Here is a 69,150-nt window from a genome sequence, read left to right as displayed (position 1 = left end):
TGTGGATTCTTTAATTTTGTAGTTGTCAGACTTTCACTCAACTCAATTTCTGACAGTTCTGAGTGATGGCTATTCTATATTTGAGTTGCAATTTTGATGTGGTTGTGCAACAACGTGAGCCATGTCTGCCTATGCCACCATCTTGACCGGAAGTCTCCATAATGAGATTTTAGGAAAAACTGTCATTACTCTTACATTTCAAATTTATTAACTCTATGCAAATAGTTGTAAGCTTTAAGAATGTTTTAATTGCCAGCTAGAATCAGGAGCCACCCAGGGTTTGAGGAAAATGCTTTGAAAAGCATTGTCCTAAAGCATTTACTTCAGCATTTAAAAGTTTTGTGCTGTGTCATCAGACTATTTGAAACTGGAAATTTCAGTATTTGTGCTCCCTGTCACTACCAGGACCAATAAGCAGAGACAAGGAATGAGTCTTTGTTGGTGCTTTATTCAGATGGCTAGTGATCTGAGAAGATGGCAAGTTATGTACCCTAAAAACCATCTGAACATCTCATCTCAGGTTAACCTTTTTATAAAGAGGAGAAGGGGTAGGGAGAGGGTTTGGAATTCAGAGGAACAGGTTAATCAGATAAAAGTTGCAGTCTGGAGATTTTCCAAGCATCCCTTTGGCTGCTGGGTAGCTATTCTTTATGTGTGTCCAGATGTTTTCTCATAGAGTACAATAGCTCAGATACTATCTTGATTTCTTGCAGTCCTCCTGGAGTCAGGGCAGGTCAGGCCATGCATTCCAGTTCCTAGAACAGCAGTTTTCTACATGCATTAGCCACTAAGCCTATTGACTATAATGGAAGCTCAAAATTTTCAACTCTTGGTTCCCCCATCATATCTATATGCTATAAGTGACCGACAGCCATTTTAGTCATTTTTGTGAGCCGGGAGCTTTGTGCAGATGTTTGAATCATATTTTTAATTTTTAACAGTAACCTTGCTTCTGGTTTAATTTTTTTTAATGACCAAAAGGTTTAGGGGAAAAAAGCCCACACACAATTCCCACGACCCTCTCAAACCCAAATCCCACTCCCTGAAAGCACCCACTTTAAACAGTTAGCTTTTGTTCCTGTGTTATTTCCTTCCACACATCTATATGTTTATTGCCTTCTCTTAATTCACCAATTGTAAGCATTTTCTATTACATTTTTATAATGGCAGATAATCTGTGCTCTCTTACATTCTTCCTCCACCTCTTTTTTCCAGTATGGTATGATCACAAGATTTAGTTAAATTCATATGATGTTTCCATTAGTATATTCAAACATTTCACTTTGTTGGACCAAGTAGAGCACTCTGGCTTTTCCTGTACAACCTTCCTACCCCATCCCCACAAGGAATTCATTGTCTAGTTTTCTTCATTTGTTGGGCCTTCTTCAAATCTCTTTTTTCCAAATTGGGGTTTTTATTTTTCCTTTCAGTTCAAGTTTTCTGGACCTCCTATGGATCGATATTTACATACAGAATGGGTGCTCAATACAAATAAAAATTTTTCTTTTTCATTGTCCATCACACTGTTTTTCTGCTGTACCTTCTTGGACATTTCCTAGACTTGTTTTCCAATTTTCCAAGCGATGTCTTCAATCCTGTTTTTTTTTTTTTTTAATTGCCCACAGCTCCTTATTTGTTCTTACAATTAAAAAAATGGAATCCAATTCCTTGACTGTGGACGTACATCTGAGGATATCCTTCCTGCATTGTCCCCATTTGCTATCTCTCCCTCCCTCTCTCTCTGTCTCTCCTTCTTTCCTTCTCTGCATAGTGGGTCTTACTGACTGAGTAGTCAGCTCCACTGTAGAGTACTAGAGTGTTCAGTTGTCTTTTTTTTTTTATTGGTTTCACCCAATGTTACTATCTTTCAGTTTTTTCTTTGGCCTGGTTTTTGAGTGGAGATGTGGAGTCTTATTGCTTCACATGTAATTTCCTGTGTTCATTTGCCAGAATTTTCCAGACCTTTCTTGGCACCAGATTCCCCCATCCCTGAGCCTTTCAAAAGTACTGCAGGGCAGACTGACTTGCTTCCCACCATCTCTCCCTTCGTAATTACCTGCATTGCATGTTTCTTCACTCTGATGACCATTCCCCTACTCATGTCTGATTTACATGGATTTTAGGGAATACAGATTTATTTTGGAATCATCAAAATCTGACTTTTTCTTTTCTCATTTTTAGGATTATTTAAAAATGAATAAGGGGTTAAAAGGTATTTCCTTTGCCATTTTGTACCTGGTAGTGGGATTAGTCTTGTGTGAGCTGATAATGCCTCGTCCAGCTTCTTAATTGTTCGAAGCCAAACTCAGGAGTATCATATCGGCCCAGGAGGAGAGGAGTGCCATGCTTTGCAAGTATAAGACTCATTTAAGTTTACTCAGCCAGTGAAGCCAGAGATCCCATGATTTTCAATAGTTCAAGAAACTATTCACAGCATGTTTCATGGAAACAGTTGTGGAAAAGCCATTCCTGAGTTCTCAGTATTTTTGGAGCCTTGGATTATATATTCTCAGGCAGCTGACTGTACTATTAACCAAATAAAATGAACAACTAAGACCATTCGCCAAATGGTAGTTAATTCTTATTAGGCGACGCAGGGAGAAGGCAGCATGATCACTGCTGCCCCGGCATGTGTAGGCACCTCAAACTGCTCCATCAGGACATGGGACCCACCCTCAGAAGGCAGGAGGAAGGAAGTCACCTGGAAGTTTGAAGCCACTGCAGTGATTTCCCACCTTTGCATCTTGGCTTAGATCACAGAGTGACTTAAGGTCTTTAAGAATGCAGTAACCACTCTAAAAATCACTTGAATTTTAGTTCACATCTCTATATTTACACCTGTACCTATCTTTATATATCTCTATCTATGGTTATATCTATGTCTATGTCTGGTATATTTGACCCTACTAGGAACTAAGGGTATATGTAGAAGTGAATTTTCTAGTTAATTTTATTAATTATTTATGGGTTGCTATATATTTTCTTGTTTTCTAAAAAGACTTTATGTAGATTAGAAGACACACAGGAAGAACACCACCCTTGGGAGAGGAAGGCTCCCTCCACCAGCTCACTCTCTCAAGATCTGTGAGCTCATGTGATGGTGTGGGTGCAGCGTGAGCTCATGTGATGGTGTGGGTGCAGCGTGAGTTCATGTGATGGTGTGGGTGCAGCGTGAGTTCATGTGATGGTGTGGGTGCAGCGTGAGTTCATGTGATGGTGTGGGTGCAGCGTGAGTTCATGTGATGGGAGAGGAAATCACGTGATAACTAATCTCTCAGTGTCTTAGTTGTTAATGATCTATTTATGCCCTAACTTATGAGAAGTGGATCACACAATCTTAGCTTCGAAATTTCTGGTACCAAGTCAGGATAGGAATGGCGATCAGCTATATGATTCACAGGGCCCTGAACTTAAACAAGAGATGGTATATTATTCCTTGTATTAAGAACAGAGAAATACTGTCTACTGTCTACTGCCCCAGGTTCTACTGTCTATTATTGCCACCACGTTTCTCCTAGTTAATGAGGCAACAGGTTTTATGGGGTGGTGTCCCATCATCCCCTTCAGTCACATCATAAGTACTTCATGAGAGTAACCTGGGGCTGCAGCAAACCTGCAGAGGGCAGGACACTGGTCACTCACACACTATCTTCATGGCCAGGCTTAATCTAGGAATAACTCTGAGGCTGTCATTAGGAATGAGTAAATAGCTGACCTTCCAGGCCTCATTTACTTGAAATTAAAAACAAAAGGCAGGGGACAGAAATGGAGTTTGGCATATGATAAACACTCTATGTCTATTTAATAAAAATGAATGCAATCCTTTATTTCAGCTATTTTTATTGGAAAATTAATATAATGGACAATACACACTCTGAGTTTTGTTTGGTGGATTCACAACATAAGTTAGCCTTGTTCTTGGTGACTCGGTTCCACCGTAATGAACATGAGTGACGGCCTCGCCAGAGGCCAAGATGCCTCAACCCGCTTGCTCCCAGATTCCAATGTAGAATGTTGCATCTGTTATTCAATGTATGTCTCAAAGTTCTTGCTCCTGCATCCACAGCAGTTTCCAGGTTTATTTTTGATTATTGGCAGCAGGTCTGCTTCTACCAGCCTTTTTTCTTCCCTCTGTATAGTTGTTGGTTGAATTAAAAGAGAAGTTGTTTGATTTGCAGGTAAGAATTGATAAAAAATAGGAGTAAATAAGCCCTGAGTTATGGCCAGAGAGATTCCCATATTAGTAAAATGCACAAGTTTTTGTGCACATATTCTTCTGTAAGTTTCCTTTAGTGGCTCGGATGACTTTTTTATCTTACCATTTACTCTTGGCTGTGTTTTTAGATGGTCGAATTTGCCAGATAAATAATCTTGGGAGAAATGCAATATTAAATCTACACAGGACACGGTGCCATGCAGAGTAAGGTGTCAGCAGGAGAATTTCTTACAAACTATTTCATGAGAAAGAGATGGCAGAAGTGTTGCTGGGGAAGTCACCTTGTCTGTAATATACATTACAGACTAGGTGAGCAAGAGCTCCAGGTGATTGCGGACCAGATAAACCAGACTGTCACACCCTTGAGTTATGCAAGTGTATTGCCAAGCAGTGTTGGAGGCCCAGGGCTTGGAGCTTGAATGTCCTAGATATGCTTCTGCACCCACCTGGAGCATCTCCTGCCTGCACTTAGAGAAAGAGTTGGATGGTTAGTCAATGCCACTCTATCATTTTCACATTCCATGGGTGGAGTGAAAAGAACACTCCTTTCTCCTCCGTAATTCGGCCATGTTGCATCCAATTGTTACTTAGTGATTTCACAGTTTACCCTGAACATTTTTAGCTACCTAGAGATATTTGGAAATGGCACAACAAAATGCATAGACAATATAACACCATATGACCTTAAGGAGTTTATTTTTAACAGCATGAACATGGTCATTTGGTTTTTTAAGATGATCATTGCAGTTCAGTAAACTTCAGAAATGATGTGTTTCAAGAGAATAAGAGATGTATGATCTGTAAGACTTTTTCTCATGAAAAAATAGTGTAACCCAGCATGACATAGTAAAGAATGCATTGAGAATATTTTTAAATTTTATAAAATTTAGCCCACACTCTCTACCTACTTGGGCATAGTGTTCCCATTTTAATCCGATAATCAGCTGCTAACAACTGAGCTTGTTGATCCTGTTGCCAACTTGATTAATGAAATGAAGTGTTTGGAACACTAATCCATTTATTCCTTTAAAAGCAAAGCATTTATCTTTGTTTCTGAAATTTATTCCCACATATCTACCAACTTGATCTTTATCAAATTATTTTAAAAAATCTAAATGCATCTCTTTTCTGTAAAAAATGTACTTCATAGTTGGTGATTATTGCATTGTAATTGGCTTGTACAATTTACGGTAAGGTCATGTTAAAACTACATTATTACAACTTTAAATAAATCACTAAATTGAGGTCAAAGGTAGCCCAAAGAAAGTAACCTTCTTCACTGAGCCACCTGAGCCCACTTGCAGAATTCATTGACCTACACACACGACCCCTGTTCACAATCGATGCAGAGTGTCCTCTAGCGAGCCTGCCTCCTGCACCTTCCTTTTTAATCTCATCACCGAGAAAGCTTGGGAGCCGTGAGGACTGTCCCTCCCGATGAATTTAGCCAGGCTGAGACTGAGGGTGGGAGCTGGGAAGGAGGACCAAGTCTTTGCTCATGGACAACGTGAGCTGAAGAGAGCCCTGCTCTCCGTTGTTCCAAAAGGTGAGGCAGGAAGAAGTTCTCGTCAGGAAAAAACGCAACCTTCTTACGTAGTTTTCTCTCTTCCTGACATGCCAGAACTTATATATTTACCACCTGGAATTTTCTAAACCCCACTTAAGTAAATTGTCTTTTTAACAAGACTAAAATATACAGAAAACTAGAAAGTTTTAAGCATCGAGTAAATACTTTGATGTTTTCCAAGCCTACTTAATAATGCTCTTTTTTGTGGAGCACTAGGGAAAAATGATGAGACGTTTACAGTGATCTTCTCTATGGAAGGGCAATAAGAGATGCGTGAACCTGTTTCTGAATTAGAGCAGATTAAGCCCTGGCCCATTTGTGGGTTCAATCTCCAGTTAGAGCACACACAAGTAGCAACCAATGAAAGCATGAATAATGGAACAACAAATTGATGTTTTTCTCTCTCTTTCCTATCTTTCCTCTCTCTAAAACCAATCAATAAAAGGAGAATTAATGCAAATTAAAAGGCAGCCTACTGAAAGTTAATTATTATTTTAATTTATTTTGGTCACCATTTAAGGGAAAAAAAGCCAAAAAACCAACCCACTCAATAACAGGGGACACATCATCAAATACTACTGAAGCTAATCCTGAAGAAGAGACAATATTTTCTGCCCTTTGGCATCAGTTGTAAATTTTAGGAAGACATTTCTGAATTATGAGCTTTTATACACTTAATAATATCAAATAGATGATTTCAATAAGTGAATTTCTGTTGAATTGATGGAGAGCTAAAAGGATACTGTACTCTAAGATAAGCATTTAGATTTATTATCACTGAAGACTGTGTTTGAATTTATAATCTTGTCCTGGATATTAAAGCCTTGTTTCTGTGCTATGTGGGATGTGGGTGTGTGGCGTACCTGTTACACCTGAACTAGTATCTGTCTAACCATCTGAGGGCAGTTCTTTCCTCAACTGAGGTATTTCCTCCTTTCCCTTAGGAAAGTAAAGATAGGATAACATTGTTCACAAGACAGGCAATGATTTATTGCATTTAATAGTAAGTTAAAATAATTTGAAATGAAACATTTCTCGAAACAATGACTTTTCTATCTGTGGCAGATGGCATTTTTCAAAGATACCTAAAGATAACTATAATTCCACATTATGTTCTGATGCGATCCTGGCCTGCAGGATCTGTGTGTTGTGGTTGTTAGTGAACAATTACACACAGACAACAGAAGTCTGTGGAGAAAAGGGATGGCATGGCCACTCTCTGAGTGAGAGAGCACCCTGCCCCTGCCTGGACAGGCTTTTACTGCTTTTCTGGGTACATTACATGGAGGATGGTCCTCATTTACTATGCACAGGTTCACTGCAGGTGATTACCTTTTACAGATAACAAAGGAAAGAATGTTGCTAAAAACTTCAAAGAGAAGGATGTTGCAGACCAAGGGGAAAAGTGGTTGAACTAGTAACACTCCATTCTTGGGAGGTTTAGCACAGACTTTGGGAAGTTACATAAAACACTTTGTGCCTTAATCCCGGGTGTGGGAGTTTTAGCAAAAGCAAGTCTCATAGCAGTCTAGGTACAATGCAGTCATAATTCCCCACAGGAAAATCTCTCCGTGGCCGTGGTCCTGTGTGCTGATTCACTTCCCACTGCTTTTCTACGTGGGAGCTGAGCTGCATTTCCACGCCACATGAAAGGGCTCCCTATAATCTTCTACAATGTGCTCTTGACTATTGGGAACCACCCTGCCTGGTTTCAGAAGCTGTAACTCCCCACAGCTAAAGCTGAGTGAGAGACCTTGGGACCATAAGCCACTAAAGAGACAAAGCCTATCTCCTTGGCAGGGGCAGTACCTTTGTCCCCTTTACTTTTACCCTGCTTGGCCCCGAGTCTGATGGGTTAGCTAATGATGGGTAAAATTCCTCAAAGGACAGATGACCTAAGATAGGCATGGTCATGGAGGGGCCCTCAGGGAAGAACATGGGCTATAGAAAAAGGAAGTGATGGACCTTCGCCTCTCAGATTTGACATAGCCTGAGTCCTCATTCTGTCTATGAGAAGTCTCCTAATCTGTTGGCTGCCTTACTTCCCCTGTCTGAATTAAGCCTGAAACAACGCAGGAGGTGGGTGCAGCCCTGTGCTGGAAGGGCAGGTTCCCTGGGGCGATCAGACCTAAGAAAGAATGCATAAAATCCTGTGAAACCTGCTTTGTTAATAACGTCAATTTAAATAATAAGGGTCCAAGCATGAAATGAGTTTGTTCTCCAAAGTCTTACAGCCATTTAGCTATCTGACCCTGACTCTAAATAAGCCCTCATAGTTCTTTGAATGTTATCTGTTGTTTGATCATTACTGCCTGACAATGATTGAGGAGCTTTACTTATATGCCTTGCATTCCTATGCAAATGAACCCAATAAAAGCCCGTAGAGAAAGGGGGTCTTGGTCCTTCTCCTTTGAGAGATAGGCCACCTTTCCTCCCGAAGCAGATCATATCTTCGTAGACTTATTCTCATTCTTGGTGGCCGGGGGGGGGGTGGGGGGTGGGGGTGGGGGTGGATGGAGGAGGTGGTGCCCTGTGGGCAAAGTTCCCCCACACTTGATACTCATTCAACAAGAGATAGAGTTTCTCTATTTTCTTATATTTAAATGCACTCCTTGGCTGCTTTGACTATAAAATGCAGTTGGAGTGATGCTGTGCTAATTATTGGTACAGCCCTTAATTGAGTTTGATTAATTATCTACCCTAGGTATTAAGAAACTGCTTTTGCACTATGCTTACTTTCCATACGCCTCCCCTCTGAGCTGCTGTTCTGAGCAGGAGAAGTCCAAGTCAGAGTCGCATGCACAGCCACGTGCTGGTGCTCTGGGTCCCAGCCCTAGCTGGTCTCCCAGCGCCTGCCGTTTCAGTGAGTCATCTTAATTGTCCAGTCCAATAAAACCTTCAGATCACTGCATTCCCAGGTGACCTCCAACCACCACTGCATGAGAGATCGCAAGGAAGAACCTTCCAGCTGAGCACTGCCCATCCACAGAACCATGAGAGAGAAGGTACTTAACCTTATGGAAATTGTGGATAGACATTAAAAAAATGAATAATGCTTGATACATAAAAACCATATTAAACTATTTAAAAACATTTCCTTTCCAAGTTGAGATTTGAGGGTTAAAGATAACATTCCTTGTTGCTAGACTATAAATTCCTCTGGGTAAGGAAGTATGACTATTCTGCTATGAACCTCTGACATTCAACAGTATTTTGTTCTTAGTAGGTGCTCAATAAATAGTTGGTAAATAAATACCTCTTCCTTTCACATTACACTCAGTCTAATTTTCCTACTCATGGAAATCCCTGTTCAATTGCAATGAGTTATTTTATAAATTGAGTTCATAATTTTATCCTCTGATTGCACAAGAGTGTGGTTCAATAAATTAATAAATTTCAACATATATTTGGGAGGTGATTAGTCATATTAATACTTACATAAGGTTTTATCATCATATATATACATGTGTGTTTCTATAGATATTTACACATAAAACAGGCTAAATATTCATTAATTTTTGACCCCACTGACTCAGAGAAGGATAATGAAGTTTATTTTTATAGCTAAAGTTTAAATATAAAAATTTAATAGGTAAGATTATAGATGTGCTATTTATCTTCTTATGATAATACTCTCAAATATTTTAAAGGCCTGTTAGTAAACAAGTAAAATGGTAACTTGTAGTATTTACTTATTCACAAAAGAAAGTATTTAATGGGGCTCTTTATCCAGACTTTCTTAACATTTTCTTTTAAGGAGTTACTATAATTTAATGTAAATCACACAGCAGTAGTAAAACCTTGATGAGCTCAAGCATGATTTCACGTGGCAACATGGATGTTACAGCCCCAGTGAGTCTAGACTTTAACTCACAGATACATCAGACCTGCAGCCTGCGGGTCTCATGTGGCTCAGGATGGCCATGAACGTGGCCCAGCACAAAATCATAAATTTATTTAAAACTTTATGAGATTGTTTTTTGTGATTATGTGTCACAATGTATTTAATGTGTGGCCAGGACAACTGTTCTTCCAGTGTGGCCCAGAGATGCCAAAAGGTTGGACACCCTGTATGTAAGCTCCAACCCTCACTGCTTGGTGATCATAGTCTAATTACTCAATCTCTCAACTTCCCTCAGATCTCACAGAGTTTGCAAGGTGCTTGCATTATGCCTAGGACATGGTAGATGATCAACAAATATTAGATCCCTTTGCTTCCCCTCTGTTGGACACAAATCCATCTAGTTCTAAAATTAACAGGTTCCCTTTTGCACAGCATCCATCTCGATGGTATTGATAGATGCGTCAGAAAATAGTGTTTATCCTAAGCTTGAAGTCTTCCTGATTCTAATGATCACATCTGTCAGCTAATTCTTGACTCCCCCAGTCTCTATTTCTTCTAATCCTTGTTCTACTACTTAGACATCCTTAATTTTAATCCCTCCCTCCCTCCCTTCCTTAAATACTCTATTGATACCTAGTGGCAACATTGTCTTCTCTGTGGACAAAACAGTAAATAGTAAATCTCTGTTCTTATGGAGTTTGCATCCCAGGAAGGGAGACAGACAATAAACACATAATCACGAAATGCAAGCTAGCAAAGAAACAAATAAAGCAGGGTTTGGGAGTAGAAAGCGAGGGGGTCAGATAGGCTGGTAATGATGGGCCTCTCAGAGGATGACTAATACACAAGAGCTCCAAAGAGCCGAAACTTCACTAAGACCTGTGGGGAAGTGAGAAGACACCGCTGCCCATTTTGTGTTAAGTTCCCTTATCTGGCCTGAGCTGGGCGGAAGAAATCCTCCCAGCCCCACCAGGAATGTGAACTTGCTGTAGGTGGATGTGTGAGGTGATCACATTCCAGCAACAGTACTTGTGAGATAGAGAGATCAGCCTGCAAAGAGAGAAGAGGGTGCCTGCGCCGGCAGAAGCAGGATGAGACCCTATCAACTTGCCAGACTCTGTTTCTAGCCTTGTGGGCTTGGCTCCACTCCCGCCCTTGGGTTTTATGAGATAACCTCTGTGACTTTCCAGTCCATCTTTCCTTTCCTGCTTTTTGTTGAGGGAGTTGATTTGATGAAATTTGATTCCATGTGATCACAAACTCCTAACCAAGTATTGCCCCTTCAATGCCTGAGGGATGTATAATAACTTTTTTGAAAGAAAATATATAAAAGGAGAATGCGATGGTTAATTTAGGTGTCAAGTTGACTGGGCTAAGGGATGCCCAGATAGCTGGGAAATGCTATTTCTGGGTGAGTCTTTCTGGAACAGATTGGCATCGATTCCCCTGGGGGCCTGAATAGAACCAAAATGAGGAAGGACGAATTCTTGAGCTCAGACATCATCTTCTGTCCTCGCATAGTTCCTGCTTCTTGGACCATCAGTCTTTGGAACCTAGACCAGTGGTCTCTGACAAGTCCTGTTATAGGCTTTGGCTCACTTCTTTTCAGTCTCAGGCTTATGGAGTGTGAAAAAAAAATAACACACACACAGGTTGGCAAAAGTAAGTTTACAGTTGTGAGTATGTGAAACACAGCTTATTCTTGTATTACTTATCAATTTGCATTTTTTCACATAAACAACTGACTCTTGCCCGTAATATGTGTGTGTGTGTGTGTATGTGTGTGTGTTCTATCTATATTCTTCTGTTGGCTTTGTTTCTCTGGAGAACCAGAGAATAACCTGACTCCTCCATGCCACTGCTTTTCTCCGTAAATACCTCAAGCACTGCCTGCTTTATTTTATGTCTCCATTCCATGTGTTTATTAGCTGTATACAATGTTCCCCAAACACTTCACCTTCACCTTGTATTTCTCTTTCCCATTTCTATTGTTTTTTTCAAAATCTTTTCTTTACACTAATTTTCATTCGATGTTACTGTTTTCATTGCGTGTCAGTGACAATTTTTCACAATTCGTCTCCTCTCTCTGGAAAAATCCCAAGATCACAGAGGAAGGATTTTGCTTCGTTGAGCAAATCTGAGCCTGTCAGCCACCATGGTAGACTCTCCTCTTTCTTCATCTTCTGCTATAAGCAAGTCCGATAGGCCAGGAATGCTGTAATGGCCTGCTGTGAACAGGCAGGGGACCTCTGGATAAGAGTTTAGATTCTAATGTGAGCACTAGAGACCCTGTTTCCAAACCTTTTATCTGCAACCCAGTCTACACAGGCATTGCAGTGCCCCTTTCCAAAACTGGGTCTCTCTCTCTCCTGTTCGCTGAGGTGTCTAATATATGACCAGAAATCTCCAATAATGATTTCACTGGTAGCAGCCTTTTTTAAGAGTTCTTCCTGTCCTCAGTCCACCCTTGCTTAATCTATGAAGTTTTGTCTGGTGCAAATGGTTGCTTACAAGTCAGGGTTACTTTCTTTGTAGGGATGTTAAGGAGTTTATGCTGAGATTTCTGGGGTGGCTGCAGTGAGGAGAAGAGCAGGAGGCCCCTGTTACTCAACTTTGTGTGTGGTCTTATCCGTTTTCTGAGGGGCCGTGATAGAGTATTCATCTCTCCTGGATATGTTTGAAGTCAGGTGGCTATAGAACTTTGACCCAGCCCTAAATTCGGGAATGTACACAGGGGCATAAATGCAAATGCGTATCTAGGAAGTGCTCATGGGCTCGTTAGTTCCCCCGAGTGAACATGGAGTCCTCCATCTCAGGTACATTTTTGAGGAGTGTGTGTTGAACACTAGGTCTGTACTAGCTACTGTGCTAAGACCTTTAGATATAATAACACACTGAACTCTCACAAGGGATGTTTGAGGTGTGAGGCTTTTTAGTATTCCTGTTTTAAAGATGAGGATGTGTCTTGGCATGTTGAAGGCTGCACAGGTAGGAAAGTGGCTGGACTTATTAAACTCGCCGCGATGCAATTTCCCAGTCAGTGATCTTCACCACCACGCTGTTTGTTACCTCCTCTCCAGTATATAGAAAATGTAATATAAACAGTCACACACAAATGAACACTCTATCCTGGCTTTATGGCCCCAAATGTAATCAGTCTGTGTTCTGTACGTCATCTGGTTTGTGAGCACCCCCTGTCCTGTACCACCCTTCCTCCCGGCACCCCAGAGGTACTTTCACTTCTTTCCCAGCCACTAAGTGTCACCCCGATTTCCAGTTTGACTGGACCCTGAGCATCTTTGTGCCCTCCGAAGTTATGTCATGACTCTCCTTTTCCTTCTCCTCAAGGAGGAAGATGAACTCTGGTGGTGACTGTGGCCCAGAATCCTTCCCTTGCACTTAGAGCGAGCCAATCAATAGCTCTCCCCACAGTCCGTGCTGCGCTGACAGCCCGAGACGCATTCACTAATGGCGTTGCTCTTTGCCAGGTCAAAAGACGGTCTTGCTAGAAAATAAATTTATTTCTCCTTCCCTCTCCCCCTCAGTGACTCCTACTTTACTGTTTCCTATTAAAAAGCTCAGGAAGGGCTTTGCCTTGTCCAATAACACCATGGAGATAATCCTGGTTTTTTAAAGTGTCATTTATGGAAAATGCAGTTCCTACTTGGTTCATTTGCACATGGTCAGTCTTGTATATTCAACCTGGCAGCAAAATGCTTACATTTTTCCTTCTTCTGAAGTTAAAATAGAAAGTGGGTATAGAGCTATCACCCATGAAAAATGCTGAATTAGAAAATAATTCCCTGTTGCTTTCTTCTTGCTGGAGTTTGATGGGCTGACTTTAATATATTTGAAGGGACAGGACTGATTTGTTCAATTGGTTTGAACATCATTCTGATGAGGCCAAGAGTATACATCCCATCTCTGCAGGATGTGAGTGTACCCCCCGGGGCACTGGATGTCCCATTCTCCCTGCAAATCTGAACAAGGGGGAGGAGACACAGACATTCCCGCTCCAAGCAGACACCTCACACACATCACATGCTGAGTAGAAGGCTACTGTACATTCTACTTAGTTGATAGTGCCACACACCTTGCTTACTGGAGGCACTTAGGGGGAGATCAGTAAATTCAAAGGAAAATACCATGTGAAGAGTAATAGTATTAGTGTGACTTATCCATTTGGAAGACACGCAGAAAATGCACGGAAGCAAAAACAGTATGGTGAGCGAGGCAGTGAAATACCTGTGAACTGGCTCCTCTTTCTTCGATGTCTTGATTCCATTCCCTCTGGGAAGGCGGATGTTCCTTGGTGCACAATCGAATGTAAGGGACCGGGAGAACCTGTTCAAGCTCTTTGCTCAGAAAGAACTGAAGCAACTCAAGACTTATCATCGCATCTGATTGCAGGCAACAGAATAGTGTTAGAGGCCTCCCCTTTAGGATTTTGGATAGTTGCTCAAGTTTCAATCTTTGAAAAGTTGGCAGTCTGGACGTACGAGTGTGTTAAAGAATATCTGCCTTTAAGCATAGGCTTCATCGTGTTATATATTATTTTTTTAGTGTTCGCTCAGCACAGACATACATACTAGGTTCTCAGTGGCTATGGTACCGTTATGTTTGTGTGGTTCAGCTGACACGGTTTTCCCATTGCATTTCTTCTGGTCTGCACAGCTTTTCATTGAAGAAATGACTACATCTGTTTCCTCTCATCAAAACTTGCTCTACCTCGTAGCAGTCACGGGGCTTTCCTGTGTCTTCAGTTTGGCTTTCTCTTTCAAGCTTTTCTACCCTTTGGCACGTTTCTTAAAACTTGTCATCTTGCAATGTCTCTTTTTAGAACACCCGAGAAGCAGGGATTTAAAGTTCCAAAGCTGGGAAATCCTGCCCCCAAGCTCTTCCCCACCAAGAGTATGTTGTTGCCTTCTTGCTGCCTTGAAAGAACCAAAGAGCAGGTCCCAAGTCTGAGAGTCTCAAGACTGTGACCCAAGACAGACCTTTGGGATAACACCAGTGGGCCAGACTCACAGATACTTATTTGCAGTTGCTTAAAATTAAAAAAGAAAAACAAAACCCTACAGTAGTGATATAGTTGAGAAAATAAGTGAGTTTGCGGGCAGGTGGTACAACTCATTGTCAGTAACCACAGGATATTGCACAAACACTCCCACTTCCATCCTTCTGCTCCTGTTCCTCAGCTCTCCCAGCAGGTGTCACTATAATCACAGAACAAACATTCCACAGCATGGTATGTAACTTTATTTTTCTAGCATAATAATTTAAAGTATTTACACACTGCACACTCACAGTTTTACACAGATACTTATTCATATACCTATGAACCACATCTAAAGACTCGACACACTGTGGGAATTCCAAGCATAAAAAAGGGAGCAAAAAAATGTTTTGAGTCTTTTAAAAAGACAGCCATGTGGAGCATCTGTGAAAACCAGTGTTTTCCTCCAAGTTTTAAGCTCCCCAGGAGACCTTTTAACAGCTACAGCCTATCCATGGGTTGCTATGACCCAAAACTCTCTGGTTAAGGAGGATTTCAAGAACCAACATGTGCAATAGCATTTTCTCAAGAAATCCTAGAAATGAAACAGGAGATAATAAAGCTGCCCCTCTCCAGAGAATCACCTGCACTTCTGAAACAGTTGTGTGTGAGGACTCTGAGTATGTACAGAACACTGGTTAAGGGAGAATAGCCGAACACACTAGTACCAACCCAGTGATGGAGGATGGTTTTAAGCATCCTTTCCAGTTAAATGATATGACAAAATGACCCAATCTTCTTTTCGCATTAGTAAAGGTGGTGGTTTTGCTTTCCCTACAAAGGCTAAAGGTACATTAACCATACACTCTAAACCCAGATACTATAGGAAGTTCTACCCTTGTTTTCACTTCTATACTATCTGCACACTTTATTTTTTAGACTGGGCAGAATATTCTTATATAGCAAAAGGTAGACAGGTTTGCCACCTCTGGATGAATCGCAGTGCCATCCTGTGGCTGGATGATAGATCGGTTCACTAAGAGTGAACTTCTTCAAATGATGTCCTTATGTCCTGCCACCTTGGGCTCTGCTAGTGCTCCTAACCCATGACACACGGCACGAGGAAGAGCTACCTGGCTGACTACGACAGCACAATCTTCACCCAAATTACTCTAGTATTTAAAGCTTATTCACTCTTGTTTACAGTAATGTAAACTTAAGGCAAATTACAAATTCTATCACTTTTTCTTGGAATCAAACGCATTTTAGAATACAAACCTAGCTACTGTGGAGTTACTTTCTCAGTCACTGTGCTTGATGTCACTGGTAGTGTTTTCCTTTTGCAGAGGAGTGCTGATAAAGGAATCAGGGAAGTAAGATTTTTTTACTTTATAGGGGACTTTATGAAGTTACATAAGTAGCTAAATATTATTTGCCTATAGATGTTAAGAGGAGTAATATCTCATTGAAGAGAGACCACCTGAGGAGCAACGCTGCTTAAGGAGAACATCTAGATTAACTAGCACCCAGAGTTTAGCTGCATCCTGAGGCAGGCTGAGAAGTGTTTGTCATTGACACCCTAGTCCATTCCATCATACGGACAGATGTGTCCAAGACTGTGGAGTGGAAAACTCTGTGATGCAACCCTGGGTGCCCGAGGCGGAGGCGGGCTCACTGTGGGTGGAGACGGGGGCGGTGTGTTTCTGGGCCCGAAGAGTCGAGGAGGGAAGGCGAAGACTGTGGGCTCGCACAAATCAGACAACAGCAAGCATAATATCTAAAGTTGCGTTTTTGTGTTTTGTTTGTTCAATGCAAAATAGTTAAAAGAGGAAGAAGACTACCGTTTAAACAGGGACATGGGATGAGAAAAAGATCGAGCGCTACTGGAGTCTAGCAAAGTGCCTGGTATTTACCTGTGAAATTGCCATCACTAGCCCCTTCTGACCCATAAAAACAGCAGTTTCAAATGGTTCAACTTAATACACCAGAAGTGCTCAGGTACAACCACCCTAGTTTAGTAAGGATTGTAGTAGTGTTCTCTCCACCCTCTGGAAAAGTGACAGCTGTTGGAGAGGGTAAAGGCTTCCTAGACATCAGTCTTTAACAGTCAAAAGCACCTGTAAGGTGGAGTGAACTATCCTTCTGAATCGAGTGAGGACAGTGAGGACAGAAGCGCTGGGGAGGCTTCACCAGGAGGTGGGTGTAAGCTGCACACCGTGGGAATCAGTAGCAATGGGAGGGCGGGAGGGAACAGCCACAGACATCACCACTGTTCGTGTCCAAAGGGGACGCTGTGTGCGGTGTCTGTGCATATGTACTATACATACTGAACAGGTACACACATAAATATTTAATATATAAAAAATAAAGTGCTTTCTAACAGGTCCCCTGGCAGGGATATTATAAAACTTTTCACAAAACTGCAAAACAAAATCAATACAATCAAAGAACACTACATCCAACATATGTGAAAACAATCGAACACAATATGTACAATCTGGTGGGTGTCCCAGAACAAACATCCTGTCATATACATGGTATATACATATATACTCTTTTACTCAATATATTATGACAATATATATTTAAAAATTTTGTTATAGACAAAAAATAAGAGACAACCCCTACAAAAACACAATACAGATCAAGCATGTGAGCCCCAGGCCGAGAGCGCGGTGGCTGCCTCCGTGGGGCGGCTCCTGCCCGCTGCTCGGGAAGATGTGCCAGCGCTCCCTCCTCGGGTGCAGCGCCTCCACGTCCGCCAAGGCACTGTGGGCCGCCGCGGTGAAGTTGGCGTCACCAGTGGTGAGCAGGTCGAAGACACAGGACTGGAAATAGATGTCCTTCACCGGCATCTTCTCGTGGCACTGAGCGTTGGCAGTCTCCAGTGTGTAGCCAGGCCAGGCCTGTCCCAGGGGGTTGTGAGGCAGGGTGTGGCCCAGGATGGCAGACACCTGGCCCTGCCCATCATCGATGCGCTCGCCCAGGGGGCAGCCATTCACACACAGCTGCAGGTCCTGGCTTTCCTCGTAGGACATGGCCAGGTCTTCGGGCATGCGGATGGCGAGGGTCAGGTAGCGGCCCAGCTGGCGCACAAACACCGTGGTCCCCATGTAGTGGGCATGCATCTCCACGTAGCGGCCACTCTCCCTTTCCACGATGCGCAGGCTCTTGGCGTCGCCGTCCCCACCGCTGGTGCTGCCATCCACAAAGGCAGCAGGCAGGTCGTCTGTCACAGCTTGGTACACTTTCTGATCTGTACACTCACGGTGGGCTTTGAAGATGATGGTGATCTGTGGGAAGGAACGTGCATGAAGTTTACCACTGTGGGAGGAAAACGGGACAGTGCCTCCTCACTGGGGCTGAATGGCTAGAGAAAGACTCCAAATCCGGCCCCTTTGCTCCTGCCTAATGAACGAATGGTGCTGCTGTGAGGGAAAAGAAGAAGCCCTACGTACTGCCCTGACCGGCATGGCTCAGTTGGTTGGATACTGTCTCACAATGCCAGAGGTCACCAGCTCGATTTCCAGGCAGGGCACACCTCTGGGCTGTGGGTTCGGTCCCCAGCTGGGGCAGGTACCAGAGGCAACTGACTGATACTTCCCCCCTTTTCTCCCTCCCTTCCCCTCTCTCTAAAAATAAGTAAGTAACGTCTTAATAAAAAAAAAAAGTAAGTCCTATGTATTTAAAAATGAAAATTCAACACAAGTCCAGGAATGTGGATCGGAAAACAAAGCAAAACAAAAAAAAAACATCTTTACTCTGCTAAGATTGGACATTGTTACTGTTGAGATATAGGCAGTTTCTATTAATCATTTATATCTTGTCTCTTTCCAAAAACAGATGAGCAAGTGGTGTATAGCTCTGAGAAAAAGGGATTTCTTTCTAACTTATGCAGAAATTTTAAGGGGCTTAATTAACAATATACCCACCAGAATGTGGATTCCTAAAAAGTCACTGCACACCTGTGAACACCAGGGGACACAGCCGAGCGGTGAGAAGGGGCCTCCGGGAGCGGCCCCACTCATGTGCCCCAGGAAAGTTCTCTAAGTCTCTTAATCAAATGTTTCACATGACTGGCTAATCCCTGTGACAGGGAAATCACTTGGCAAATACAGCTCGCGAACACGGGCAGAGAATAAATACCCGGAACTTGGTTCCAGCAAAGGTTTCCTCCCAACAGCACACGGCCCTTCAGCTTCTCAGGATGTCTTCTCCCCAGCCAGCTCTCCACCCTCCAAACAGCAGATAATTCACGGAGAGACAAACTACTGACAATGCACAAGCTTCCTCGTAGTGAGGCCACTTTCTTTTTTTTAACAATCAGAACAATTATTTAAAAACAACCCCACTGAACCTCTGAGCAGCGTGGCCTCCGGACACACTCTCTGGTGCAGGTGGTGGAAGGCAGAGGGCTGTGAAGAGCCAGGGCCTCCTGGGCACACGAGGTGGGAAAATTGTCCCGAACACACACAAAAAAAAGGACTACATTTTGAGACTTGTGTTATTGTCAGTAACTGGGGTAACAGCTTATTTTTCTTTCTTCTTGGAGGAGAAAAAAAAAAGTATCAGGTGACTTCAGTCAAGGAGGAGGTAGACAGGCCAAACACTCTACAAATTACTCTGGATGGAGGAAACCACCTCCTGCAAGGGAGCTAATCAAAACAATAGACCCTTGTTAAAAAAGGCCAGCAAATGCCCTGGCCCCCTCCCCATCCCTCTCTCTACAAGTCCTCACCGCCACCCTGAAGTTTATGTCTGAAGTTTTTTTTCCCTCAGCTCAGCTAGTATTTGCTCACACTATTTAATTCCACATGTTCCCACTGGTGTTACTTGACTGGAATTTTCCAGCCATTTCATTTTACTTCAGCCCGTTTTAAAGCCGGATCTGAACCAGCTGCACTGGGGCAACTGGTTAGATTCATATCCGTTGTTTGCAGCTGCAACCCAAGGCCAGACAATGTACCATGAAAACGCTAGGATTTCTCCTTCCCTAATTACCCGGAGCCACAGTTTAATCTCACTACCAGCCTTCTCACATTTCAACACCTTCTCAACAACCCAAGGAGGTGTACCAGAGATGATCTCAGGGAATTTGTTGTGCATCGAACCACAGGACCTTCCTGAGTGAATGGATTTTGAGCTAGATTATCTAATGGGACTATAAAATAGATTTATTCGGTGGCTCTGAAGACAGTCTGACAAGTTTGTTTATTTTTAAGGAAAGCTAGGATCTCTTGGAGGTGAAAAGATTAATTCAAATAAATTCTGCACCTGAAAGAGTTGAAAGTTAGTACAAATGGCTAAAATAAGAGTTACTAACAGACTTTTCATATAATCACTATCCTCATTTTCAACTAGAACATTCCCAAAGATTCCACAGACTCTTCTATAACAGCTAAGCAATTTGTCTTTCTAGTCTAACAAACCTCAAATGTAAACCGAGTTGGCATTATTTATAAGAATTAAGAACTTTTTTGTTCACCTTGGGAAAAACAAAGAGGAATTAGTTTTGCTGGGACAACAAAGGAGACAGATCCAATTCCACACAGGTTTCCAAAAAGGCAAGCAAGGGTCAGCATTACGGTGAGTGGAGTCACTCCACGTGTCTCACCAAGTCTTCAGTACGCACGCCAGTTCCAACCCTGGGCTCATTGCAGACCCTCACACACGACCACCCTCTTCCATGCCTGTGACGCACCTTCACAAGGTAAGTGCAACTCGAAGCCTGACCTCTGCACTGGCATCTACACCTACAAAGTACTCCAGCCTATCCAACAGGTAAGTCTGTCCAAGTTCCTGGGAGTGATTTTCTCTACGAGACAAGGAAGCTGATAGATCTCTTGTTCCTCTTGTGCGTGAAATAACCCTCCCAGAGCCTGGGAATGAAAATGCGGAGGGTGATGAATCGATCTCAAAGCATGAGAAGGGTTTCCTGAGGGCCTCTGTCGTCCCAGTATGTATCTAGAGATGCCATCAAGGTAAATGTAGAAAGCTCTAGGTAACAGTTTCACATGACTTAAGTTTTGTAATGTAATTTCATTCCTCATATAATTACAACACATGCTCTTAAACAGCAAGCACTCAACCATCAAGGGCCAGAAATTCATTTTCAGATTCTGTCTGCCCCTTCAGAAAAACAAAATTTACCCGTTCTCATTCTTAATGATTCTTACTTTTAAAACATTCAAAAATTCATCAGAATTTTTGGAAATTCCAAACATTTTTGTATTTCCAAGCAGCTATTAGAGCTTTGTAAAAAGAGGATCTTCAAAATTGTGTTCTGAAGCTCTCCAACAGATAATTTATAAACAGCAGCTATGCCGCTTCCTTTTCTCCCTTTATGAACAGATCCATATGCTGTAATAACTCAATTTGGCACATCTGTTCTAGGCCACACCATTTATTATTGATGCACGGCATTTCTGTGCATTTAAAACATCAATGCCTTTTGTTAAACCTCCCCCACCCAGGCCCTCTCAAACCCCACCTCAGACAAACTGCTCCAGTTCTCCTCATTCATTTTTAATGTTTCACTCCCTGAGATCTTTACCACCCGCAAGGTCTATTAGGAAGAGAAAGATAGCAGCTACAAATCAACCTCTCCACACATGGAAGACAATAGGATTTAAGGTTTGCTGTGAAATATCAAAATTTAGAGGCATCTGCTTCCCCTTTCCACCAGGGAAAAAAGAAAATACATTGGAAGAAAATGAGGTAGCCAACAAAAAGGAAAACCCAGGCACTGTTTCACCAAGGTACAGACATCATCTTCCTGAAGCTCAATGGCCTTCTAAAGTGCTGCGCACAGGTTTTCAAACAGCAGAAATCCCCAAAGGCTGTGCACTTAACTATTTGTTCTTATTGCATTTTGGAAGAAACATTTATCAGTGTTTAATCAGGCCGTTTGGCACTGCAAGTGCAGGACCTTACTGGAATCCTGGAATACCAGAACTGGACTTTTAGATCAAGGGCTCATACCTCTTGGATTAAGAGGAGCCAGTAAACTACAGCGAAATCATACCAGAAATTAACTTGGAACATAGGGAAACAGTTTTGGTATGTACCTGGTTAAAATTATGCTCCTGTTAAAGGAACCTAAATGCATTTCCTTTTATATAATTAGATAATATGTCCCCTTGTTAGATCCTTTGGATGCATTACAAGTTGAAAAATAAAGGACTCAGGGAAGACAAGAGATCTCGGTGCTCACAGTCCCTTTTATTCTTATACAGGTAAGTGGTATACTGCCTCTATATTTTGTCCTGTGTAGTGAACAAAAAAGAAACAATTCCAGTAAGAGCATATGTTTCCAAGAAATACACAGGCTCTATCTCCAGCTCTTAAACACCTAATCTTTACTTCAGAAGTCAAAGCCCAAGAAACTTGGAGGCACCAAAAGGTAACAATTTGAAGGCTCCTTCCGTCCCATGTTTTCCCTGGCTCTATGGCCCCTTCCTGCCTCACCCCTGACAAGGAAACTCAGTAGTGTGGATCCTGGCTGGAGCTGAGCCACCCATCTATGCTGGAAGGCAGGTGCCTGGCCTTTGGTCTTAAAAAATGAGGGAACTCTGTGTCTCCCCCATTTCTAGAAGTGAGGTGGGGGTGGGGTAGAAGAGCATATTCATCTAGAATAACTTTCTGCTTGAACTATTTCAAACAAAACCCGGGAGTTTGTGCTAAATTTAATTAGATGTTGGGTTGATTAATAACTGATGTCACTGACAAATTTGCTTAAAATTAAAGAAAAAGAATTTTCTAGGAAGCTGTGAACTCATTGAACTGAAATGTACTTTTATAATCACTAACTCAGCCTATTTATCAAATATCTATGTATAGGAAGACTCAACGTAAGACCTACAAAAGTATATTTTGTTAAATGCTTTTACTGGATAGGACAAGATACTAATAGAAGAGAACACAATGTGTTTAAGAGAAGCCTGCTCCTAGACTCAATTTAGGGCTTGAATGAGACTAAGAATCTGCTACCTTCAAAAGAAATATCAACATAGGTTTCTCTATCCTCTCACAGTGTCTTTCCACAGAGCTCTGTTCTAGGAACGCTTACAGGAATCCAGAGAAATGGACTGGATGAGCCTTCTTTATTCATCGGTGTTGCCCCAGGTAATACGTGCAGGAACAAGGGCTGCCTGGGCTGCTGGAGGGGGTCTTGGCACCAGCAGGAGAAGGGAGAAACCAAATCAGAGGGAAGGACACCCACAGCTGAGGCTGCCAGGGTGGTCCAGGGGAGAAGCACGAGGCTCAGAGGCTGGGGACTGCCAGAGTGAAAGGGAAGTGGGCCCGGGGGTGACACATGAGAGGGACAGGCACACAAATGTCGCCATGCAGAGAGTAATTTCTGTACACTTAAAACAAGGAAGACTGGAAGTATAAACAGGCTCAGTCAGAGACAGGGCAATTGGCTAGCTTCCTTGTACAGACCAGAGCAAGGCTGTGCTGGGCACGAGAAGGAAAGGCCTCCAGTCCTTCAGGTCCTAGCCACTCAGAGAACTCACAGGGAACGTCAGACTTTGCATTGCATGGAGCCCAGCAAGTGCAGGAACTCACTGTACCCCAGATGTGGAGGTAGGGGTGTGGGAACAGTATTACAGGCCTAGGCTGCCCCTGTACTTCAAGACCAGAGGCTAAAAGTATTTTGCAAGGTGAGAGCCAGAGCCACAGCCAGAGGTGTAGCTCTAGGGGCAGGAATCTGCCTTAGCAGATCTGGCCTTTGCCCTCACTGCCCTCCTCAGGCGGCACGGGGGCAGGGCCACGGATCCCAGGTCCCCGTGCGTCCCTGGGCAAATGCTCTGGGCCTAGGTTCAGCACAGCTGTTTCCCAGAACAATGGGGATTAGGAAATCACAGCCTCTTTCACCATTTTTTTCAGTTTTGGGAGGTGATTTAAAAAAGTAAGAACACTGGGAGGTCTCCACAATGCACTCGCAGTCTGTCACTTCTAGGTTCAAGTTCTCAGGGCTATTAAAAACAAAGGCCACTCAGGAGCAAGGTGGTTAGAGGCCATGACCATACAGTTCAAGAAGCCACTTCACTGGAATGCTGCAGAAAACAAGATCCTTCTGTTTTCATTTTCCTGAGGCAGGGAGAGGGGCAGGTGCACCACCAAATAGCCGTATGTGTGCACACACGTGCACATGCACACACCCTAAAATGGAAAGACTCAAGGCTGACTCCCATTGCAGTTTGTGAAAGTGTTTAAATGCTGTCTTATCAATTCTATCCACAGTGTACACGTACCATGTTCCAACACTGAAAGAACCCCCACAGAATTAGCCAAACGTGCTTTTGGCTCTAACTCTTAAAGTAACCAGCTAACGGGGACATTAAAACACACACACACAAAAACCCTTCTATCTTCACAGAACCGGTTTCACCTGAAGTTCTTTATGGACCCAACAAACCGTGTTTTGAGGCAAGGCTGCCCTGCTAAATTCCGTGTCTCAGGTGTGTGTGGGTATTCCTGTTGGTTATCACCTACTGACAAGTGGAGCAGTTTAGAAAGTCCTTTAAGTTACCCCACCCAGAAGAACAAAAAATTCAAAAACAGTGGAAGAGCAAGTTCTACCGCAGTCAAAACAAACTAAGACAAAGTGGGCGAGGCAGCATTGCCCATTGTTCGACACTGTAGGTAAGCCTTTTTCCTCGCCACATTCCACACCGGCAGAACTGTTTGGTTAGCATTAACTGAAGCCAACAAAAAAAGGACCAACCATCCGATGTCTCCTTCTCACCCCTTCCTCTCACAATGTTGACTCAAAGGAAATTTAACAGGGCAGAGAGAGACATTTGGAAATGTGACAGAAAAACAAGTTCTAACTCTCAGCTGTGTATCAGACTTGGCCTTGTGCCTCTGCTTTAAACTAGGGAGGCATGTGGATTTGTTTCGAAGCAGCAGAGGCCAGCAGCCCCGCACGGAACCCTGCCTGGCTAGTGTGAGGCGAGTATGAGGTTAATTTCACTGACAAATGGGGGATTTTGAAGGTCCCCTCCTCCTTCCAAATCATACCTGGGACACAGTGGCACAGTCTAGGAGATGCAACATGGAGGTCTTAAAAGATATGCAGCTACAGCTCTGCAAGGCGGGGGAGGTAGTGGAAAGGAGCAAAAAAGAAAAAACTCATGGACACGACAACAGTGTGGTGACTGGGGCGCGGGAGAGGGTCTAAGTATGGTAAATGATAATGGAAAAATACAATTAAAAAAGATACGCAGATACAAACTTTATACGATTTTAGACAGTTTCTACTAACATCCTGCTATGTCTCTTCATTCCAAATAGAAGATGGTAAAAGACTCATTACCCAGAATATTTTAAAAGCATACGGACAATGTAAAGGTGAACGTTGTTTGGAAAATGCAGCACAAATTCATGTTACAAAATGATCTTTATAGTTACGCGTACATCACACAGCTGATCACTCCCCCTCCTCTCTCCCTCTTCCCCTACATATACTTGGAAATCCTCTTACCTCCAGGCAGTGCACAGAAACTGTGCAGAGCAACGCCGAGTAGCTCCTGGGCCTGAGGCCTGACAGTCCAGCACACACGAGGGCTCCCCCGGAATCAGAAACAGACGAACACAACCCCCCCCCCCAGGGATTACAGCTGACTTCTGCTGTTCTACAAAGGATTCTGTCATGTTTCAATAGTCTCTACAATAAATAAAAATTCAAGGAGGGTAAGGATATCCAAGACATACCTTCATGAGTTTTAAAGATGAGATGGGATCCTAAAAATCAAATTTAAAAACTGATGACTCTGATAGTCAAATTCTAGAAAGCATTTTAGATTAAATCCAAGACCAACAACCTTTCAAAAGTGGCAGTGAGGACTCCAGCTTGTGGTGGTATGAGGCAGTGTGGGTGTGCATGAGGGACCCACACTGACCTCCTCGGCCTTGGCTGGTTGGAAAGGGAAACTCAAATGCCAGGGGTCAAAAAAGTGACCTGTGACAAGTGACCAAAGCGGAGGAGTGTGCCATATGTACAGAAACACATCTCTCTCGCCCCTTCTACCACCAGCAACAACTTGCTAAGTCTCAGCAGCACTTGGAACCAGTTTATAAATGTGGGTCACCAATGTTCAAAAACAGAACCCTGAAAATGGCCGGTTTTACACACACCACACTTCTCCACTGACCGCTGCAGATTTTAGTTATGTGCTTAGCCTGAGGCAGAGAATGTATTTATCTCTGCATCTCCCCTACACAGTAGGTCCTTTAATGCTCGCTGGTGGAAATGCAGCACTAAATTAGCCATACATTTTATCAGAGAAATGATTATCCTGAGCAGGGAACTACAACTGCGAACTTCTGTCCTATCTGTTCCCTAATATACCACAACCAGCCTTCTAACTTTTGGGGGGCAATTTCTGCAAAACATGGAGGACCAAGACAAGGAGCAAATCTTTTTAAGATGGCAAGAATTTTACCTGCATAAGAGTTGAGTCATAAGAATATAAAGAGCAATTGCAGATTTTACAGATTGGTTACAATGTATCTGCAAAGCAGTTGTGCTCTCTGGGAGGAAAGGCCTTTACATGCTCAAAGAAAATAAATAAAATGCCGGGTGTCCCCTCTAAAAACACTGCATCCAACCACGGTGTGTGCATACTCAAAGCACAGTGCTGCTAATGGGAAGGTGTGGCATCTTCTCAGCCCACAGTGTAGCTCACACTGTCTCCATAAAGACAGGAAAAGCATAATGGGTTACAAACACTTGGCAGCAACAGTAACAGAAAGGTGTCCTAGGCTGGGGGTCAAGAGAGAACAGATTTCCAAACACCGATCCAGAGAGATGCTTAAAATAGCAGTTACAGCCTTTGCACTGCAGGCATGTCTGCCTCTGATCTTGTAACCAACAGAATGATCCACAACTTGGCATGACAGCTACGTGCTAGGAGGCATCAGAGAGAAACAGAGGGCGTGGCGCACGCTCTAGGACCCTACAAGCAAATAAGACAACACCCTGGGTTTACAGTTTGAGGAAGACGGTGAGCAACGACCAACCAAATGAACCAAGTCTTCCTATACCTCTGGTATCAGCATCTAGTGGAAGTTTTCAGGACTTTCCAGATAGTAGCCAGAGTTTAAGAATCAGAGATAATCACAAACTTTTAAGTATACATAGATACCTGATGGGTAAGGCCTCTTCCCATGCCGGCACAGCCGAGTGCCACTGCCCAGCGGATACCCCGGAGCTGGTGGCCCATGGTGGCAGCAAGAACTCAGGAGGCACCTCAGTGTCCACTCACCTGAACAGTCATCTGGCTTGGTCCAGCACAAAGCACACACCCCTTCCCAAACGTAAACTGCCCCAAGGTAAACCACGTTCTCTCACTGAAGGATGCAGCACATAAAAATCTGCCTCGGAGCATCTACAAAAGGACTCAGCCGCCCCACGTTGCCGTCCCACTTGTAACTCCGTCTCACAGACGGAAGGATGAGAAAGCTACAATGGTGGGAGAGGACCTGGTGACATTAAAATAAAAGGAAAAATAAAGTACCAATTACCTGTAAAAGTAATTTTTAAGGTATTACCATTACTTAGGTGTGTAATAAATGCATTCCTGAAATTTTCTGGAAAAAGGAATCATTTTGAGTGCACCTCAGAAACTGGTGATTTTCATATATGCTGTTAAAAACAGCATACTGCAAAGTTCAGAATCCTTTCATAATTTATTATTATAGTCACTTTCTATAACAGCACATACAAATCTTTACTGAGCTCACTTAAACAGAGATCCATACATACACAGAAATAGGTCCCTAAGAGTTAAGAATGTGGGGCTGGCTAAGGAAACATGGAAGAAAAGGTACAGAAGTCACGCACTGCCACAGATGATCTGGGTTGTTTATCTATGAGGCCTGGGAGAGCTACTGACTGTGTCCTCTCTGGCCTGGTGAGAGCTACCTTCTCTCCCCAAACAAAAACTGCTTTTCTTTCCCATGTAGCCAACCCTGCCAGTTCTAAGCCTGTCCTCTCACCCCGCCCCCACCCCACCCTAGTGCCTTCAGGTCTGAAGTGCCTCTCACAGCCAAAGGTGGGAAAGATGGCCCAGAGCTGATGTGGATCTCAGCCCAGGTGTGTAGGTGTGCCAGACACCCCTGCAGCCCCCGGGGGAGAGATGAAAAACCAGCCTGGGCCTTAGAACACACCTACCTGGCAAGGCGGCCAACCACACAGACGACTCCTAAGATGGGGGGGGGGGGTGTACTCCTCCTGGCAGAGGGCATGACAAAAACCCAGAGGCCCCGAGAAATCACACCTGCACTCAGCATGACAAACAGACCACCCCCCCCCACTGTTCCCAGGGAAGGGGGACAGGAGGTAGCCAAGAGGAGATGGAGCCACGCTGTCCAGTAATGGGCCCAGCGGCCCTGAACTCACTGCCTGCATGTGGAAAACAGAACAGGTTTGGCTAATAAATGGCCTCTTGTGTACAAACGACTTCCCTTTTCTTTCATTTTGTTGTTTAGATCCTCCCCCCCCCCCCCCGCCGCCCCAAGTTTTGTATTTTTCTGAGGAGGGAAAGATAGGTACTTAAGGTCAGGCAGAGCTCTCAAAAGTCAGCTTGGAGGTGGCTTGCTCAAGAAGCCAGGTTCCCAGGATGAGCTGTTTTAGGGACCTCACTGACCAGTGTCCAGGTCTAACGGTTAGTTCAGTGCTGAAGACAGGGAAATAAATGGATGCTTAACTACAGTTTTAGCATCACAGTGGGCCAGCCTCGTCAATACCATTGGGCAGTCTTTAAAGCTACTGACACTGAGCACTGACACGGGTCATTAAAGGTGCTGGATCCCAGGATGGTAGTGTCTGCAGTGTGCAGTGCTGGGCTACCCAACAGCTGGTCCAAGCCTGTTCTAAGGTTTCAGGAAAGCTGGGACGCACACACAAAAAAACATCTTCTGTAGGAAACTTTTTAAAAAGTGTTGCACAGACCAAGGAGAAAAAAAAAAGTCAGATCTTTTAAAAACTTATTCATATGCACTTTTTGCCTCATACTGTTTTTATGTTCATTAGCATCACTTTTTTATCATTTAGCATTTCTTAAAGGTTTTATTTTGGCCTTAGGTAGGTACAATAAAAGGAAATTGTACTGCGAAACTTTAGGCCTTTTTTTGGTTTTATCAGCATAGGTTGTACACCAAACACTGAGACAGACCTTCAACTGTAACCTTCCAGATGCTTCTGGGGGCTTTGGAGAGAGTTACAACAAGAAGGAAAAAAACTTTTGAGGTTGTGAAGCCATAGAGTACTTTGTTGCTGAACAGCATGGTCACCAGATGTGGGGAAATATTTCCAAAGTGCAATTAAAGACCAAGCATTTTCATCATTGGCTGGAGTTTATGTCAGAAGACAAGACCTCTGCCTCCCTTTTTAGAATAGGTAAAACCTTTGATCCTTAACAACCTGAGAGAGAAAACAAAGCTGTACCTTTTATTTACTTATTTGCTAAAAACTACAATAGATTCAACCACAACTGAAATGGAATGATGTAAATAAAGTACTTCATTGAAACCAGAATTTTTCCCATGCATGCAGCACTTATTAATCTCGATAGTACGGTGGGAAAGCAACCCCTCTAAGCCCTCAAGCTATTTGCACAATTGATGATGATTTTCTCCATTCTCAATGGAACTGCCTTCTCGAATTTCCACTGTCATGTTTTCCCAAAGACTGTTAGCAGGTGCTGTGACCTGACTCTGCTGCAATGATGGATTTTTGGCCAAGGTTTGTCTTAAAACTTCATAGCTATACAACTTAAACATCATAATATAGCAAATACATGTTTTAATATTCAGCTAGAAAAAACTATTTGCATACTTATAAAAACCGGAGGAAGAAAGGTCTATGTGAGATGTAGGATTTGGACAGGCCAGCTTGGGTTTGTACTGGATCTGAAGCACAAACATTTTTGAGATCCCCTAAGACGGCTGCACCACTGTTACCTTCTTTGTTCAGAGCTGTAACATCTAAGATTTGTGACGCCCCCGGGTGTCTCCAGGTGTCTCTGAAGGTGCTCTAGAACTCCCTCCACAAAATGGCAAGTGAAATAACTTAAACTCACTTAAAAAATATGCCACACATGTTCGGAGGCAAAGGAGGGCATCCTGAAATTGAAAGACCGGTCATTAAGTATTACAAAAGTTTGATCTCTGTCAATTCTATTTTAGTCTAAACTAACTAATAAATAGAAAAAATAAAGAAAGAAATTTAAGCAAGGTGAGGTGGTCTGTAATATGTGAGTTTGTGGTTGGGGGAGACAGGGAAGGCGCAGTTACTTTGAACACTTATTGTGGAAAACCCTTTTGACCTCTTTCTTTACTAGTGAAAGAATCAGTGCTGACTGGCAAATGAAAGCCCAGTACGTTGCTCCTGTCCACCTAGTTGCACTATGACGGTCATTTTCAACCAGTGAGCCATAGGAATTTTTAAAACTCAAAATACCTGGCTATTCAGTCAAGGGCACTGACCTCTTTTCCCTTTGATTGTCAAACTGAAAAAGTGACAACAGCCAACACAACAAGAAACATCTGGTATGAATGAATCAAAATTGTAACTATTTTTTTTGTCAGATTGGCAAAAAACATACTACTACTTTTTGATGTGGCGCAGAATTTTAGTAATTCGTTTATGTCTGCCATGAGATGAAAAAGGTTGAAAATCACTGCACTAAGACTTCTGCATCTTAAAATGGACCGAGAGGATTCAGTATTAGTTTCTTTAAAACCAACCAACCAGCCATCTAAGAACCACAGACACTGGAAGCTAGGTAGGGTAAACCTAACTTTGTCGGTTTTTCCCTCAGCTTCTCATTTAAATTGTTATCCTGAGATTACTTGGGGTTATACATCACTGCTCTGCAATATCCAATTCTAACTTCCTTGGTCACCACAAGGATAGTAACTAAAAGACTTTTTGCCATTGGGAAGCTGGCTTATAGACACTGTCTCTTACTACAGATTTGAAATTTCCAATGAAATGTTTCCAGATGGGTTATTGCCCTCAGGTTCACAACTGTCTTTATTCAGAACACTGATATCTATTTATTAGATATCAGTCAAATCTAATAAATTGAAACATGAATTTCCTCGAGTCACACACATATGCACTTAAAAAAATCACTAAAGAAAGCACAATTTTTCATTAAATAGAGCTGCCTTTTCCCTAGAGAAATCAACTTTACTGTTCACTCTTTATTTTTCGTATCATTTCCTATTCAAATTTAGACCCACATTTTTCATAGGCCCTAGAATTCGAGCAAGAAATTCCTTACTGATTTTCATTTAATCCTTCATCTACCCTGTTAACATTGCTTACCAAGATGACCAAGCAAAGTTGCTTTTAAACTAGGTTTTTTTTTTTATCACACTTCCAAAGTTTTCTGGAGTCAGACACCTGAAAGGTAGGAGGAGAGGACAGAAAGTGCTCTTACCTTATTTGTAGCAGTAGCGCTGGATCCAGGGACCACAGGCACGTTCGTCACTTGAACTGAAAGATAATTATTATCTATGAGTGGCCAGGCCCCTTCCACTTTGCACGTCTGGAAGTGATCCTTGAAAGTTCTAAGGTGAGGATCTCCGAACAAGCCACAGAAAAGGTAATTAGGAGGGTTCTGGTCTCCTCCCCTGTGTTCTCTGGCTCCTGCATGGCTGTGATAGTTACAAGGGTCATGGGTCACTTCAGGGTTGGTAGAAGATGTGGGTCCATCCTTGGAACAGTTCCTCTGGCTCATGAGGTCACTGATACCCAATACAGCAGAATGGTATACCAGGTTGCCACGGCAGGCTTTTGAAGTTCGCTGGGTGCAGCCAGCATAGGCACGCAGGGCCTTGCAAAACTCAGAGTCAAAGCCGTCGATGGCAGAGTTCAGGTGTGAAGTCAGGGAAACAAAGTCCGTGGTACATTTCTGGATCCGACACTGGGCCGGTTGTTGGCAGTCACCTATGGGAAAGAAGATAAGAGCACACATTTCTTAGACGCTTCATAACTTCCTGAGCTACATGAGAAAATGGCATTCTCCTCTGGGGACTGCTTGTTCTATTTCATATACTCCTATTTAGGAAGGCCTTAAGGAATAGGGCTGCATTGCGCTTCTGTGTCTCTACATATTAAGCCACTGGCGGAAAAAGTGCATGCAGTTAGTTAGCTTAGAACTTTAAAGCATGGGTCATTGTAAGTGAGTATGAATCTATTCTTAAGTTAATACTACAGGGAGTGGTAAATGACATATTTTATCAACTTTGCTATTGTTTATGGATTTTGAGAAAGATTCTCTTGCTCTAAGGCCAAGCAAAAGATGTGAATGTTGTTTTGATTTTGAAAGCTGCCTAAGTAATTTGCTTTGGAAAGCACTGTCTATGCCCAAAACCACAATTAAAGCATCCAAAAGTCAGGAAGGGGAAACCCCCTAATTATAGCACGATTGGTTAAAACACCTTTACCTGATTCTCTGTTAGCACAGCTAACAGAGGAAGAATAACAAGAAAAAAATCCAGGTACTACCTTATTCTGCATTCGTGATAGACGTTTATCAGCAAACTGTATATAAACTGACAGTCTCCTGGATTTTGCAAGGTATAAATGTTCTCTTAGAAAAAAATAAAGTGATTCATTTGACCAAGCTACGTGTTCACCTCTCCTGTAACGTCCATCTCCCTAGGATGCCGAGCCCCCAAACCACACCGGTGACAGTGCACGGAAGCGAGAGGACACTGAAATTATACTGCAGAAACAGAGGATTCCAACTATGTTCTTCAGAAACACAACAGAATTCTCAGAGTGTGTAGAAGTAATTTTTCTTTAAATTGATGATGCATATCAACTTAATGACTGAAGCAAAGTAATGAAATTAAGTCATGAAAAACCAGTGCCCTAACATTTAAAAGCTCAATTTTCTAATGATGTTTTGCCACTAGTTTCTCACATAAAAATTTACTAAAACCTCTCAAAGCACAAAAATCTTAAGACTTGCCAAATACAAGGTCAGTCACGTGTACCAGTTTTTTATTCTGTTCCATAAAGTGGAAACACCAGAATTACTGGAAGCAAAATCCTTTTATCATCCACCTCAACTTTTATAGACATGAACTGTAACATGTATGAGTTATGCATTCTTGATAGGTCTCTAAACTCTGAAGGTCTCAATCTCTTCAAGTCTAAGGTTCTTCATCTGAAAAGCGAGGAGGTTTTTCTAAAATAAACTTTCTGACACTTTTCATGAAGTATCTTATTCTAGGTGGGAGGAAAACAGGCAGCTGAGTATTATTAAATATGTAATTATTTAAAGATGTGGGCATAATCTTCAGGATGATATTAAGATTTATGACTTCATCTGATAAAGACTTACTAAAATGGTTTTTAAATAAAAATAATTTAAAAAGATATTTTAATCTTTTCAGTAGTAAAACTGCTTTCAAATCTAAATTAAATAGCCTGTCATCTCTGGCTTTGGCTTCAGTTGGGCAGAAAAGGGTAGGAGATGACCACTTCTCATACCACCCCAACCACTTTTACATTTCAAAGTCCAAAAAGGAAAAAGTGCTGTAGTTTTGATTGAATATTCACTCTGAGTAAAAAGAGAAGATTAAAATCTTAATCACAAAACTATCTGTGTTTGGCCTCTTTTTATGTTTGATCATTACAAAGTTAACAAAAGCAGCTCTGATATTTATAGAATTCCTCTCTCCAAAGAAGAGCGGAGTTTTCAACTATTTTTACTTAAAAAAGCAAAACAAATAAATAAATAAAACCCAACTGATCAAGCAAAAAATGAAAACAAAACACCCCAAAAGCCATTGAAGCCATTTAACAGATGGAAAAAAATCACGGCAAAGGCATCTCTAAGGCCTTGTGCTGGCTGATCACACACAGCTAGTGCGAAGCCCGGGAAGTGGAGCCTTTCCTCCAATCCCGTTTTCCTTTCCTTCCTCCACACATCGCAGCCCCTAAGTGCCTGATGCTCAAAATGGTACTTGATAGCTCAAGTACAAAAAAGATTTAAGTAACTAATGTATCCATTTTCCCCTTTTAAGTCAGATTCACAGCAAGCAGAAAGCAAGGAAATAAAAACTGGGCCAAAATCACTCAGTAATGAAAAGCCCTCAGACTACATATAACTGACAGTACAAGAACTTTCCACTGAACTTGCAGTGCCTATTTGTTCTTTTTATGGTCTATAAAATCTATCTGAGCATCCATTTTCTTATAATTATTTCAAATAGTCATAAAATACCAAGAGTAAGAACCGTGTGGAAATGTAGATGCAACTGCTCAGAAGGGAAGAGAAGCAGAATTCAGACCCCAGCTCCTTTTCTGTTCCTTCCTCATTCTCTGCTCACCCTTCCTTCTCCATAGTAAGTACGTGCTGGGAAAACGGAACTTCTTGGGTTCTTCTGCTTTGGAGTAGGTTTCTAGCAGCCTTTTGGAGTAGAGATAATGGGAGGGAGGAAGGCTAATTAGAGAGCAAGTGCATTTGGTCAGCGGTTTCAGCCCCTTTGCAGACTCCTGTAGAATGATTAATTTGTAGCATATACCCAGAAATATCCAGGCTTCATGAATTTATAATGACAACACACACTTTGCCTGTTACAGGCGGTAAAGTAAGCCTCCTGACAAAATGCCAAGACAATGAGGAGCAGAAACAATCTCAAGGATGTAGCCAAGAAGCCTATGAAGTGTATGAATAAGTAACCCCCATACTGTATCTCCAGTCAGGAATTGCAGAGGTTTGCTTAAGGGGGGGGGGGGGGCATAAGTACTCTTTTCATTTCTCAAGGGCAGAATTAAAAATCTGCAGTTACAGATCTCTATTTTTTAACTCAGATTATCTGTGATTGGTGTGATAGTATTTTCATTCCAGTTAATGAAAGTGCTAAAGGATTTTTGAGTCTAGAACTTTCCTTAATCTTAATGACTAAGACGTAAAGACCTCGCCATTTAAGACAGTTTTCTCAATGCCTAGACTGCATGTGTGAATTTGCAGCACAATCACCGGTTTACAATAAAAGAAGCAAGATAATTCAGCTGAAGCTGAATTAAGTGAAATGTGAAGCCATATGGGTTGCTGAGGGAAATTATATGAATCCAGGCATCAAACATATGGTAGCCCATCTGTAAAGAGCACTTTGCTAGGCTCCCTGCTCTGAGTAACAAGCCCTGCATTTCAATAGAATTGCTCTTCAAAGAAATCTCTCAAAAGGAGCTCTCTTTTCTATAATGAGATTAATTGCTCCACTTCAATGAACTGTCCAGAGAAATCACCATAGCCACTCTAGGTAGAATCTGATGGTGACCTTAGTGAGGGCGTATCAAAATACTGAGAGGAGCTTCATATTCCAAGCTCTTGAACTAAGTAAGGCACCTTGATTTTCTAAACATTTAAACCAGCTTCTTTGGTCTTTCTTGGGCCAGCAAAGAAATCTTCAAGGACCAGATTCCAATCCTGTCAGAGGAAATTACAGCAACTAAGGGAAAGAATATCTAAGCAGTCAAGGACACAGTTCCACCTAGCCCTTCAATTTCCATTCCGAGAAACCCATGCTTGGACATCATAGACACATTTTTCACACAAATCACCCGAGTATATCTTTTGACACCTCACAATCAATTTTTCATGTAACTGTAAGCAGATTGAAATTACTTTCTAAGGTTCTAAAGTCACTAACTGAAAACCTTAATCATTCTAAACTTGCCATTACATTCTTTATTGAGACTTCAGTTTGTTTTCCCAAGTGACAGTGTTAAAATGCAGCTGTTACCTCACAACACAAAGTTACACGAGGTAAATGAAGCCCTTTTCAAATACCACATTTCCCCCCACTACTTAAAAAGAGCCTCGGATTTTGAGAAGGGGTATGACTCAATGAATAAAAGTTACTCCCTACATCAGGATGGCATTAAAGTCCAGGATCCTCCTGATCAGACCATGGTGACTCCTGTCATACTAACAAAGGACAAGAAGGTCTGGAAGAACAATTTATCTAACACTCTAGTTGTTCTCAAACTAAAAAAAATAATTTAACTTTCATTTGGCATTTTAAAAATTCTTTGTCTAGACAAACTCCTTAGAAGTTGTCTTGTTTGTAAGGAGCATCCAATATTACCGTCCCCCATCTTAATTGCTACTGCATAGCTGAAATTTAACACTGTATTAATGAAAGTATTTTAAACACAAAAACAGTATCAGTTTAGATGGCTCGTTTTCAGAGTTAATTTTCTAAGAACAGATTCCTCACTGCTGCTTCCACAGAGGAAGCGCTGACATCCAGACGGCAGCGTATCTGTCACTCCGTCCCAGATGGAACACGCGGCTAGCCACAAAGCATGAGTTTTTCCAAAGAGGTTGAAAGCTGAATTAAAAGCAGCTTTCTCAAATACGAAAGAAATCCCGGTTTAAAGAAGTTTAAGTTACTTCAAAATTAACCTCCCAGTTTACAAACTCTGGTGAAAGTCTTTCCATCTGGTGCGATTTTTTTCACCTCACCGCCACCCCCAACTCCAGAGCAGCAGCACAAGGCTCCTTGTCTGCCCTCCGAGTAGGCGGCGGCAGAGGAAACCTGATCCCAGCCTGACTTTCAGTAAACACCAATGCAGAGAGCAATAAAGCATCCGGAACATTTGTCTCAGGCGCGCAGCTCCCGCCACCCCCGCCTGCTAAATCTCTGATAAGCGGCTGTTGGACGGGAAATTTATCAACGTCCCAAACCGAAGACGAAGACAGAGGAAGGCCCAAGGGAGGGACGGGAAGAGGCCTCTCCCCTGCTTTCTGGGCACACCGCACGGTCGCCGGGCGTGTTCTTACTGCTGCGCCACGACTAAGGTGCACGTCAGGGGCTCAGAAGGAGGCCTTTCCAGTCTCACCGCACAGCCCTTCCACCCTGGCCAGCGCCTTCGAAACCCTAGGTGATTGGGGACAAAGCACAGGGCCCTGGGGCTGGCTCCCTCGCGCACGCGCCTCGTACCTGCGTGGAGCAGCCCGAGGCTGAGCAGCAGCAGCAAGAGCAGTGCCAGGGGAGGCGGGCAGAGCCTGGGGCGGCGGCGCTGCTCAGCCTCGGAGTCTGTGGCGGAGGCGGCGGCGGGGCAGGAAGGTGCTGCTCTCAAGCCCATGCCCGTCCATGCAGGTCTTGTGGGCTCCGGCGAGGGCGGCGGCGCGGGTGCCGTGGCGGGTCCGGAGCCGTGGCTGCGGCATGGGCCGGGGGACGCGCCTCGCTTCCTCTTCTTCCTCCTTCAGGCCCGCGTTGTAGACGGGCCGCAACCACCGCCGCAGCGAGCAGCACGCCGCGGGCGGAGCGAGTCGGCCGCAGCGACGGCAATGGGGCGCAGCAGCATTGCAGCGGCCGGAGGCGGCGAGAGGGGGGAAGGGGCCGAGAGAGAAGACACAAAGACTGTGAGCGACCGCCGACTCTGGCCCCAAGCGAGCGGGCGCCCCTGCCCCGGCCAGCGTGGGCTCTGCGGGCGTGGAGCACGGGCGTGGACCAACAGGAGGCGCACCCAACCCTGGTCGGCCGCCCGGAGATCTCTGCGCAGCGGCCCCCAGGTCAATCAATCTCAGCCTCACACTGCTGCCCCACCCGCCCTTCACTCACCAATCCGCGCTGTCCACACCCCCACTGTGCCCCGCCCTCCAGCTCTATTGGCTGCGAGAGTTAGTCCGCTGGGCCCAGCCCGCCACTAACAGAGCCCAAAGCGCCTGACCCCCGCGTCCTGTACAGCCTTCTGCCTTTTCAGTTTAAGTCGAGTTCCTGGTACTCTTGCTTTGGGTTCTGTCCGCGGAGTCCGGGCCCAGGCTCGCTCTCTCTCGCTCTCTCTTCTATCCCGTCCACCCATTCAGCAATTGACTGTTTCTTCTAACCAAACTGAAACAGGCGATGGCCACTCTTTCTGGCCACCGTTACAAAGGAACTGGCCTTTGACCTCTCCTTGAATTAATGTTATTGGAATCAACTTCCCTCCAAGGCGGTTATTTTTTAAACGGTCATTCCATTCTATGTCCCTCCACCTCCAGTTTTGGCTCTGGCTCTTTGGAGGAAGAGCCAATTCCCTTCGCAGCCAATCTCATCTGCAGAACCGAGTTTCGAGCCTAGAGCTTATTTCGGACACTTGCTAAAGCTAGCATCCCGCCGCTTAAGAAATCGGAAAGCGACTCGTGGTCCACAACAGATCAGCTGGGCTGGGAAGGTACCCGCCAGCTCTCGGCGGAATTCGCAGGCCGCTGTGCGAGGCTCCCGCGTTCTTGTTCCTTTGACATTTCCCTTCTGAAATCAGCTGGGAGGGGTCCGAGAGTGGGAGAACTTTAACGTGTTCGGTTACAGTGTAATTAGATTAATGAGGATAGTCGCCTTTTAACGCAGTGTAATTAAGCCATGATTTGTTATTGCTCAGTGGCTCTTCCACAAATTTTCCTAGTCTAGATTAATGCAGATTAATTCAAAGAAAGATCAGTTTCTACTTTTGTGATTGGATGGATCCAAAAATGGAGGAAAACTACCTGTCAGAAAGTAGGGTGATAATATGTTCCAATTTGTTATCAGTTAAGTGTGAAGTAGTATGTGATCTCTAGAATGGCGTCAAAAGGCTGGGAGCCATTTCCTACTGCCCTCACCTTTGCCGCAACTAGCTCAAGGTTGCCATTTTTGATTCACTTATAGTATACTGAAGTCGCAGTAGGCATCTGTACTCGCTGCATTACTCAGAATCTCTAATTAGGATTTTTTTTTATCAACCGTGGACACGTAAATATTCGACATGTTACAATGTGCTAATCAATGGACCAGGATAACAGGGCAAACCTATCACTGGAGCTTACTTATTAGACTCATTATAAATTGTGCAAACCACTAAATCCCTAATGAAGGATGCCTATCTTTTTTACTGTAACTTTTCATTACCTACCACATACTGTGATGGCACGAGTGGTAAACACACCTTTCACTGCCCATGATATAATTCGAGCCTTGGGCATAATATGCATAATAATATCTTCTGTGTTGCCTGGAGAAGTGACTTTTTTCAAGCAGTTACCTGATATAAATTTTAGATAATACTATGGAGTAAATACTATGAGGCCAAAACCTTACTCATTTGTAATTACTACATATTAACAGTGAAATAATGATACATTGGTAAACGTCTTTTAAAAGTAATCAAATGTGAACGCTGACTGTCAAAGTACAGTATTTTGCCAACAAAGACTAAGTAAACTTTCCTTTTCTTTAACCCAAGATTTAATTCAACTGCTATGAAAGAAGCATCCCGCTTAATAGCACACTTCAATACACACCATCAGTTGGTAAGGATCACTCACATTCAGTTTAGTTTTTGCCTTTTCCCCCTGTGACTTTCTATGATTTTTTCCTCATCCTCGACTCCCCCCCCCCCCACCCCCCGCCCCATCCTGTTCCTGAGCACGCCGGTGCTCTTGATTTTCTAATCAATAGAGGGCGCCCTCCTGTCACAGCAAATCCTGGTGTGAAAGGGAACTGCTCGAGGAAAAACTTCGTTTCTTCTAAGGTGCTTTATTGCTCCTCTGTTGTAAAATCTGACAAGCTCAAGATTTATAAGCCTAACAATTCACTTTTTATTGCTGCATAAGTGTTCAGCTGTCCTGAGGAAAATGTTAATTTTCACAATTAAACTGCAAGTTGGTTCCTATTTTCAAGATTTTAGGTCATTTGACACACTCACTAGGTAAATTTGGCCTGTTAAGCAGGTCCTGAATCCGCTTGGAAAGCAAGAGGGTGGTGTATGGTCGCTTACAGAGCATCAGGTCCTCTCTCTAGCTCCAATGCTGCAAGTTAAGCAGGATTTTAGGACTCCACAAGGAAAAATCTGGAGAGGGAGCTGGGACATGAATGTAAAATTGATGACTTAGAAAAGTTTTACATTCTAATTAGAAAAAATATCGTGAAATGACAGCTTGTACAACTCACAAATTCACACACTTTCTTGCACTTGTACTCTCCCTTTGTCTTTGTTTTCAAGAAAGAGGAGGCCAAAACAGTGCAATTAAGGGACTCAGCAAAGCAACGCTATGAACGTGCAAGTGCACAGAATTCAAACACATGCCAGCAGCATTAATGGATTCTAAACAAGATGCGGTTTCTTTTCCTGTCCTCTTGTTAACATATCTCCATTTCCAGAATTCTAACACGAAGGTCTCTGCTTCGCAGATCTACCAGGGCAGAGGAATCAGGAATCAAACCCGAGGGTGCGATTTGTGCAACCCATTGAAGAGTATGGGCGTCCCTGCCGCCCCCCCCCCGCCCCAATTCACAGTGTACTAAAAAGCAGGGGCTGAAATAGCCCGGGAGTCGGATAGCCCGGAGGAAAGCTGCTCACGGATTGTACTTACATCATTCTTAACCCTTCCTCTCCTGGAGGGGGCTCGGCTGGATCAGGGGGCTGCCGAGCTCCGGAACACGCAGGACCTGTGTGTGAGAGAAGAGCCCCAGGGCCCGGCGTGAGCGCTGCGCCCCCGGAAGGAGAGGGTCCGGGGCGTGCGTGAGGCTCATCACCCGAGCGCACACCACCGGCCCCGGCGATCCCTGCGGGCTCCGCCGCGGCTCTCACAGCTCAAAGCGGCAGGTGCAAAAAGCATTTGGGAGCCGCTTGCCAGCGCGCGGAGGTAATGCGCTTCCTGTCCATTTATCTCAGGAAACCAGCGCAGCCTTCCCTTCGAAACAAAATTAACCTCTCATTAGCCAGCCACTCACTCCCGAAAAGGCCTTAAAAGCTTTACCAGCTCGCTAATGTATTTAGGCTTCTCTTCCAGGAGAACGCAGCCACGGCCGTGACTGCCATCAGCCCCTGGGTTCCTCTGGGTTCTCCCAGGAGCCAACTGCCGACCTCCCAAAAGCTTCAATTCTGGGACACTCTGGCCAACCGGGAACCCTGTTTGCAGTACTGGCCAGACCCCGAACCGACTTCATGCCCGACGCAGCCAAAACAAGTTTCCGCTAATTCCACGAGCTCTCTTAAAATCTCAGCTCCCCTGCCCTCAAGGGGAGGCACTTCCTTGGCCAGCTGTCCCCGATTCTTGACAGCTGATTGCCCTTAGGCGTGACACCCCTGTCCGCAGCGGGTGAGGGAAGACCTGGAACACAGGGTAGTTTAAACTAGGATCTAGCTGATTCCAGGAGTGGAGAATCAAATGTGGTTCTAGATCCGCAAGTGGCAAAGAGGGGCTTTTGGAGCACCTGGGGTTTTCTCACCCTGGCCCCCTGCCGTCCTGAGGCTGGCTGATTTATACCACACAGGTGGACGGAGACCTAAACAAAACAGTCCCGGCCGCTGCCTGCCGCTCGCCCCCCACGTCCCCCTGGCCCACCGCAAACTTCAACAAAATAAACAACTCACCACAGGCATTCCCTTGTCTGCAGCGCGACGCTTGCCAGCTGGGAAAATAAGCCGCAAGCCACGCGGCCCGGGCGCATAGGGAGGGCTGTGCGGCGCCCGCCCCTCCGCCCCAGGTGGGGGCAGCGGTACTCCGGGGCAGCAGGGAGGGTCCGCCTTGGGGGCCGTTCTCCCCGCTTTCCAACACCGAGTGAGCACCGGGCCGGGGGCTGCACCCTTCCAGCCAGCGCGAACTCTCTGCCACCTAGGGGAGGGGGCGGGGAGGCAAATTCCTCAATTCCATCCTACTTTCCCTTCCAATGTCAAAGACCACGCTCAGAGGCCTCCACCCCCCTCCCGCACCACACCGCCCCCTGCCGGCACTACCCGGATTTTTCCAGCGTGGATGAGGAGTGTGGCGAGTAACCGCGTTCCAGAGCCCTAGTTTCCAGGTCCCGGCTCAGGCCTCTCTCACCACCCCTTCACCCCACCAAGTCCCGCACAAAGGCTCCTTTCACGCCGCCAGCGCCACCCTCCGAGCCGCGCTCCAGGCCAGCCTGTTGCCTTTGCCCACCCGCGGCACCACGGATTCCCGGTTGGTGATCATGCCCGCCGTCGCCAGGGCAGGAAGGTAGCAGACGCATATGGGCTCCTTCCACTTCGCGCCTCCATACAGGCGCAGATGCAGCCCCCCGCCCCCTTCCCACCCGTTTCTCTAGCTGTCCACCAGCCGTCACAACATGCACCCCTTCCTCTCCATAAAGGATCTTTGAGGGTCTTCTCAGTGTGTCTAAATGGGGGTTGGGTGGGTGGCAGGAATGATCCTCTGGACTTTCGCCGAAATAAGGAATCTAGTGATCTTTTCTGTCTACCTAAGTTACCAATGTGGCTTGAGTTTACTAGTTAAGAAAGCCCAGAATAACAATTTAGAAATTATGAGGGAGAGAGGATTGAAAGACACCTAAAACATAGGCGAGGAAGTGTGTTAATAAAGAACAAGCCCACGAAATGTCCGAGGAACGACAGTCACTTGGATAAAAGTAGGCGTGAAGGGCAAGAGGAAAGCATTTAGCTTTCTTCCCTAGGCTGATCTTCCAAAGTCGACAATAAGCATCATGGGCTTTGAGCAGTAGCTATTGTTCCGTGAGCGCATTGCCTGGGACGAGCAGACTGCTTCTCTTTATCCGGGCAAACGTTCAAGCACCCTGACTCAGGTTTTTCACTTTTTGCCAGCTGAGAAGAGTAAATCTGATGCTCTCGCCCTCTTCCTTGTAGTTTCTTGGCCTAACGCTAGAGGCAGCATAGGGCAGTGTGAAGACGGCGCAGTGGGAATCCAGCGAAGAAGGTCTCCTACTGACTTCCTGAGTGGGAGTCTAAGGCAACGGATTTAACGTCTTTGGACCTTGAGGTCACAATAAAGAAAGAGTGTGCTACGGGCAGTGGCTGGGTTCCTTCCGGTTCTGAAATTCTATGACAAGGGACGCCTCCTCGCTCCCTTTGTGGATTCCCTTTTAAAGTGTTTTCCCACTTGCTTTATCTTCAAGTGCCAATCAAATTGAAAAAAAAAAATAGTGGGGATGTTTTAGGATGAATGTGACACACACGTTGAAAAATGCTGTGTTTTTGCTACGGAGAATTAAAAACAAAACAAAACAAAACTTTTGTTTTTTAACAAAACCCTTCAGGTCCTGGTCCACAGAACAAGGGAATTGTAACGTTCCCACTTGCTTTTCCTTTGGAAAGCCACTCCAACAATTTGCAGAGCAACCCTTTGATTTAGAACCTAAAGGCATTCTCTTGCTTTTCTTTTCCCTTCCACCAACACAAAGACAAGCTGCCACATAAAATAATGATGAACAAGAGTTCAAAGCAAGCCTAGAGAGCCAGCACAGAGGATGCTTTCTGAGGCAGCCCCTGTCCTTCCCCACTCCCCTGCTAAGCTGGCTTCGGACAGCACATTAATAGCAGGCACAGGCTACCGGATTCCTAGCGCTTCCCATAAAAATAGGGCTGTGGAACTTGGCTTATAACTTGCCAATCATCATGTAAATGAAGTAATCAAATCAATACATTTAATTTTTCCTTAGTATTCGGATACTTTCCAGAATTTTTGATTCATGACTCGCTTTGGACATTGGAGCCTTAGTTATCACTCTGGACAACCTTTCTGTTTTTTATGGAATGTTTTCTGAAACCAAGACAAAAAGGTTGTTATTTCATAATGAAGTATAAATTTTAAACTGCAAATGTCTTGCTTCTTCAGTTTCAACAAAAGAATTTCAGAAATGCTTAGCTTTCACAGCAATTCACACTTTAAAATTTTGTCCATTAAAGAGAATTCTAAAGTAACACTTTCTTTGGGAAAGAAAAGTTTCTTCAAAAAATAGTGGTAGAAAAATATTTTGAGCTTGTCTGATTCTGTTGCTTTTACTTGTATTAATCTGAACGTGCTCCTTCCCCACCCCCAACAATGCCAAAAACGTTTATATTTCTAATTGGGACTTGAATGTTCCAACTGTAAAAAAAAAAAAACATGGTTAATCTTTTTCTTCACAGTATTCCTTACCTTGTTCAACGTGTCACGACTCTTTTCTTTTATCTCATTTTCATCTTTCTTTTTTCCCCCTGCCAACCAAAATAAACCAAAAAAATGGGAATAGAAAAGGAATAAGAAATCACTTTTCTGTAACATTGACTTAGCATTTCTCCATTGACTACAAAGAAACCCTCTGATGATCCAATGTGTATTTACACCATCTTCTGAATTTCCACTTGAAGGTGATAGAACTTCAGCTTCTAAAATGTTCAGCTACTGTGTACATCCACCTCTTCAGTTGTCAAGGTCATAGTTCGCTTATATTTGATGTTTCTAAGTTTCTCCTTTTGTAGATTGGGGAAGTCAACTCAATTTCAAGCAGCTTATGGACCTGTTTTCTAGTATTTCTTATTCTGATTTTCTTGTATGTTCTGCTGAAATTCTTCTCTAGTTTCAGTGATGCCCAATTCAATAATTCCTTTATTTACTATTGCTAACAAATTACACTATTTTAAGTATTACTAGTACTAATAATAAGATTGGTAAGGAATAAAACATTTATAAAATAATACTAGGAGAAAATGCTACTTCCTTTTTTGTGTGTGTCTTATACAATCAGTATTTAAATTGAGTAAAAACATAAAGGATCTAAGCCCTACTTCTACATTTAAAAGGGTGAGAATTTGCTTTGCTTACTTTCCCCTCTCTATAAAAGTGTCAGACAGTTAAATCATCAGCTTAGATAACAGATAACAGTTAAGGTAAAGAAATCTGATAAATTGTAAATTAAAAAAATGATACCTCTAGACACATAGCTAACAAGGACAAATTTTTTAAAAAGCATATTGTTTAGAAAATGAAAACTATTGCATTCTATCAGCAATGAAAGCCTAATTTTCTAGGGAAGTCGTGCAATTCATGCAATCCTAAAGTATTCCTCCACGTGTACACGATAAAATAGGTAAATGAATGCATAGTGAATAAGTAAGGTCAATATAAAAATATGTTGTAAAGAAATAAAATAAATAATACTCTCCTTGAAGCACCAAGGGCAAAGCAATTGTTTTGTCTTTTGTGTTAGAAAAGCTCTTGTTGTGAATCTTTTAGCCATTCAGGACAGCGTGAAATAGCAGAATGGGAAACGCCAGGGACGGCCCTTTCCCTACTGTATTCGTTGATTACTTTAGTTTCGGTCATTTCAGGCACACTCTCACACTATCTTTTCTAGATCTTATAAGTTTTAAGAGGCAAAATACATATCCCTAAAATAGTCGCTCTTTTATATTACATTTGCTCTATGAAAACTAAACTTCAGGAAACTGGAAAAGAACCTTTTTAAGGAGGTAAGCAACTGTGAAGTTACTCTTATATGCAGCAATTTAGACATACCATGGTAATTTAGGGTTTTGCTTGGAGGCAGAATCTCTGTCCTCACACTCACTTGTGTGCACAGTGGCAAAAACATGACAGAGTAGAATACACCACAATCTTTAACATTCCATGAAATTTATTTGAGAAATTGGATACCCCAGATTCTAATAGCCAAAACTTCCAATTAAGAGTTTTAAGTAATAAAAAAAAACTAGATGTATTCTAATATATAGATGGTATATGTTTAGATTGGGTTGTCCAAAAAGTTCATTTGGTTTTTTTCTATAGGGTGGCTCTAATAGTGCTTAGTTGTCTTTAACTTCATTCAAAATAGTTTTGTTAGATTGTGTTGTGGGAGCTGTTATATCATTGTGCATTAAAAAAAACTTACCAAAATTGCTGAATTTTTTTTTACTGAATAGATAAATTCTTTATTATTTTTTTAAATTGCTGAATTTTTGTATAGCCATTTTATTATTAAAGATGGAAGAAAATATGCAATATTTTCATCATATCATGGTTTACTATTTCAAGAAAGGTAAAACACAACTGAAAGGCAAAAAAAAAAGGATTTGTTCAGTGTATGAAAAAGGTGCTGTGACTGACTGGAATGTGTCAGAAGTGATTTGTGAAGTTTGGTGCTGGAAATTTCTTGCTGGATGATGCTGCACAGTTGGGTAGACCAGTTGAAGTTGATAGTGATCAAATCGAGACATTGAGGACAATCGACGTTTTACCATGTGGGAGATAGCCAACATTCTCAAACTATCCAAAACAATAAAGGTGTTGGTGAAAATGTACACAATAGGTGCACCATGTGGGAGACAGCCAACATTCCCAAACTATCCAAAACAATAAAGGTGTTGGTGAAAATGGAAAATGGGTCCTTTATTTTATAGAAAAAAACTAAATGGACTTTTTGGCCAACCCAACGTCTTACTAATATTAGAGACAGTTCCAAGGAGATATATTTTAACTCATCTTAATGAATTGAAACAATAATGGGACCAAAGAAATCAGTGTTTAAATAATCAAATGTACAAAAATAATAAGTGTTCTTCTCTTTCTTCTCCGATGATTTCAAATTGTCCAAGCCACATAAAGAAACTCAGGTAGTGTTTATGCCAGAAGCAAGGTTAGTTTCAAGCTTGAGAAAGAACCCAGAGATGAAAACAGTGCATGTTCATCAAAAGTTTGAGTGAAACAAGTCTGGTTGACTTTGAGAGTGGAACTTTTTCAAAAGAAGAGTAATATAGTATAGGAATAGGAAAGGATTCTCAGAGGTCAGGCTCTGGCTGTTGAGTTGTTAATGTGCTCTTCAGCTGTCCCAGCTGGGACTGTCCATCAACAAAGAATGCAAGGAATGCATGACTGGTGCAGGGCTGTATGTGAAATAGATGAAGTTTCCTTTTCCTGTCCCCCGAGGGTCCCCTCAGGGAGATAGGGTGCATGCCCCCCAGGCCCTTTGGCAAGCAATTGGCATCCAGGATACTTGCTCCTTGTCACAGGAGAGATCTGATATTGACCTATTCTCAAATGCAAATCCTCTCCTTAATTCTTCCATTAAGCAAACTTCGAGCACCCACTAATGAGCCTGGCAATCTTCTAAGTCCTGGGGATACTGCAGTAAACAGTTCAGAAAAAGATTCTTAAGAATGTACATTCTGGTGATAGGAGAATAAATAGTCAACAAGTCAATAAACAAAAAATTGTGATGTTATAAAGTTTAAGGAATAGGAGCCTATGGTAGAGAGTAACAAAGATGAGGACAAAAAAACATTAATTGGAAGGTCTTTCAAACCTGTGAAATGGGGTTCTAGGCAGACGTCAAGGTCTTAAGGTATTGTCAACAGGTCAGCAAAAACTTAAATCAATGAATCACTGAAGTAATAATTGGTAAAGATTTATTGTGCATACACCAGAAAGACATTTGGCAAACCATGAACACACAAATACATGGAATGAATGAGGCTCTGAGGTGTATTTACCATAAAGCAGCTTATGTGAGGGCAGCAACTGTTCATTCTTCACAGTGATTGGTTACAATATTAGAATTTTCTTTTTAAAAAATATTTTATTTATTTTTAGAGAGAAGGGGAAGGAGGGAGAAAGAGAAGGAGAGAAACATCAACACGTGCCTATTTTTGTGTGCTCCTTACTGGGAATCTGGCCTGGCCTGCAACCAAGGCCTGTGCCCTGATTGGGAATTGAACCAGCAAACCTTTTGGATTGCAGGCCAGTGCTCAATCCACTGAGCTATACCAGCCAGGGCAGAATTTTCTTAAATGAAAGAGAGTTGGTGTTAGTGGTTATCTTATGTCGATTTTGGAAAACGTTGTAAATTTCTACTTATGATTTTCAGAAGCATAAGCAAGAAATGACCCAGGTCGGTTTAGCCTTGCATGTTTTGCAAAATAAGCTAAATTAAGCTTTGCTTGTATGATGAAACTGTTTTTTTTTTCTGCTCAGGGAATTTTCAAGTCTGGCCTCTGTGGTTTTTTTTTAACAGTATGAACAACACTTGAATGTTCAAGGAATAGACAAAGCTATGGCAGAAAGCACCTGCTGGAACATTTTTAGCTATCTATAAGGCAGAGTTCTATAATTCCCAGTTGGCATTTGAATGGAGACTTTTTGGTTGTTCCCAAGCCTCAGGAAGGCAAGAAAAGGAAGCAGCATTTATTTAATTATTGTTAGGCCTGACACCTGGGCCTAGCTCACAGGGGTGATCTAATGGCACCCTCACAACTTTCTCTGAAGCACAGATTATTGTTATCTTTTTATAGAGGAGGAGATTTAGGTTGAAAGATTTAAAAACTTGCTCAAAGGTACATAAGAAATAATACAGGATTTTAACCGAGTCTCTCTGGTTCCAAAGTCCAATTGTTTCTTAGATTTCATTGCTCTATATTATTTATTAGGGAGTTCTGGCATTAGAATGCACAGAGAGTCATAAAGGTTTTGATCCGCTGATAAATAAAATTAGATAATTAATAAGGGAATTGAAAATGAGCTGGTTGGGGAAAAAACTTAAGAATTGTTATTATCAATTTTAAATTGAATCTGTGGTTCCCTTCTAGTCTAGTCAAGACACTCTTCTCAATAGTACAGAAAGCTGAAGAGTCTCTTATTTCCTCAACTTAGTACATTCTGCTGCTCTTCTCCCGTGGCTTGACTGTGGGCATACAGGTTTCGATATACACTCCTTTGATGGGAGGCCCCCAAGTTTCTAATGAATTCACAAGCAGAATTGTGCCATTTCCTTACTTAGGGCTGTGTGCCTATGGTAATGCATTAATGGTGTCAGTGGTACCAGGTGCATAGTAATATTAGTGGTTTCCTGCCACGTTCAGAGCCAGGAAAGAGAACTAGGAGTAACGATGTGGAAAAAATCCAACAGAATCATAATGGAAAATAATTCAGATCATCCATGCAGAGCTTCATTACTGCACAAATAATAACTTTAAACAGATAGCCAATATTATTATATCCACTTACCCATTCATTCAGTCAGACAGCTATTCAGCCAATCAATCCTTTAGCAAATATTTATTGAACTATCTACTATGTGCCAATACTCTTCTAGGCACTGAGGATATATCAATGGAAGGGAAAAGAGTGAGGAACTAAGATATATATATCAATGAATAAAATAAAAGATCTTCCTTCCTCCTAGAGGGAGAGACAGACAATAAACATGAAGACATTGTAGAGTGCATTAAAAGGAGTAAAGCACTCTGGGAAAGGTGTAGCGGAATAGTGAGTTGTGGAATGCTGGTCTGTATGCACAGTTTTTAAAAGGGTGGCTAAGGTGGGCTTCACTGAGAAGGTGACATTTGAGCAAACACTTGGAGGTGTTGACTGAGTGACCTATGTAGGAACAGAGTGACAAGGGGACAGGGGTAGGAGATGTATGATTTTAGAGATGTTATAGGGATCCAGATCACAGAGAACTTTGAAGCCACCATTAGGATTCTGACTGAATTTAGGAATCTTCAGGGAATTTTGAGCAGAAAAATGACATGATCTGAATTTCAGGAGTTCGTTAACATTGCTTGTTGAGAATATACCACAGCCAGGCAAGAGTGGAAGCTGAGAAACAGTGGGATGGTTATTTTAAAAATCTATGCGAGAGATGACAGCGGCTCAGACCAATGATGGTAGCAGAGAAATTGTAGAACTGGTTAGATTCTGAATATGTTTTGACATTTAAATCAACATTTTTAAAAGATTTTATTTATTTTATTTTTAGACAGAGGGGAAGAGGAGGAGAAAGAGAGAGAAATATTAATGTGTGGTTGCCTCTTGCATGCACATACTGGGGACATTGCCCACAACCTAGGCACGTGCCCTGACTGGGAATTGAACCAGTGATACTTTGGTTTGCAGGCTGGCACTCAATCCACTGAGCCACACCAGCCAGGGTTCAAAAGGATTTCTTGATAGATCAGATGGAGATGCTTGAGAGGGAGACAAGAGACAAAGATCACACTCAGGCTTTTGGCTTGAGCCACCATCCAGATGGACTGACATCAACTGAGCTGAGTTATAATAGGTTTTCTGTGTATGAAAGACAAAATGCAACAGACAGTTAAAGAGATGATTTTATTCAGTCTGTTGCAATAGGGAGAAAGTTTGTTAATGAGGTCCATCTCAAAGAAAAAGAAAGTGGCTGTGGGAGAGAGGCAGGTAGGCAAGGGAGCCATGAGGTCATCCTGGGGAAGGATGGAGAGAGCTCTTATCTGAGTCATTGAAGAAGGGCGAAGGTGAGTTATCTTGAATATTTAAGGACCAGGTGGTGCTTTATGGTTAGCGATTTCTTTGAACAGAAAATAATGGGAGCAGAGGTCTCCTGTAAATCTAAATCTTGTCTCGGGAGAAAAGCAAGAATTTGGTGTTGGACTTAATAGGTTTAAGACTGGACTTATTTCTGTTAAGTTTCCTAGTTAATATTCCTTTAATATTTCTTTGCCTGGCCCTGGCTGGTGTGGTCAAGTGGACTGAGTGCGGCCTGGGAACGGAAATGTCACTGGTTTGATTCCCTGTCAGAGTACATGCCTGGGTTGCAGGCTAGGTGCCCAGTTATGGTCATGTGAGAGGCAACCAGTTGATGTTCCTCTCACAGGCTTCCCTCTCTTTCTCTCTCTAAAATTAAATAAAATAACATCTTTAAAATTTTTTTCCTTGTCTAATATCACAAGGTTTGCTGTCTCCAGGCCTGAATTCTCACACTGCTTGTAAAAATATGAGATTTTAAGAATCAATTTCATTTATTTGCAAACGAAGTCTAGATTATTTTCTTTTTTCTTACATACGTATTTTTAACAGCCTTCACATTACTGACCGATCGATTTTTATCAACACGGAGCCAGGTCTTCTTTCCTGTGACACTTCAGATAGTCTGTGTCATGGTGATGGGATTCACGACTCATGAAAAAACTCATGAATTATGCTGGGTAAGTCCTGCAGATGTCCAGTGAATTCGGATGACCATAACTTGCTTTAGTAAATTTGCCTAAAGCTACACCAAACCCTTTTTTAAAATAAATATCCAGGGTCTGGCTTAAGTAACACCTGCTTCAGTGTGGTTGGTAGGGTACGTGAATGTCTCACACGAGATGGACAGCAGTTTGAACATTTCACCTAAACTGTCATACAATGTGCTGCAGTGTGATATTGTTATGTTACAGAATCACATATGATTTTGTAATAAAATATTTTGTAGTAAAAAAGGGGTGTTATGTGTGCTGGACCCTATATATTAAAATATGTGAAATAGTGCATTTAATTATAGTTTTATAGGTTATTTGTCTACATTTTTCCCAAATGTCCTACCAACATCTCTCAGAGTTCCTCACATTTTATATGCAAATTAGGACATGCAAAAATTTGATCAAAGCAGTTGGACAAGTGATAAAAAATGTAGGCCTTTTGGTGAAGAGACTAGAAAACAACAGACTGCAAATTATATGTATGTAGAATAAGAAAAAAGTGAGGATATATAGGTTTTAGGTAGGAAAGAACATTTTGAATTTAAAAATTTTAGAAGTTAAATTTAAGGCACAAAAGATAAAAAGAATGAGAGCAAACTGTAGTTTTGCCCAAGCACAAAAGGTACTACTTGTGAAATGGGATAAAATACAATAAACAAGTTCTGTTTGCAGGTTTAGGGAATCTAATTTAGACCATTCCCTTAATTTGGGGGAAAGGATGACTTGTTTTTAAAATAATCCATAGTTGGGATCTATTTTAGTATTACCAGTTTTGGCCTTTAGAAAATCATAATTGTAACTAAATTTTGTTAATGCAGGTGATATAAATTACATCATTATTTCACTTAATTTTTACTGCAGTCCTACGGTACTAGACATCATTTTTTCCTGCATTGTGCAGATGTGGAAATTTAGAAGGTGAGGTGCCTTACTAAGTCACGTTTTTTTGTTTTTTTTTAAACGAACAGAAGAAAATGGAAGAAGTAGGATTCAAACTCAGGTCTATGACTCTAAAGTCTCAACCATTAACACCCAGTACTACTTTCCATTTATGTATTAAATGAGAGTTCTATCATTTTTGTTTTGCCTTTTTATCCCCCCCCCTCTAACTTTTGTGGTGAAGGGATTTCTTTCTTAAACTTTTACTCATTCTTTTCTTCTTAATAATATAATTTGTGTCTCTTTTATTACATAATAATATTGCTAGAATGAACTTTAGGTGGTACTAGTGAAAACATTAAAATGAAATTCATTCAATTGTGTTAAATGACATATTTAATGAAGAATAACATGAATTATAGAATTTTAGTGTTAGTGACACATTATTGACATCCACCTTTTTTTCCTCATGGTCTTTGGTGTTCTGATCTCATTAGTATTTCTTAGTACTTACTGTTTTCTATGAGAATCACTCATGTTTTTCTGTTATTTGAATGAACTATCTTTTATTGTTTTAACCCCCTTTTCCAATTTCTCAGGCTCATATTTTATTTTAATATTAATTTTCAAAAACATTGTAATTCTCTGATGATTTATAAATTTGATTAGTACTAAATCTTTACTCCAAGCTTTTAATAAAAATATTGAATGATACTGGCTTAAAGGACTTGTGTAGAATTATAGGTAGCATTTTCTTCCAATCATTTCTTACATTTTTAATTTACTTTCTAGGCTTGTTTTCCCACCAAAATGGCATTTTCAAAGCTATGTTGCCTATCAATAATTTAATTTCAGTTTCTCCCATCTCTTGTCACAGAAGAAATTATGCACACTTAGTATTGGCCTGATTAATAATAACTGGGTAGAGCTACTTTGGTTACAGGCGCTTTTGGTCATTTTGCTTTCCCAGCTGCCAAAATTCTAATGGCCCCCAGGGGTTGCTGGCAATGGCTAATTCACTTTGAAAAAAAATAAGACAGTGCACCTGCAATACTAATAATCAACGTCAGGAATGCAGTTCCAGCTGTGGATCCTGGAGCCATTCTATGCTGGATAATCTAGTAAATGACAATAAAGAAGTTATGAAACTGGCTGTGTGCTATAAAAAAGACAATTGCTTGAGAAACTGCATGCCAGAAAAAAAGACAATTCAAAAAATTTAGTATATCATGGAATTCATTGCCCAAATTTACCTTTCTGACATTTACCACAGAGAATCTGAATCTTGGTATAGCCTTTGTTTTTTTTATTCTTCGCATGGTACTCCATGCTAACTCACTGATTTTCTTAAATTGTCAAGATTGATGTAAAGCAAGATGTCCGTCAAATCCCATTTTCCAATGTCAAACTTCTTGTTTCTGTTTGGGTTTCTGCCAAAATAGATTTATTATGAGTAAGTCCTTAAGTCAGTTTTTCTCTTTTATTTCCTTAAAAATAACTCAATAAAATGAAGCTGGAAAGGAATTTTTTTTTCTTTTTTTTTTCTTTTGGTGGGAGGGAGTTATCCTTCAAAGGGTTTCTAATCAGGAGGGTTAAAAAAATAATCTGACATTTTAAATTGAGGAGAAAGAACTCTGTTGTGTACCCTTTATTCCTGTCCTTTGTTCTGAAAATAGGAGGTAATTGATAGAACACTGGAACTTTCCGATCGCCGATCCTCCCACGTCTGGTTTGACAAGTGTTCAGTTCGCATCTTCACACTGTAATTTAGAGCTGTAAGAATTCAAGCTATTTTTTGAGCTGAATTGTGCCAGAGCTGCTTTAAGGCTTTTAAAAAACTTGTGATTATGTCATAACTCTATGAGTTCTTAACCGAGTCACATACAAGTGCTAAGTAGGCTTCGTAGGGCTTTTTATCTATATTATAGACAATCGTATATTATTTTGTAGTTCCGGGACAGCAACAAAAATTTTATTTATTGAGTAAACAAATATTTATGCAGGCAAAATAGAGACTTTCTGGTTTGATATTTTAAATACACATAAATGATACACATAAAAATAAATGAATAGTGTCACATCGAAATATATATAACCAAGGAAGTGTAATATGCTTGTCAACTTTTTGGTATGTAGATGAGCCCGAAGGAAAAATATTATTCAGAAAAATGCTTATGAAGAAACACTTGTTGCTGGAAGAACAACTCACTTTATTTTATCTTATTACTCAACTCTCAACACTTTAGTAGCATATATTTTTATTAGTTTGCATTCCAAAGAAGGTAATAAATAAGAAAATAGACAAGTAAAGAAGGTAACTATAGATCATCGTAGGTATCAGGAAGAACCTAAGTAGGCTTTTGTTCCAGAAAGGTACTGGGAGGGACTGAGTAGACAGGAAAGGTGCCTTATCTGAGTAGAGACGGGAAAGTTGAAGCCTCAGGGAAAAGCACTACAGGCAGAAGGAATAGAGGGTGAAGTCACTCTCACAAGAAAATGCTCAGTGATCAGAGGATGTGAAGGGGAGTGGTGGCTGGAGAGGGTGAGAAGAACAAAGGATTCGAGTTGAGGTGGGCAATGACGGTGCGGCACATCACGAAGGAACTTGGTGAAAGACAGATTTCTTTCCAAGTGCAAGTGATAGGCATGGCAGTAATACGATCTGATTTACATTTTAAAAGATCACTCTGGCTGCCTAAACATTACAAATTCCTATACCCATTTCTCACAGGAATGATTTGTGTTGCTTCCTTTGGTCCTAATCTCTCTAACCATGCTCTGGTTCTGCCACATTCTTCTCCAGAAGGGAGTCCAGAGATGAAGGTGGTATTTTGGGTTTGATCTGATCATGAAATAAGGACCTCTCTACCTAGGCACATCTTCCATTAATGCAGATAAAGATTAAGATTTGTTGCAAGGTTGAAAGTCAGTCATATAAAGAAGACTGTTAGAAACAAAAGTAAATATACTCTGTTTGAGGATTTACAGCAGCGTTTCTCAACCTTCTCTTCTGCCCATTAGAATGACTTGGGAAGCTTTGAAAAAATCTCCGGTGCTTAAACAGCACCCCAGACCAGTAACAGCAGAATCTCTGGAGGTAGGCTTTTAAATATCCCCAGGTGGTTTCGTTATGTACTCAAGGCTGAAAATCATGGCATAACAGTAACCCAGAGCTTCCCAGACTTTAACAGGCAGAGGAATCACCTGAGGATCTTGTTAAAATGCATATTCTGATTCCATGGGTCTGAGGCAGGACCCAAGAATCTGAATTTCTTCATAGCTTCCAGGTGATACCTCTGTTTCAGATTTAAGAACCACAGGCTGTAGCCCCAAAATTTGAATAGCAGATGCCAGAGTTACTTGGAAAGCTTGTTAAAACACAGGTTGCTGGACCCCACCCTCACGAATTCTGATTCAACAGATCTAGGGTGAGGCCTGAGACTGCATTTCTAACATTCTCAGATTTGGCTAATGCTGCTGGTCCAGGGACTGTGACTGGATAGGTCGGAGTGGAGGTCCCTGGAAAATAGGGGAACACCACCCCCAAATCCTGCAAAAGGTTGGAGAGGGTGCCCACAGATAGAGCAGTCACAGCCTTTGAGGTACATTGCATAATAAAGGCAGATAAAACAGCCCATGATTTCCTCAAGGGAGGGGCTGCAGAAGAAAGCTGTTGCCCAGGGCAAATTGTAAATGAGACTGTGAGAACGTGCACCAGCAGAATGACTTGTGACAGCCAGTCTGGGAGAGAGATCATATGGCACCTGGTTGAGCTGAGCATGTTGGACGCCCACCCTAGATGCCTGTGGGTGACTGGGAAACTCTTGCCCTGACCAAAGATGGGAGCCAAAAGAGGGTCAGAGACACTGAGGAACTGACAAAAATGGCAGACACTGACACACCATAGGAAGAGCCAGGCAGGCATTCAGCTGTGCAGGAATTTCTGAGTGGAGCCTTTAAATGGCAGCATGCCAAGAAACACAAGGTCTGTGGGTCCCTTGGAAGTACCCTCAACAACCCTCCTGCACAGAAGATGGCGACAGAGCTGGGGGTGCAGGGGGCAACTCCCCTGGCCAAGTGCACAGACACACTGGTGAGCTGATGGCTTGAATAAAGGCAGCTCTGGAGGAGAGAAGCTGACACTGTGAGGAGGATTCAGGCGGGTGCACACAGATTCATGAGAGATGCTCAGCTTAGATCTAAACAGTGACCAGCAATACTGAGCTGCAGACTTCTGTGTCTCTAAAGGATGGTAATTTTTTTTTTTACAGTTGACACTTCTTTGTCTTGCTGATTTTTTTGAAAAGATTTTATTTATTTTTAAAACGGGGAAGGGAGAAAGAAAGAGAGGGAGAGAGACGTCAACTGCCTCTCATGTGTCCCCCTACTGGGGACCTGGCCCACCACCAAGGCACGTACCCTGACTGGGAATCTAATCAGCAGCCCTTTGGTGTAGAGGCCAGCACTCAGTCCACTGAGCCACACAAGCCAGGGCTGAAAGACAGTACTTTTGAGTGGCATATTCTGAAACTGGTCTGGCTTGGCAGAGGGAGGCAGGGCTACTCATTTGGGGGTATCATTAAAGGCAAGCCCTCTCTCTCACTCTCTTGTTCATGTGCTTTGTACAGAGAAGTCACTTTCTTGCTTTGGAACTTGGTGTAAGCCCTCTGGCTTTTAGCATTTGGACATTCTGGCTCTCTGGCCCTGCTGCCTGCACAGACAGGAATACTCATATGCCCAGGAGATGTCAGGCCCACCAGGGGCTTAGACCCTGCATGGCTGGTAGCCCACTCCTGGAAACAGGATCCCATGCAGGGATGTGTGCCTCCCTGGGCTCCGGCGTCTGGGACACCATGATCCAATCCAGTGCAGCATGGTGCACGATTTCTGGACTGCTGCCTGGAGCCTGAGAGAGGTGCGGGCCAATTCCTGAAAGAGAAAACTGCTGCAAGAGGAAGGTGACTCTGAAACCCACAAGTACATATTCAGACAGGATGGAGGTCCGTTTGTATGACTGGTTTAAGGACAGATAAGAACGTGGGAATTTCTAGGCATGGTTTTGGCTTATAGTCTTTTGGGGAACAAGGGAAATTCTGGGTCTCGTGGGAGAAAAGAACGCAAAGCAAGAGAATCTCAAGCACCCCACATCCCCCAGTTTGAAAACCTGTTAATAAAAACCTGTTTCCTTCAACACAAATCATTGAGTCATGTGGATCAAAGGTGCCAAGTGGCCAAAACCCAGTTTGCATGGGTACAGAACCACCTTTAAGATCCACTGGATTTTCCAAAGGTAAGGAAACATATGGACTGTAGGTTCTGATGTTTGGACTACAGACTTCCTAATTCTGATTTTTGTTACCCAGAAAACTTTTTATCTCTTTTCATTCTCCCTTGAATTTCATCTAGGAACAATGTTATGTATATTCTCCACAGGAAAATACTATTTTGAATTATTTCTTTCTCATTGAATGTGACTTTCATGAGGACAGGGACCTTATTGGTTTTATTCATAACCATAGTCCCAGTTTCTGGAGCAGTGCCCACCACAAAGTAAGGAGTAAAAAATGAATTTAAATTCATTGAATGAATGAAAAATGAAGGAAAAGAGAAGAATTTGGATACTATGATAGTTATTTTTTAATATTTAAAGCACTTTGATTGGAAAAGAGTTTAGGTTTGAATGGCCTCAAGGGCTATCAGTAAACCAAAAAGGGAACTTCCTAAGGGGACAAATAGACCATAATTTCATAAAATTGAAAGGACTCGTAGTCAGAGGAAGAAATAAGTTATCTTAAGTGGATAGGTACAAGATTGGGCTGGGCAGCATTTGGCAGCGTTGTCAATGAGGTGCCTTGAACAATCGGAAGGTGTTCAGTTTCAATGATCACCGATGTCCTATTCAACCTCATGACCGTAAAAGAATGAAAATGGAGGAGGGCTGCTAAGGACAAGTGCATTGTCAATAATGAGAAGAAAGAGCAGACAGCTCTACAGCAATGGAGAAAGACAGAAAATCTCAAAAGGTAGGTACAAGACCTGCAAAGGACAGTAACAGAGGCTGTTGTGTGTGTATGTGTGTGTGTGTGTGTGTGCTACAACAAACAGCTCCATGCTCATCAGTAGGTCTTAAGATCATCACTGTATCATTGCATTATGCCACAATATTTTCATAGTAATATTTATATTTTTCTTTCTTAAAATGTGACATGTTCATTGCCATTTTTATTTGTAAAAATATTGTAAGTGCATATTTATTTTACTATTTATCAAACCATTACTATTTTAATGGATTGGGGTGTGCATTCTATAATCATTTATGTAATCAATTTTATATGAATATCCTTATAGTAAAATCTTTATGAACCTTTATGATCATGCAATAAAGACACATTCCCAGTAATGAAAATATTAGTTTAAATGGCATTCAAGTATTTCAGGTTTTAGTAATTGTTATTTATAATGATAAACTTGAGTCATTAATAATTTTTGTTTAGAGAGTCGGGCAAGTAAGTGATTTATTATGGAAAGAATTTCATCGAAGATTCTTAAAAGTATATATAAAATTATGAAATCAACTTTCAAAAGAAAACCAGTCATCCAGAAGTATCCATTTACCAAGTCCCCCTAATCAAGATGCCACACTTTTTGGTCTAAATGTGTGTACCTGGATTCATACTGCTTGAATAGAAATGTAGTTACTATTATAGATACTCTACACAGAACCTCGTTGGCCTTATTGGCACTGTCCACTCCATCAGTGGACATGCATCATCATAATTAAGCTTAAGTGTTTTCTAGTAATGAAAAAGAGATTAGTGGGCTAAGATATTTCACTCATTGACCTGTGCAGCACCAATGTATTGAACAGATGTTTCAACCTCCACTTTTTTGATATTTAGACTTATTCCTGAGATTTCCAGTCATATATTTCATCAGAAGAGTTCAGTGGAAATTTTAGAGGAAAGCCTGGCACCTTAAGTAATTCGAGAGAAAATTGTACCAACAAAATACTACAGTAATTTGTGTAAGGTAGATCTGTCTCACCTGGGATATTCAGCTGTTTCCTTTTTGCTGTTGCTGTATGCTGTGAGTTATCATTAAATTGTTTATCAATGAGCTCAAGGCTTACAGCTAATTTGGGCAGTTAATTACTGGAATGGTTGATGGAGGCCCTAACAGAAGTTTAGAATCTGACTAGTCAACACGTTCACAGCAATTCAATGATGGTTGACCACTGCTACCACGTTACATTGTTAGAACTTCAGAGGAGGATTTCTTAACCAGCTGATAACATGGTCTGTGCTTCTTTTTCTGGGTCATGATGAGATCATCAGTGGTCTTTCTTAGTCCTCAAATCCTCTAGGTTACATTTAATTTTGTGTATTCTTTATCTATCTAGACCTTTGCCAAAATTTCTTTTTACTTTATGTCACCTAAACTTGGCCTTTTTTTCTCCCCGAAGCTATAGTCCTTTATCACCTTCTCATTACCTCCTGTCTGAAATATCAACTTACACATGGTTTATTGGGAATGGAGTTAAAAAATGAATGATTATTGAGGGCTTTCTGTAACCAGACATCACATGGACATGTATTAAACATTTTCAGTTTTCACCATGGTCATGACAGCTATCATTACTGTCTTACACATGGGGACACTGAGGTGCTGAGCTGTTTATACTGTAGAGAGTGAGCCAGTGGGAACACGGTCGTGCTTGCTTTATGGTTCTCTCCACTGCACCATGCGCACTGCCTTTATACTTAGTGTGAGGACCTACTGTGTTCCAGAAATTAAACTGAGTAGGCTCTGTGGATATGAAATTAATAATTCCTTTCCCTGGAGAGCTTGTATTTCAGGAAGGAAATAGGGCTACAAAGAAATAAGACAATTCCGGAGCACGAGTACATTTGGAAAGGAGTAGAATGAACAAGACTTGCAGAAGATAAGGAGGGTGGCTGCGTTAGGTGGGACAGGTAGTAAACTAAGGCGGGGGAGAAGAGGGAGACACGTCTCGCACACTACTCAGCAGTCCTGAGCCCAGTATGATAAGATTGCAGGGTGTTCTGAATACCACAAGCAAAGACAGCGCTGAGGAGGAAGGGACTCTGTACTGGGAGTCCTGGAACCGTGTACTGGGAAAGGGAGCCTCTGTAGCAATTTCTAAGAGAAAACATTTCTCAGCATTTACTAGCTGAGAAAGAAAGCCTTTGTAGCTGTACATTATTCCCAAGGTTTAGCAAGGGGAGAGAGAGGAGTACCTAGAAGCTGAGTAAAGTATGTGACCCCTGAGCCCCTAGAGTGGGTGGACTCAGATTAGCTGAGGGCCCACTTGTAGCCTCAGCTCAAGTGTATGGAACAAACTTGCTAACAAACTAACTAACTATATTTCCTCTATAGGTGAGGAATTTAGTCTAGCTGGGTGGCTGCCTATAGTTTCCTGCTCATGTGTATTTCATAAATAAACTTGCTATCTCCTTTCCACTATACTGTTGTCTCTCGATTGACTTCATCTCTTGCAAGCAAGACAAGAACTGAGAAGAGGTGTGGAGCCCCCTGACTTGGGTCTCCCTGGTAACACTTGTGAGGACCAGAAATCATTCATGGAAGAGTGAAGAAAACAGGAAGCAGTTTATCCATGAGATCCTGCAAAAGCGGAGAAAACTAAACACTGTGATATAGAAAAGAAAAAATCCTATGATTCCTTTTCTTTGCTGAAAGTTGTGTTTCGAAATGACACTGAAAGGCCGACGTAGGGTCCAGATGATTATAGGATCTCAAGCAATCCCATCTGGAGTCGGGGTTTTCTTTTCAATCTCTCATTCTCTGGATTGTCTTGGTGGATTTTGACCCCGGGAATGCTCTCCCTTCATGATCAGCAGAAGCTATTAATGTTTTTGTGGCCTGATTGGCAAAACATATGCAAATTGAGAATGTTTGTCTGTAGATTCCTAGAAGTATCCTTCTCTAGTTGGGGTCAGGAGTCTATCACTGAAACAATCAGTATAGCTCAGGGTAATGTGCCATACTGATTGGCTTAGGTCTATTTCACATAAGCCCCTGTGGAGGCTCACCTAGAACCTGTGTGCTGAGAGGGTGGAAGAACTGGCATCCCGGTAACTATTACCAGGAGAAACATGAGTGGGTGCTGGATGATGAAAACAACCATTCATGAATCTGTTTGTCCTCCACACATGTGGTTTCTCTAGTGTTCCCTTTTCATTTCAGATCCAAGTAAGTGCATCAGTGCCTTCTTAATTCAATTCCATTCAACAATCAAGTCCTGAGTACCTGTTTTATACCTGGACCTGCATTAGTCCCTGGAGGAACAGTGCTGAAAAACAATGTGTATCTTACTTTCAAAAAGCTTATAGTAAAACACACACACACACACACACACACACACACACACACACACATTTACGGTTCCTTTTCTATGAAGAATGAACTTATATTTTCTTTTTTTTTTAAACTTTTTTATTGATTATGCCATTACATTTGTTCTATTCCCCCCTCCATTCCCCTCCACCCTGCATACCCCTCCCCCACCATTTCCCCCTTTAGTTCATGAACACGTGTCTCAAATTCTTTAGATTCTGTATTTCCCCTACTATTCTTACCCTCCCCCCTATCTATTTTCTAGCTACTGTCTATGCTACTTATTTTCTGTACCTTCTCCCCCTTCTCCTCCTCCCACTCCCCTGTTGCTAACCCTCCATGTGATCTTCATTTCTATGGTTCTGCTCCTGATCTAGCTGTCCTCTTAGTTTGCTTTTGTTTTAGGTGTGGTTGTTACTAACTGTGAGTTTGCTGTCCTTTCACTGTTCATCTTTTTTATCTTCTTTTTCTTAGGTAAGTCCCTTTAACATTTCATATAATAAGGGCTTGGTGATGATGAACTCCTTGAATCTGGTCTTATCTGAGAAGCATTTTATCTTTCTTTCCATTCTAAATGAAAACTTTGCTGGGTAGAGCAATCTTGGTTGTAGGTCTTTGGTTTTCATGACTTGGAATAGTTCTTTCCAGCACCTTCTTGCCTGTAAGGTCTCTTTTGAGAAATCAGCTGACAGTCTGATGGGGACTCCTTTGTAGGTGACTGTCCCCTTATCTCTTGCTGCTTCTAGGATTCTCTCCTTCATTTTAATCTTGGCTAATGTAATGATGATGTGCCTTGGTGTGTTCCTTCTTGGGTCCAACTTCTTTGGGACTCTCTGAGCTTCCTGGATTTCCTGGAAGTCTATTTACTTTGCCAGATTGGGGAAATTCTCCTTTATTATTTGTTCAAATAAGTTTTCCACTGGTGGCTGTGCCTTTCCCCCTTCTGGTACCCCTATAATTCGGATGTTGGAACGTTTAAAGATGTCCTGGAGGTTCCTAAGCTTCTCCTCATTTTTCTGAATTCTTATTTCTTCATTCTTTTGTTTGATCATTTTTTTCTTCCTTCTGGTCCACTCTCTTGATTTGAGTCCCAATTTCCTTTCCATTACTATTGGTTTCCTTTGTATTACCATTCATTTCAATTAGTTTAGCTTCCATATGTTTCTCTAATTTGTGACTAAAATCAACCAGTTCTGTAAGGATCCTGATAACCAGTGTTTTGAACTGTGCATTTGAAAGACTGGCTATTTCTTCATTGCTTAGATCTATCGGTTCTGGGGCTCTGAGTTGTCCTAGAGCCATTTTTGGTCTATTCGTGCTGTTAAGTAAGCGGAGCGAAGCCTTAGTTGTTTACCAGGACGGGGCGACCCAGGTCGCTGGTTTGTGACTCTGTGTGTGGGGGTGTGGTCAGAGAGGGAGCAATGGCGGTCCTCTCCGCTAGCCCAGTCCGTCCAGTCACACCACTCGCCCTGGGACTGTTTATTCAATTGCAATTGTGTGAGCCTGCTGCCCCGCGCAGGCTCCCCTCCTCACTGGTTTATCCGCACTCAGATGCGTGACCTACTGCAGACAGCCCGCCGCGCCTCTTCCCTGTGCGCTCCCGTAGCTAGCCCTCGATCTGCGCCTTCGGCTGCTTGCGCACTGTGCACCACCTGGGGATTTTTTCTTGCCAACCTGCTCCGCTGCTGGCTTCGCTTCTCTTACCGGTTTAGCTGAGCATTTCGTTGTCTTTGGACTCCGTATTGTCGATTTTCTGTGTGGCTTGGTTGTGTTTATTGTTGTTAAAAATAGTTGTTCTTAGATTTGGTTGTGCACAGAGGCAAGGTGGTTCCACCTACGTCTTCATCTTGGCGGAAGTCCTGAACTTACATTTTCTTGTATTTTATTGATGCACAATGTTTGGCCTTCCAGTATTGCCTGCCATAGGTGGCAGGTTCATAGAAGATAGGAACCTAATCTACCGAACTTGTTTTGTACAAGTTCTCAGCTTTTCTGACAACTACTTTTCAGTGAAGAGTCTTCCAAAGGACATTTCCAAGGGCTTAAAGGATACTGAAAATTCATGAATCTATCTGTTTAGCTACTGTCACATACATTGGTGACAGATCAAAGCAATGAGGACCTCAACAACTGTTATGAACTACATTACTATTTAATTACCTCTGTTGTTAAAACACCAAAGTACCTAATTTTTCTTTAATTTGTCATATAAATTGTCAGATTTTACATATTTCTCTGATGCAGCTCATTTTGTCTTCAAATTAAAAAAAAAAAGCTTCCATGAGTGCAAGTGCCTTGTGGCATGACTTCCTGACAAAATCCAATTAAAATTTATTTTTTATAAAAAGAGATTTCAGGAGATATTTTAGAGCCAAGGATCATGTCTGTTTAAACACTGATAACCTGTTCATTTATGAAATAGTAAAAAAATGTTACTTGTTTACTCTGTGAGTTAAATAATGCAAACTCCCAAAGAAAATATATATTTTTTGTTTATAGCTTTATTATTTGTACTTCCTTGGATCCAGCTCTTTGTAATTTGTTCTTTCTTTTCTTCTCTCCAATGTCCATCATGGTTTTGACAGTTCATTCTCCTTCCTTGCAAATTATTTATTTTCTTCTGCATTAGCCTCTATATCTGATGAAACCTACATTTTTCTGTGGTGGATCTTTTCTGTCTATTCTTCTTTCTTTTTCTTTCATTTGTGTCTGTTAGTATTATATACATAAATATACATGCATACATGCATTATTAAGCTTTCCCTGGTTAAGATAAAAACATTGCATTCAGTAAGACAAGGGTGAATACCATCATTTCCCAAAGAGGGAGAAGAATTTAACTGTATGATGTGGGGTTCCATAGTTAGTTCCCCAGGTGGCAGTGGAAACTAGTTCTTCTTGGCATATATTTCTCATAAAGGTAATTAAAAGCTTTTGCTTTTTGTGTCTGTGCCCATGCTGTTAGGTACATACAGCTTCGTGCATATTAATTGTTTTTAGTGCATTCTTCCTTTTGTTATTATATAGGTTTCTTCTTTATCTTGGTTAATGGCTTTTGATCTTATTTTGCCTGATACTAGGTTTGTCACTCAAGCTTTTTACAAAACCAGTATTCTGATACTAGTATACAAAATCAGTATTTCTGTTTTTCTGCCTTTATCTTTAATTTTTCAGTTTGGCTTTGCTTTAATGAGGTGTTTTGAAAGCAGAGAAAAGGTTGAAGTTAAATAAAACCAGTTGATAATTGCTATAATTTGAACTATTGAAGTTTTTTGGTGGCTATTCATATGTTTGGGTTTATTTCTTCTTTCTTACTTTGTACTTTGTGGTACTGCTCTTTCTCTTTTCACCTTCCTTGCTTTCTCTAGATTAACACAATTTTCTTTATTCTCTTATTTGCAGTATGGAGTTCATGAGTACAGGGTGAGGCAAAAGTAGGTTTACAGTTGTGAGTACTCAAAACAGTTTATTCTTGTATTGTTTATTATTTATTGTATTATTTTCCAGTCAAACAACTGTAAACCTACTTTTGCCCACCCTGTATTTACATGTGAGGTGGAATATCAGGGGAAGGGAGGGATGGTATCTGTGAGGTAGAGACATTATAATGTGGGGTTAAGATAAGAGACTGTGGAGTCTGTGGGGGCCACCATTCTCAGGGCACAGTGTACTAGCTCTGTGAAGCTAAAAGGGCATTAAACCTCCCTAAGTCTCATAAAACTTATCAACAGGTGTTAATGGTATTCCTATTTTAGTGGAAAATTTTACTTTCTGTTCAGAAAAAGACATTGATAAGCCACTTGGTAGAGAATAGATGATGAAAACATTAAGGTATGAACAATCATATTGCTTTAGGGAAAAATAATGAAATAGTAAGTTTCTCTGTAGGAGAATAAAAAATACATGATCGGGGGGGTTTGTAGGGAGCATGGTGATGTGGGGCCAATGCAGCATGAAGGAGGACCAGCAGTGAGTGTTCTTCAGCGACAGTGTGGCTGAAGCACACAAAGAATACAATGCATAATGTTCACTGCAGAGGAGCTTATTTTACTGAACTGTGATTCTGTCCCATTTCTACAGCCCCCAAGCTCCAGTCCATATCACTAAACTTGTCAATGGCTTACTGAGATTTTTGTGTATTTATGATCATTTATAATGGAAATGGGATGGTGAGTAGTCCATAGACTGAATGACGTCATCAGAATTGGTAGAATGAGTCAGAGGTGAGGAAGAAAATGTACAATCCTTGGGTATTTGTAGAAACCCCAAGCAGGACTTTAGATTTCTAAAGGATTTGAGCCTATTATATTAATTAATAAGCACCAAGTTAACAAGTGGTTACAAAAATGAGGTAGGGATGGAAGATAAAGAGAGCAAAGCTCTTGCTTAAGTGGGAAGACGTAAAAGATCCACCTTAGGCAACACTTGTTTATGAACTGAAATAAGAAGGCACAATATCTCCTTAATGGACCTCAGCTGGGATGTGGCCATTGGAGGACTCACATTTCTTGCTGCTCTCTTCATGGCTGTGAATGGCTGGGAGAGTACGGCAAATATTAATTTGGGGGGGGGTTACCAAACTCTTCACATGTAGGTGAATTTTTAAGTACAGAATCCATGAGTAATGAAGGTTGACTGCATTAGTATGTGCTTAGGGTTTGGCAGCCACAGAAAGATCTTCAGTTCTATTCCTAATATTACAAATGAAAAGACAACATAGAATATGCTCTTAATTATATATGTCTATTTAAAATGCGGTTAGAGAAAATAAGATGAGCAATTCTGCACCTTTTAGAGGTTTTGCTTTGTGCAAAATGTGCATCTACTTTAGAAAGCTGATGTAACAAGTTTCAAAAAATTTAAAGCTCAGTAGTTAACTGCTCTATAAGTTCTTTCTAACTGAGTAAAAATTATAGAAAAATTTGGAGTAATTTGATCTATTAAAATTAGTTTCACTCTATATTCCCCAAAGTCCCAATTGCTCTTTAAATTTGAGCACTTAAAAACATTTATAGACTATAGTAACTACTAACAGAGCGCATAAAAAATGCAATTACTGAAGATTCCTCTTTTGTACTCTCAATTTCAAAGTAAGTCAAACAGGTAACTAGCTCAACAATTATGACAACATTGACTGAATCAAAAATATGACATTCACATTAAGAAAAACAATTTAAAGACATTAGTGGTGAAAAATATAATACTAAGTATGTAACTTTAGAATAAGAATCACATTTTTAAAACTTTGGCAACTGGAGTCTATCAACTATTCTGGTGTCTGTCTTTCCTTTACTTTTATTATTCTTGGGCAACCAAGATTCATCCAATATAAAAATTGCACACAGCATCAGGAAACACTCTTATTTTTAAAAGTATTTGTATGTGGTATCATTAGGGTTAGATCCCTCTTTATACAGTGTCCGCATAAAAATAAGACTGTTCAGCACAAGACAATGGAATAGTGACTGCCTTTCAAGAGTTAGGAATGAAGCTCCTTGGTCCTGCCACATGGGCGGCTGTCTGACTGTGATAGTAAACAGAAGAACTTGTAATCTGACTAAAGCTTTAAAATACACAGAATTGTAGGCACCTAATTAGTGATCAGAATTTCTCTACCAGGGATGTGGAGGGAAAGGGGTACTAGCTCACCCTGTAGGGTTCCTCCTATGCCTTCTTTTGTCTAATGGAGCCATAATCTCTTACTTGGTCTTCCTTTTCTCCAAGGAATAAATGTCTTTAGTTTTGTACTTCCAGGATTAGAAAAGTACTCTGTGATATAACATAGATAATAAACCTACATTAACTGGACCATTTGGCAGCTTGATTTTACAAATATGGCCTCATTAGCATCATGCTTGACCTGAATAAAGTAAATGTAGCACCTGATACTTTTGTCTGCACATGCTTAAAAGTATAAGCAGTGAATATTTGTTGACATGAATTGAAGTGAATACAATATATGGATGAAAACAAAACAATCTCTTTGGAAACGCTTCAGTCTGATGTCAAAATGGTAAGCAGACCTGCCATTGCAGCATCAAACCGGTGGCTGGAGATTGTTCAGAAATGGTGTTACAATGCTGCAGGGTCCAATAAACTGGGGTTAATGTGAAACAATACAATGCCTGTGGATGATGCTGTAAAAGTAGCCATATGTGAACCCGTATGATGATGGGGTGCTCTGCACTCAGAGGGCGGTGGACCTGTCCCTGAGGCAGCAGGTCTTGCCTAAGGAGCGGTGGACAAAATATGAGGAGGATAAAACTACCTTGAACCATATGTGAAAGAGGCTATTCCAGAAAGAAAAGAATGGGCAAAGAAATAATCCTGTAATCAAAATCTGTGGATGCAGCTGTCCTCAGTATTTTAATGATGTTGGTAAAGCCTGAAATGTACAGTTTAGAACCATCTGGGCTGCAGATACACTACTTTAGATAAATGTCTATTATTTTAAAAGAAAACCTATGTTTTTATTCATTTACCATTATTTGGAGTATTAGATACTAGACTGGGTGACCAGTGAAGCATTATTTATATCTGCGGGGAAGATACTAATTTAGTTAGGACTTTTGACCTGTTTGGAGGCATGATCGCACACAGCAGAGTCTTCAGAAGCCCCTGTCAGTGATGTGACTATGACATCTCACTGTATAGATGGAGATCTTTATCTATATCTTTCTATATATCTACTCACATGTAGACATGTACGGGTGTGTCTCTATATATCTATAAATAGATATATAAATATGTAGAGCTATCTAGAGATATATATGGGTATAGATTATACCTATAAGAAGTGAGTTTGATTGGAAATAAAAAATTTTTATAAAATAAACAAGGACACAAATGATCAACTCCTTTACCTGATTATTTACCTAACTCCTTTGTTTCTAGCCTAGGATGTGGCTTTTTGTTTATTTTTAAGGATTCTGGTTGGAGACTGTAGAAACTAACTGGACCAAGGGCCACAGGGACTGTTAACAAATACTAAAATACATGTTTTGACTTGGTTAGAATTGTTTAGGACATTAATCACACTTACATCATTTGACTAAATTGTCTACTTCCCTGTTTTATTTCAATCTCCATTTGGTTGTCAATAAAGAGAAAGCACCCTGCAGAGCAGTTTATTTTCTACTTAGCTGACTTCTCTTAATGCATTCTGCTTTGTCTTCAAAAGATAAGTGCAGAAATTTGCAGTGATTTAAAGGAATAGAGAAACTTCCAGGCCAGAGTCTATACTTCCCCTACGTTACCTGGAAAGAGGGCAAACCAATTAATGCAGGATTCCATTTTCTAACAGAAGCACCAGGCTTATCGAAGCAGATACTCGCTTGTGGTAGGCATCACTGCTGCCTCAGGACCCTCACACACACGAACCATAAGAATAGTTTAACTTTCTTACTTGCAATCAGATATGATACTGTTTCTGATGACACTGAGCACCGACTCATTGTTTCCTGCTGTGGGAAATTGGTCAGTGGTACCAGTAAAGGCAGCTGTGGAGTGGTCCAGGCAGTGATTGGTATCTTTGGAAAGAATGAAACAATCAGACGTTTTGAGAAGGCACACAGCTCTGTGCCCAATAAACTGGGTTGTCCAAGTCTTCCTGAGGGTCATCTCCTTTCTAGCCGCCAGAATAAGAGAGAACACGGAGAAGAATATCTGGGAGGTTTTTATGAGATAGGTCTCTAAGACAAGCATCACTTCTGCTCACGTTACATTGACTAGAATTCAGCCATGTGGCCACATTTAATTGATGGGAGGCTGGGAAATGTACTCTAACAGTGTACCTAGAAAGAAGAGGTAAGCACGAGTTTTGAGGGGAATCTGGCATATATGCTATATATTTAAGAAAGTGAGTTCTAGAGAAATTGAATGCCTTGCAGAAAGTTATCACAGCTTGGAGTCCAACTGCTCACTACAATAATGTGCTTCCTACTTTTTGCCTCCCAAGCTGTCTGCAAATCTGTGGATATGAGCATCCATGCTCTATTCCAAACATAAGTGCTGACCTTTTTGCTTGGTTTTAAAAGAAAAGTTTGGCCCTGGCTGGTGTGGGTCAGTTAATTGTAACATCATCCTGTTGCAGACCAAAAGATTGCAGATGCAATTCCCAGTCAGGGGACAGACCTAGGTTGCTGGTTCAATCCCTGGTCAGGGTTCAGGGTGCCTACGAGAAGGAAATCAATGTATGTTTCTCTCTCACATAGATGTTTCTCTCTCTCTCTCTCTCTCTCTCTCTTTCTCACTCTCTCTCTCTCTCTCTCGAAGCAATAAAAAAGTCCTTGGGTGAGGATTTAAAAAAAGACGAAAGTATGGCATTTAGAAGGTACATTTAACAGACCCAACTATATCTTACTTCATTTGGTGTTTTAAAAGAAAATCTGGAATAATGGGAGAAGGCTCAGTCTATACAACTTTAAAATTGAACTTAGCAGTAATTGGCTGTTTTAACTAATAAAAACAGAGAACTTCTTACTTGACATTTCAGTGAACCATTAAACCAAAACACTCAACT

The 69,150-nt window shown here is 41.8% G+C and overlaps 1 protein-coding gene across 1 annotated transcript; it reads right to left on the bottom strand.

Moving 5' to 3' along the window:
* Window positions 1–14,863: 14,863 nt before the first annotated feature.
* Window positions 14,864–41,165, bottom strand: RGMB (repulsive guidance molecule BMP co-receptor b). Its single transcript, XM_037153831.2, has 5 exons — window positions 41,001–41,165; window positions 39,997–40,072; window positions 36,608–36,870; window positions 31,081–31,589; window positions 14,864–17,916 (listed from the first exon to the last, which is right to left on the bottom strand). The coding sequence occupies exons 2-5, from the start codon at window positions 39,999–40,001 to the stop codon at window positions 17,248–17,250; spliced, it is 1,446 nt and encodes a 481-aa protein (XP_037009726.2). The 5' UTR covers window positions 40,002–40,072; window positions 41,001–41,165; the 3' UTR covers window positions 14,864–17,247.
* Between the last annotated feature and the right edge of the window lie 27,985 nt (window positions 41,166–69,150).

Source organism: Artibeus jamaicensis, unplaced genomic scaffold (genome assembly GCF_021234435.1).
Source record: "Artibeus jamaicensis isolate MK-2021 breed Jamaican fruit bat unplaced genomic scaffold, CSHL_Jam_final contig_3214, whole genome shotgun sequence".
Lineage (NCBI taxonomy): Eukaryota > Metazoa > Chordata > Mammalia > Chiroptera > Phyllostomidae > Artibeus > Artibeus jamaicensis.
This window is presented reverse-complemented; position numbering and strand designations above follow the sequence as displayed.

Bases quoted from the DNA above. Each gene is read 5' to 3' on its own strand.
- RGMB (XM_037153831.2), bottom strand. The intron at 31,590-36,607 runs GTACGAGGCGCG...TCTTTCCCATAG, and splicing joins CCTCGGGCTGCTCCACGCAG to GTGACTGCCAACAACCGGCC. The intron at 17,917-31,080 runs GTAAGAGCACTT...TCCTTCCCACAG, and splicing joins GCGCTACTGCTACAAATAAG to ATCACCATCATCTTCAAAGC.